Genomic DNA, 72089 nt, shown 5'->3' on the forward strand with positions numbered 1-72089 from the left:
AGCTATTGATAAGGATTACAGTATTATTGACACCAAGAAAAGTGATAAATCTTCGACTTCGGTGAAATCGGTACATAACAAAATTAATCGTGTTCTAAACCACCTGCTTCGTCTAGTGGCTAAAATTGCAGTATCAAGGCCTTATTTGGATTTAAAAACCTGGAACGTGAGTTTGACTGTGGTTTTAGTGGTCTTTGGAAGATTAAAAATCTACATTACAGTATACAGAGGGTTCAGTCCTGCTGAGAACTGTTGATACCATGGAACAGCACACAGTGGGTTCAGCCAAGCTGGGAACTGTTGTTGAGGGTAGTTGCACTTTGACTCATAGACCTCGCAGAGGAATTAACATTAATTTTATGATGATACGGTTGCAGAGGATACTTTGTCTTAACATCCTATAGATCAAGAAAGGCATGACAGTTTTTTTTTGTAATGGTGTTGCCCCAAATAATTTATCTTTTTTTTCAGCACCTCGAAATAATGCTTTTCATGGCTTTTTAAATCCAGAAACACTTATTATGTTAAAAGAAGTGTTTGGGTCTGATAGTTTACAAAATGGCAGTGTTTCTAATGGGTTAATTGTAGATGATGTACAGGTGTCTGGAGCATATATTTGGCTAATAAAGAAGAATTTGAATCTTGCTTTCCGGTTCATGAAACAGGTGTGGAATTTCTAGGGGTTCCTGGGTTGGATGAATAATTAGAACTTCTGCTACAAAACGACATTGGGCAAAAAAGACAAAGGCATGGGGTAAATGCAGACAATTGTGTACTCAGCCATTTAAGTTTATAGAAACATTCAATTACTAAAGATAATAGGCGTCTAGGTAGAACATTGCTGACATTACATGTTAACCAAACGAGTTAAGGTAGCTTATTGTCTGCCTTTAAAAACAAAGAACCAAATATGGACTAAGCATTACTAATGGTTAGAGATATTTTTGAACTGTCGTCAAAGGCCTTTAATAAGCAGGGAGATCGGGAGCGCTCAAACATTTCCTCGTAGGAAAGCAAAGTATCTGATTCTGGTTTATATACAATGAAAGGCATTGAGTCAAAAGTTATGTATTTTCCCCTTACAGCATATGTGCGTGTTGTTCTGGTCTGCTATCTAAATTAAAATGTAGGAAACATCAAAAAGACCAGTTAACGGATTTAATTCCAGATTTTTTTATAAAAGGCAGAAGAGGAACCCTGAGACCTCAAATGATAGATAATATTTTCAAACAATCTAGAGTACAGCAAAACACTGGAGGGCTTACGATTTGGTGCTTTTCGCACCTCACCTGTAGAAAGTCTATATGCGGAAGCTGGGGAACCATTGCTTGCTTCATCTTCGTCGAAAAAAGCTATCACGTCAATATGCATTATAATTTCATCTGATAGCAAAACTCCAGCTAAAAATATTATTTTCAAACCATGTTATACTGAAAAATTTGTTAACAGAGCAAAGGAAATTAAACCATTAGGTCTTCGTTTAAAAGATGATTTAGATAAACTTAAAACTAATCCAGACCGTATCCTTCAAAATGACGATGAGGATATTCCACCTTGGACTTATAATTCCCCGAAAATAAATATTAACCTTTCAAATATAAAAAAGTCACCTGAACATTTCAAAGACAAGTTTCTAGCAATTAAGGAAGAACATGAAGATTTTATACATATTTATACGGACGGTTCAATAGAAGGTTGCAAAGTAGGTGCGGCTGTGTTTGAAAATAATTTTACATCTAGTATGAGGTTACCAGATAATGCATCAATTTTTACTGCTGAAGCAAAAGCTATAGATTAAGCATTGTCATACATTGTACAGCATACCCATGATAAATTTGTGATATTTTCTGACTCGCTTTCTGTTTTAATAACCATTAAAAATAAAAAAATCTGACAATATCATGATAAAGAAACTTCTTTTACGATTTCATGATATACTTAAAACAAAATATGTTAAATTATATTGGATTCCAAGTCATGTAGGTATACGAGAAAATGAAAAGTAGATGCTTTAGCTAAACAAACATTAAAGTTTCAAAAAACTGACTTATTGTTACATGCTTGTGATTTTAGACCGGCTATAAATAAACTCGTATCATCTGAATTGAAAGCAATTTGGGACAATGCCGTTTTTAATAAACTTCACGATATAAACCCATCTCTTGATGTGTCACCATTTCTGCATTTCTGTGTAGCTTGTAATGAAATTTTTACTGTCAAGCATTTTCTTCTTGAATGTCATGATTTTTTTCAGGCCCGTTATAGATTTTATTGTGTAAATTCACTCAAAGAACTCTTTAATACAATTCCACCAAAAACCATCATTGATTATTTGAAAGAAATAAACTTGTATTCTAGGCTCACTTTAATTGTCATTTACAAAGTTTTTCCATTAATTTGAAACAAAGAAAACAGAGTGACAAAAAAAATTTCTTGCGTCAATGTTGAAAAACCAAGACCAGTAGGTAATTTCAGTAAACATAAAAGGTTATAAACTAGAATTCAAGAAAATTCCTGCATTTGTACAAGTTCAAACAGTATGGGCAAAGTGTTTGCTGTACATTTATACAAGTGTAAACATTACGACTTTACATAGTGAAGACTATAGAATGGACATTTTAATGTACATAATGGAAACGGATACATATTTTGCTGCATAAAGACTTTGGTCAGTAGATATTAACATTCACCACCATCAGAGGTGAGTATTGTTTTGACATCAATATATATTTATGACCGGTAAGTTTAACAAGTAAAATAAAAGTATCATTTGTAATCAAGTTTAATTTTATGATTACATGTATATCTATGACTTGTAAGTTTAACTTACTGATAAAATTTTAACTTGGTTACATTTCTTTTTAAATTTTTGGTGGGTGTCTTGTTACAGTTTCAATGAAGTACTCATTTGCTGAGGCAAAATGTGCCTTTAAATAGTTTTGCCAGATCAAAACAAAACGTCTGAACATTTTGCAATTGTCTTTTTTTCCTCTTTTTTTGTGTGTGACAAAACTTATGATTTTCCTTGCTTATACAACGTGTGTAGATACTGAAAATGACAAGTGCAAATGTTGCATGTTGCTGCAATGCAGCAATTGAAAAGCTTCGTGCAAAAATGCGCTTATTCCAGCTACCTTACTAAATTATTCCTACACACAGATCATGTTCTATTCAGATCAAGTACTATGGTACATAATTCCGAATGATTTGTAAATCATTTTTGCAACATTAGTATTATCTTATGCACTGTCTATAAGAGAAGCGCCTGATATTAAATTTAAAAAAATGCTTTCACTGATGGCTATCTGGTAGGGAAAGTAATGCCATTGAATACAAACAAGACTTAAAAGCCTTGTAAATGTAATGTGACATGACTGTAGGGCTGTTTGTGTCACTACTGTAGTCAGTTATATAAGATGATAAAAATATCAAACCTATAATCCTACTCATTTTCTACATTTATCAACAACTAATCATGGTAAGAAATATAAAAATCCATATGTAAATAAGCCAAAAAAAAACGTTTTCATGGACTTTACTTTTCAAAATGTCCTTAGCATGTTTCCCGGCAAATGGTGTATCATGATATAACATAAAAGCATTGATGCAAAGCATCAAAGGGCGTCCAAGCAAGAAATGCAGCAAATGACGATGAACTAGTAGACATATGATGGCTAGATATTCTTATAAAGTTTAAGCGGTAAATTGGATTTTACCAGAATTGTATGGCATAGATAAATGGTAGGACAAAAGACATTGCTCATCATCAACTTTGGTAGGTTTGCTAGAGATAAGAATAATAAATTATTTTCTTTGGAACATACAAAATAGTAGTCAAAATGAACAAAGTCTGTTTTTGTTATTATATTATTATAATTGTAACAAATATACCAATGGTAACAAAATGGACTAATATAATTATATAAAATGCCTCTTTTTCATGTCAAATTAAAAAAGAAATGGTTTCTTTTAATACCTGGGATCTGAGAAGTCCCAGATAAGTACTGAAAGTAGAACACACTGGAATGAAAAAAATGGGATGAATTTCAAAAAGACCAAATTCAGGAATTTTGTTTGTTATACACGTTATATGGTGATACATTATTTATTATTTTCAAACTGCAGACGAAAGTTTCTGTTGATAAAATGCCACAGTATTCTGCAAATCAACATTCCACTCAAACCACCAAAAAACCGGTTGCAAAATAGAATCAACTTCTTACACATTTTTTTTCGAGAAATCAGGGTCAATTCAAATATTCAAGGCAAAAAATCAGACGTAAAAAGAAAGGAGCTATATATCGGTGAGGACCAACGGAAAAGACAATTTCAAAACTGATAATACTATGATATAACAATTCGTTAAAAAGGCCTACTTATTTGTTTCCGATAAATTAACTAAGATTGCAAATTATAGTTGAATATGCTTGCATTTCATTTCCTGCAAAATTTTCCAGTTAGTTATTTATTACCATAGCGCGACACGAATGACCATTTCGTTTAGACTAAAATACTTATATAAATAGATTTTCGGACATTCATAATGTTATTATATAAGTTCATCTAGCTATTTATAGCTTTCGAATTCATGTAGCCGTTCTCATCCATTATAGATACTGTAACACAATTTTTTTGTGGTTTTAAATCATAAAAAAATGATGCTCAAATTAAGAGTTATCAATATTATAGGTTCTAAAAAGCATTATTAATAAAGAGATTACCGAATTTATCATTTCATGTAAATAAAGGGAGGTAATAAGAAATTGATTTTTTATAAAGTTTGAGTCAATTTTTCAAATAAGAAATAAACGCATACATTTTTATGATTACATATAATATGCACAAATATTAGCAGTACATATTTTACATATGTTTGAAAATTGTTTTATTAGCATAATTATATACATATATATAATTTCACTGAATGTGGTTAACCACATAACTGACAACATACAGATCCTTTAATATGATATGCTGCGAATCACCGAAGGGAAAGCCAACACAATAGAAATCGGAAGGTGTTATAGATTCCGAATTTATTTTTAAATCGAAGGAATTAATTGATAAAAATCGAGCCCATGGACAAAAAGAAAATAGTTAACACAAATAGCTCCGCGCCTGTGGGTGCGAAGCAGTGAACTGCTTTTACACTTTTGACCTATTACGCTTTTATTATTTTTCTTTTGAAGTAATGATATTTATCATACGGCCGTTCTCAGTTTGACTTTACACCCCAATCAAAATTTTAGGAAAATTTCAAATTAGAAAAAAATACAAAACTGTTAGTCTTTTTTTTTAGAAACATACAGCATCCGGCCCTTTATTTAAATATACCTATTTTAATTTTAGAAATGGTAGATATGTTCGTGACAACGTACCTGATGCTTTACAAATGGGCTGCTTATCTTTTTGGGGTCACTTATAACTGTAGCATGATATAAAGGATGTCACTTTTAAAATTCATATCATGGAACGCCATAGCTGCCTCAAGTAGTTACATTTTGTTTTATTTTTCCCTAAAAGCGTCTTATTATCTTATTATGCATAATAGTAGTGATGGCTTGCCAAGTTTTGACAAGATAGCATGAATATTTGTCGACTAGTATTTTGTCCACTTGTCTAAACATTGACTTTTTTTGCGTTACAGTAGTTTTATCTCTTCAAAATGTGATGTTGACTTGTCTCAACATTGTTTAATTATAACAGAAGAGTTATTACATCAAAATTTCGGTTTTGCTTGTCCGAGATGTGTTATATTATGTCAACTTGTTGCGCTATGATTGGCAAAATTGTGGAGATGTTTTGTCAAAAGTCTGTCTGATCATTTGAAGCAGTGGTGTTCGCTTCTCGAAATTTGGTGTTGAGTATTGACATATCTCAACACTGCCTTATGTTCTCAGATCGCCATGCTTTTTTGTCAAAACTTTATGTTAACTGTCTAAAAACCGTATTATTATGTGAAATAATGGTGGTATCTTTTTAAATTATGGTTATGAACTGTTTAAACGCTATGTTAGTAAGTCAAACAGTCACGCTATTATGTTCAAATGCAGATTTAACTTGTCTAGATTCGTCTCATTATGTCAATGGTAATATTATCTTGTCGAAACGTGGTGATGTCTAAAATTAATATCTTTTTTGTCAAAGGGTCATTTTATTTGCTCAATGTTTGGAGTTAGTTAGACCTAACATCGTCCTTTTATGGTGAAGTATCATTTTTCCTTTTCAAATGTGGTGTTTACTTGTTAAAACACAGCATCATTATGCAATACAGTGGCGTTGATTGCTAATTTATTATATTGTCCAATTTTGACAATATAGCACTTCTGCTTCACATAACAAGAAATAGTTTTGACAAGTCATTACATAATTTCGACAAATAACCGGAATGTCTTGACTTTATAAGACTGATTTTAAACAAGTCAAACCCCATTTTACAAAATAGCATACAGTTTATCATAAAAAGGCTTGATTTAGTCCAGTCAACAACCAATTTCGGCAAATCAATGCGAATATTTGATATGATAAACAGTTAGCTGATTAACACTTCTTTTTGACAAAAAAGATAATGCTTTGGCATTTAAAAACTGTATTATTTTGACAAAAAACATAGCAGTTTGATAAAATATAGCTGTGCTTTGACAAGTCAAAAATAAATTTCGAGAAGAGAACACTACTGTTTCAAATGATGACAAAACAGGTCCACAATTTGTCCAAGTTGCGCGACTAGTTGACATAATATAATACATTTCAGACAAGCTAAACAGACATTTTGATATAATAACTCTACTTTAGACAAATGTCAACACAACACTAATATTTGACATAATAAGACATTTTCCAGGCAAGATAAAACGAAATGTGACAAAGTAAGGCAGCTAGGGTGTTCCATATGATATCATGTATTACTTTCTTAATTAAACTTGGGTATTTCTAAAAGTAACAGTATATGCAAACCGTGCAAATCAAGATTTACAACTGAACCAAGTTTGACATTTTTTTCATGATAGCTAAAAGCCTTTGAATTAATATATTAATATTATTTTGTCATTCATATAAACCGTAGTTTGACTGTTTGAAGTCAAATGTCTTATTTTTGCAACAATATTACGTAAATGATCACTTTCTATAATATTTAAAATCTGTGTTATTACTAACCTTTCAAAGATAATTCCAAACCGGAAAAAATCGACTTATTACCCAAAACATAACTATAGCCACGCACATGATTATGGTATAACTAATCAAAACCAATTCCTTAATTGACTTGACAATAAGCCGGTGCTTGGGGCGTGAGGGATGTTGCACTTCTTCATGTGCTGTGTGGCAGCTGTATAAAGTTGCCCCGTAATTCAATTCAGTGTTGTTATATTTTTTTCGTCCTTCGGGATCATTGATGTCAACACTATTAAGTGTTGAGAATTGAGTATCGCTCGAGCCGGTGCTGTGGGGCGTATTCATTATCTTTCATGTACAGACTCATGCAGACCGAGTCGGAAATTTTCATGTAATTTTGTTGTTATTAATTTTTCCAAGGGATCACCTTGTTTCCAGATTTTGATATTAAATTGGATTAAAACATGGAGTTACGTAAGATACAACAATGCTTTTCTTGTCAGGGACATATCTCTGAAACAACAGGAGATACCAACATGATACCAACTTTGTTGGTAAATAGATGCTTAAAAGTGCAGTGCAAAAGAACCATAACTCGGCCTTCTATTGCCCTTTGTTACAATTTGAACTTTGTCCGGGATATAATTCTGAAACCATAAAAAGTACCAATCACATTAAATCAACGTGTAGTGCAGCAGAACCGTAACTCTGCATTGCCTTATTTTAGAGTAACTGCCCTTTGTTCATTTCTACACTTCGAGATTTGTCCGAGACATAACTTTGAAAAAATTAAAGATATCATCATAAAACTTTATAGGCAGATAGGTTTCATTCGGGAAAAGTGCAGTATATCACTGTTTTGCCTAATTTTGGAGTCATTGCCATTTGCTCATTTTTTAACTTTGAACTTTGTCCGGGACATAGCTCTAAAACCGTACGAGGTATCAACACGAAACTTTGTAGATAGACAGATCTCATAAAATAGCAGTGTTGTGCAAAAGAAACATAATTTTGAATTGCCTAATCTTTGAGTTCTTGCTCTTTGTTCATTTTTACACTTTAACTCTGAAAGTATAATAGATATGAACAAGACACTTTGAAGTTAGATAAATCTCATTTGGTAGATGTGCCGTGCAAAAGAACAATTACTTTGTCTTGCTTAATTTTGGAGTTATTGCCCTTCGTTCAATTTGATACTTTGAAATTTGTCCGTGGCATAACTTTGACATTATAAGGGATATGTGAGGAAGAAACTTGGTAGATAGCTAAGCTAAATGTCATTGAGTAGATGAACAGTGAAAAAAAACATGACTTTACTTCCCTCATTTTGGAGTTATTGCCCTTAGTTCATTTTTTTCTTTGAACATTGTCCGGGACATTACTTTGACACTACAAGAAGTATCAACAAGAAACAAAGTCGGTAGATAGATCTCTAGAAGTGCAGTGCAAAAATACCTCTGAAGCTAAACCACAAAAGGTATACTTTTCTGTGTCCAAAACCTATTCGGGAGCATCACACGGTTAATCAGGCTTTTGTTCTAGTAAGTGTCTAGCCTTTACTACAAAAGTACTTGAGTAAAAGACTTGTAAATTACTTGCTCCTTTGCGAAGACACATTTCTTACCAACTTTACGGAAATGTAGTTATTAAGGTATCGCACAAATTTTGAATTTCATCCGTTGCAGATTTTTCAAAAATGCGCTTCTCTTAATCTTTGTACGAACATTTTATTTTGTTCATAAGCGTTCATTGAATGCTGCCTGTTAATGTCGGTCTTTGTTTTCATTTCATTTTTGACTCAATCAAATCGATTCTGAAATTTTCATGTAATTTTGCTGTTGGTAATGCTTCCCGGGGATCACTGTATGTCCAGATATTCATTAACATTCCTTTAATAAGTATCTAGTATAAAGAAGCCCCGACCTTGATTCATAAAAAGCTCCATAAAAAACCGCCGTAGGAACATTTCTGCGAATGTTTCATAATTCAAAATTTCACAACTTTTATGTTTTTCAAGAAAAATTTTCAAAATTTAAGCATGCAATTTTAACAAAATTTACACGGACTACTCGAAATGATGGTTGCAAAGAAGATGCAGCAGTCTTAGAAAATCAGTTTAAATCTACCTGATAATCTTTTCTATATTTAACGCTTTAGCGAAAACTCTTGACTTTTAGCATTAAGATACATTTCAAAGCATAATGGCAATCTTTTTTTAGATTGACTCCCTGTGTTTTACCAAAACAAAATCAAAAGTCCGATAGTATAATGGTGTAGTAACTTATTTTGAGGTTTTATGATATTTTGGAAATATGAAAAACAAGATAAACAAGGAAAGACGGCAGTCATTAACCGCATTCCCCAAAACAAGACAAAGCCACCCAAGAATACGATGAAGTTAAGATTAAACGCTTTAACTTAATAATTATACTATTCTTTTTATCCTTGCGAGTGTTCGTTGCTTTTGACCAGTAATGAGGTATTTTCGCCGTTGAAGTCAAACAAACGAAAAAAATCCTTATCAAGGCGTGTACGTCTCGGAGAAAGTATATGCCAGGTCAGGTCAGGTTTAGCTAGGGGTAACTGGTTGTGACTAATTCGGGATGATAATAAATAAAGGCAAATTCCAACTTTATTTCATTCATAAACATATCATAATTGTCATATATTATTGTCATTACTAGATTCTTAAATATTTTTTAATTTCAAGTAAAATAAATACTTCCTGACGTATTGTCCTAAAATATGTTTGGTTCATTATGAAATATTTTATTTGTCATGATAGACTACGTCATAGATTGTCGAGGGCTGATAAGAGTTGTGGAAGGAAAGACGCATATACAGAATTGTAGTAAGCAAGTCTACAAGATATAATTAGCCACGCCTTTAATATCAAATATCGTTATTGTTACTGTGTGTATGTTTACTTGATGTTTGGGAGTTTATGAGTGTATACTTGGATGCAACACATATAATAAAATATATACCATTCTTCGGGTCTTGTTTAGTTTGTGTGCTAGTAAGCCATCCAAATAGAAAATATAAATGTTACATTGGCGACGAGGATGGGATATTAAAAAAAACTGTGAATTAATTTAAACTGACTCTGTGAAAAAAAAACAGATTTGAAAATGGATAATTTACCTGCTTTTCCGAAATTCGATGTTTTTGCAGATGAAAATTCTCTGGGAGTACGATGGGAAAAGTATTTGGATAAATTAGAAAACTTATTTGTTGGACTGGGTATAAACACTAGAAAACGAAAGAAAGCACTGTTACTTCATTATGCAGGAGATGATGTTTACGATATCTATGATACATTGAATTTAAGAGAAGACAATGAAAACTACGAAGAAACGAAAATTGGATTAACAGCATACTTTAAGCCAAGAAAAAACACACAATTCGAAATATTCGAATTTCGTAATATGAAGCAGTTGAATGGAGAATCTATCGACCAGTTTACAACAAGATTACGCCAGAAAGCTAAGAATTGTGAATTTTCGGACATTGACTCAGAAATTAAAAGCCAGATCATACAGGGTGTTGTTTCACAAAACATGAGAATGCAGTGTTTACAAGATCCGGATAAATCACTTAATGACTTACTTACAAAAATGAGAACCATGGAAATATCAAAAACTCAAGCAGCAAATATGTCAAAGGATACAAGTAGTCAGCAAGTAGTGCGGGTAAAAAGCAATCCTCGATTTAGCCGTCAATCAAAGGGATTCGCACCTAAACGTTATCAGCAACGTTCATATCAAACTATCCCAGAAGCAAGTTTGTCGTCGGGAAGGCGAAACCACCCTCCAGAACGAAATAAAAAATGCCGAAATTGTGGAGGAAAGTATCCCCATATGTCACGTTGTCCTGCTATCGGAGCGAATGTAATTACTGTCATAAGAAGAATCATTTTATATCGGTCTGCAGAAAACGTCAAAACAAGGTGAAATTAATCAATGATGAACAGTCGGATTCACAAGTTTTATCAAAAGCAAGCACACCGAGCGTCAGTTCAAATGAGTGCGATGTTTTATTTGGATTTAAAATGTCAGATGGGATAAAAGTGCCAAAGAAATGCATTAAATTAAATGGAGTAGATGTTAATGTGTTGATAGATAGCGGTTCATCGTTAAATATTATTAGCGAAATCGACCTCAAGAAAATGAAAATTCGTCCTGAAATCAAGAAAACGAAAACAAAAGCATTCGCATTTGGGCAGAAATCTCCACTTCCATTCATAGGCAAATGTTCCCTGCTTGTGGAGTCGGACTCAAAATTTATGACAAAAGATTTCCATATCGTTAAAGGCAACAAAGAATCATTGATCAGTTATGAATTATCGGTAGAGCTTGGGATTTTACCGCAAATACAATCAGTTCAAAAATCAGTTCAAAGCAAAGACGCATATTCAGGACTTATTGAAGCATATTCTCAAGTTTTCACAGGCTTAGGATGTCTGAAAGACAGAAAAGTTAAGTTTCATATTGATGAAGTGTTGTACCTGTAGCTCAACCGCCTAGGAGAGTTCCATTTCATGTACGTGCGCAAGTCGAAAAGGAACTGAAAAGTTTAGAGGAAATAGATGTCATTGAAAAAGTTATAGGTTTACCGACACCATGGGTTTCGAACTTAGTAGCGGCTCCGAAACCTAATGCTCCGCATGAAGTGAGAGTGTGCGTAGATATGAGGAAAGCTAACACCGCAATCAAAACAGAGAAAAATGTTTGCCCGACGGTGGATGATATCATCTTGACGTTTAACGGCGCAACGGTATTTTCACGTCTAGATCTGTACAAAGCTTTCCATCAAATTGAATTGGATGAAGCATCACGTGTAATGACAACGTTTCAGACACATATTGGACTATTCCGGTATAAACGTCTAAATTTCGGGGTATCCGCAGCACCGATAATTTTCCAAAACGAGCTTCGTCAAGCACTTCAAGGTCTTAAAGGCATATTGAATATTGCCGACGACATCGTATGTTTTGGTAAGACACATGAGGAACACGACGCAAATCTTCGCGCTTTACTGCAACGTCTTCAAGATAGAAACCTCACACTGAACAGCAAAAAATGTTCATTCGGACAATCTAAAATCAAGTTCTACGGATACGTATTTTCCGAATCCGGAATTTCACTCGATCCTGACAAAGTAAATGCAGTGAAAAATATGGACAGACCAAAATCAATATCCGAAATCCGTTCATTTCTGGATCTCACGAACTATTTGTCTAAGTTCATAGATGGCTATTCAAGCTTAACAGAACCATTAAGACGACTTACACATAAAGATGTAAAATTTGAATGGACTGCCGACCAAGAAAAATCGTTCACATCATTAAAAGATACCTTAATTAGTGATAAGGTCATGACATATTTCGATCCTAGAAAGGAAACTGAACTCTGGGTCGACGGAAGTCCAGTTGGATGCTCAGGAATACTTATTCAAAACGGCAAAATAGTATCATATGGAAGCAAAGCATACAATTCGGTTCAGACGCGATATTCTCAAACAGAAAGAGAAGCTTTGAGTGCTGTCATCATGATTCAGCATTTCCATTTGTATTTATCCGGCAAGAAATTTAAACTGATAACAGATCATGCTGCACTTCAATCAATCTTCAACAATATCAAGACAATACAGTCACCAAGATTAGAACGTTGGCGTTTGAAGTTGACAACGTATGATTTTCAGACAGTTTATAGACCAGGTAAAGTGATGATATCAGATTATCTTTCCAGGCATCCACATGCAAGACACGAAACAAATACAGTAGCCGAGCAGTATATCAGCTTTATTACTGATAACGCTTTGCCAGATGCATTGAAGCTGTCAGATGTAGCAAAAGCTACCGAAACGGACTGTACATTAAGCTGTGTAAGAAATGCGTTAGAACAAAATGACTGGAAAACTCAAAAATGCAAATTAGATGAAAGTTTTCGGTTATACGATAATTTGAATAAAAATCAAGAACTTGCAGTTGCATATACGGAAGATGGATTTGTGCTTTTACGAGGTACAAAATTTTGCATACCAGAAAGTCTGCAAAAACAAACTGTTATGCTTTCGCATGAAGGTCACCAAGGCCAATTAAAATGCAAAGGATTATTACGTGAATATTGCTGGTTTCCACATATGGATAGAATGGTGGACGAAATGTGTAGATCATGCATTGTATGCCAAGCTGCATCAACAAGAATTATTCCAGACCCGATCAAACCAACATCACTACCACGAGATGTGTTTTCTGAAGTCAGTTGTGACTTTTGTGGACCATTTCCAGACGGTTACATGTTACTAGTTGTTATATGTGACTACAGTAGATTTCCAGTAGTTGAAAGAATCAAATCGACAGCCGCAGATACAGTCATACCGCGATTAGAGGCGATATTTTCGATATTCGAATATCCAGAAATAGTGAAAACGGACAATGGACCTCCGTTTCAAAGTCGCGCATTCAGAGAATTTGCTGATAATTCGGGATTCAAACATAAACGAATCACTCCATTGCACCCACAGGCAAATGGAATAGTTGAGAGATTTATGGCACCACTGCAAAAAGCAATTAAAACAGCGATAGCGTCTAGACAAGATTATAAAAGAGTAAATATCTTATGAATTTTTGGAACACACCACAAACAACTACACAAACAGCTCCTAGTGAATTAATGTTCAATCGTAAATTAAAGACAAAATTACCAAAGATGACATTTGATAACAAAGATACAGATATTCGAGACAGGGACAGTCTATCAAAAGCGAAAAACAAAATATACGCTGATAAAAAAACGTAGAGCTCAGCCAAATAATTTGAAACTTGGAGATCGTGTGCTATTGAAACGGGAACAACGGAATAAGTTTGAAACAGCGTTTGATCCTACCCCCGGGATAATCATCGCTATGAAAGGATCTATGCTTGCAATCAAACATAAAGTAAAAGAAATCACACGGGACGTTTCCAAATTTAGATATGTTCATGGAGATCAAGAGCCGGTGCAGACGAAACCTGCAGATAATACATCTTTACCTAGAAATAGGCCGCAGAGGAAACGCCGACCGCCGAGACGTTATGAAGATTAAGAAGAAAAAAAATGGTTTAATCTATGATACCATTTCTCGTTACAGCTATAAGGGTTAATGACTCAAATGTGTGGGCCATAATAATGCCCTAATTATATTCGCTATCATATAGCAGTGTATCATTTATAACCGCTTGCTGGATTTATTAATCTAGGACAAATGATAGCGTATGTGAGAACATTCTGTTATTCGTGAAATTATTACTTTTGGTTTTTATTAAATTACCTTATAATTGGTTTTTGTGTGGTAGAACGGAAAAACAAATCATTCTTTTGATAACAATGCTAGTTGTTTGAACAAATGTTGTGATAATAATGTAATTTGCTTGATATTTTGTGACATTTCGAAAACTAGAAACAGATATGACAATTAACAATAGCATTATATTTATCATTACTTCGTTGAAACAGATGCCTAGTACACTGATTAGAGAAATCGCATTGGTTAATGAACTCTGCTGAAAAAGGAGAAGAGTTTATAACAATAGACTTGCTATATAGCTTATTTCATACGAAAAGAAAAATATTTCTTATTACAATATGTTTGCACATTTAAATTTAAAGTTTTGATAATTTAAGTTTATTGATTTTATTGATGAGTTCTAAACTAAAGATAGAGGAGGATGTAGTAAGCAAGTCTACAAGATATAATAAGCCACGCCTTTAATATCAAATATCGTTATTGTTACTGTGTGTATGTTTACTTGATGTTTGGGAGTTTATGAGTGTATACTTGGATGCAACACATATAATAAAATATATACCATCCTTCGGGTCTTGTTTAGTTTGTGTGCTAGTAAGCCATCCAAATAGAAAATATAAATGTTACAAGAATGAAAAGAATAATGGCAGGGAAGAACTATTTGTGCCTTACTATTGTATCGTTATCCCTTTGGCAAAACAGTATACTTTACAGAAAAATGACTAGCGAAGTACTGAACCTCACAGTACTAAACAGTACTCTGAACTGTTCATTATCGAACAACGTACTTAACCATACTGTTCCGAGTAGAAAGAGCAGTGAGAATATCTTATGGAGAAGATAAATAATACCTCAATTAGACACTGCCCTAGCAGTATGTACAATTAAATATAAACGCCCCTTGTGGATAAGAGATTGCCTTTAATGGTTGAGGCATAAGAATTGCAGACAATTACTTAAGTCTACAATTTAAAAGCAATTTTAATTGAAAAAGTAATAAACGTGTTGAAAACCTTTTCTGGCGTAAACTGTCTTTGTAAACACCGAATTATATGAATTATATAATTAAGTGTGAAGATTAATTTATTAGAATTATTTTATACATTAACGTGTTGAATTAAAGTAGAATTAGCCAATACCTAAATAAATGATGAAGGTTCATACAATTTGCATTTTACAAAATATTGTCACCGTATGAAGGTTTCAATCTGTTGTTTTCGTTCCAAAGAGCAATACCAGTTTAACATTTTAACAACCACAAGTAGTTTTCATTTACTATTTTTATCTAGACTGCACTTTCATATCTTTAGCATAGGTAAATATCTGGAAAAAAACTGATCCCTAAGAAGCATTGAAAACTGCAAAATTGCATGAAAATTGCAGACTCTGTTTGATTCAGTCTGTACATGTGGCATATTGAAAAGTGCAACATCCCTCACGCGATAATAGCACCGGCTTGAGTGGCATTCAATTTTATCACTTAAAATGCCTGAATCAATGATCCCGAAGCACCAGAAAAAATACAACAAAACTGAAATGAAGTACGTGGAAACTGTCTACGGCTGTCACACAGCACATGGCACCAGATGCCGGGCTGATGTTGTGATTTCTAAATATCTGGAAAAAAGTGATCACTCGGAAGCATTAAAGATCCTGCATGTTGTGATCAAAGTGGTTAACCACACTAAGTAAAATATATATATATATATATAATATAAAACAATTTTAAAACATCGAAGAATATGTAAAAATATGTACTGTAAATATTTGTGCACATTATATGTAATCATTAAAATACATGTATATGCATTCATTTCTTATTGAAATATTTGACTTGGACTTTATAGAAAATAAATTTGTAATTACCTCACTTTATTTGCATGAAATGTTAAATTCGGTAATATCTTTATCAATAATGCTTTTTGGAACTTACAATATTGATAAATCTTAATTTGAGCATCATACGATATAAAACCATAAAAATTGTGTTACATGATCTTAAAAAACAACTACGTGAAAAAAGGAAGATAACAGTGATAAAGTTTAAGTAAATGACCCCTTTTAAATAATTCTTAACTAGATATGACTTTTAAGTGTTGCAATCTTTTAATTTTGCACAATGAAAAGTGATTATTCTGGGAAAAACATATTTAGCGAATAAAATATTGTAGACATATTTTTATTTTTATTATCATTATGTTTTGATTTGAATAGACTTCATTGAATGGTACACAATTTCGAAATACGCGCTCGTATAGTCTGCTAAGATCAAGCGCGTTTTGTAAAGTCTTTATGGTGAAACAAGCGATTGATGATAGTACATGCCCATCACCCTATATATTTTATCATTTTAAGATCCGCTGGTAAACACAATTTTATGTTGCGCATGGTTAAATAGAATCATAATTGAAACAAATACAGTAAACTCTGCTCATAACGAACTCATTGGGACATTCAAAATCTGTTCCTTATATCCGGAGTTCCTTGTAAGCATATTGCGAATTAGTTCCTTGTTTCAGGAGTTTTTATAGCGAACAGATTTACAAAAATGAACTGATTGTTTAACATCGTCCGCCTTTTTTAAGAGCATTTGATTAAGAAAAATGTGTCATTTAATTCCTTTTTAGACACAATACCCGAAAGCGTTCTTTTTGGAATTTGAAAATCCTTTGCTATTTCAGTTTTAGTTTTAGTCCCTTTCTCAATGTCTCATAAAAAAATATTTTGTTTCTAAACTCAGTGCTTTCGTTTTCTTTCCAATATTAAGAATAAACAAGATTTTCGATTTGTTCTTCCTTTTTAAATTGAAAATTGAGTTTTAATCCATGCCAATGATCTATTTACGGATAACCGGTATTTTGGAGTTCGTTATAAAAGTGTAATTTTCTGTAGTTTTCACTAAATTGGGACTAAGAAATGAGTTCCTTATAAGCGGTATTTCCTTATAACAGTTTTTGCTTAAACCGTATATTTTTATGTTAGATAATGAAGGGCAAAATTCAGGCCAAATTAAATTGTTCCTTATCACCGGAAGTTCGCTTTAACCGTGTTCGCTATAAGTGAAGTTTACTGTATATTGTAAAAATATAATTTGGTCTTCCATTCCTACTCTTTTAGTTAGGTTAAATAAGTGTCTGTTTGTAATGAAACTGCCAGCAAACTGAATGATACTGAAGGTCGGATGTTGATAAACACTATTTTTGTTTTCCATTAATTTGCCCGATTAGCTACATATGGATAACGTCGGGTTAGAGATCATCGGGTAAGGCGTAATTTCCCGTGACATTGATCTCTGACATCAATTCAAATGGTCATTATCTCTCTACGCTGATAGGAAGTGATGTGGGATTAGTAGTCGATCAATCGCGGATCAACAGGTCACCAGGGAATCCGGTTAGTAATTTGACCAACGAGATATGACTGAGTCGACAAATTAGACGCACAAAGATAGACAAAGAAACAAACACTTCTAGAGAGGTGTATACAAATAATATTGAAGCAGATACAACTTGTTGAAAAAATTTATATGCCGACTTTTAAACATTATTTATGATTATGTACGCAAATGAATACTTACCAAAGCAGTAATGAGTACAGGGAGAGGTTGGAATCACAAAGTATACAATGAAATCAGTACAATTCTTTATCTTTAATCGGCTGTGTAAATTGCAACATGAGCCATCTTTACTAATGCAAACACGTGCCAGTGTTTCGCCATCATCCACACTTGGCACAGTGCCTAACATAGAGAATGAAATGATATGCGGTTAGAGTTTTAAATTGTTATACAATTTACATCATGGGGGAAAGGAACGAATAACATAAGTTAAGAATAAAAAAATCTTTGTTTTCGTATTTTAATTGTGTTGCATCTGCTATTAAAATATTTAAGTATTTGCTTAACCATAAAACTGTTAGGAAAGTATTTTGCAGCAATTGGTAGAGGTAATACTGTTCCGGGCACTTTTAACAATTGATGTTCTAGCAAAAACAAATTTAATCTACAGTTGATCTAGAACCCAGCAGGAGATCGTGTATTCAATAACAGTGTAAATATCTACCTTTGAACCAAATTTGTGACCGACTTCCACATTGTCCTTTATTTGGACAAACATTTGTCAAGTATCCCTTGTCTGATCCAATGTATCTGTACCATAAAAATGGCTTGAGTTTCTTACAGGATATCGGGTCATTGTCACTCACTGTATAAGCTACTGACATCGTGGTATCGTTTATTTCAAGAAAGCTATTGCAGGGATCATCTTTACTCAGAATGACGCTGATATCTAGTCAATAATGATAAAAAATGTTTACATAAATTGAGATTATATTTTACCAATATCATGTCAACGCTTTGTCTAGGTAATCGATTAGTACTATCGTTTAGAGATAAATTAATAATACCTGGAAAAAAGTTTAGCACACCCTGGAAATTTAAAATTGGTTGTGATTGAAAGCACTGTCATGAGATGACGACTTAATTGAGCTAAGAAAAAGAAATTTGATAAGTAGTGATACAAAGTTAGTAAACATAAACCAGTAAATTTATCAGTTTAATTTTTTGCTCAACAAAATCACTGGAGCATAAGCAAATGTGTTGTTTATCACCAAAAATGTGAGTATAAGTATGGTGTTGGAGCGTTTACAAAACATTTAATGGTGGATATTTTTAGTAACAGTAAGGTGTCGAATGCGATTTAGAGGTAAAATTTGCCATTTTTGGTGCAGAGCGTGTTCCAGTTTTTGCAGGTTGACTACAGGTGGTTCGTACCTTTGCCAAATAAAATTTAAAATTTCAGTTGTAGTCATGTCATAATTGAGGCTCATGCCGTGTGTGCTCAACTTATTTCCAGTTGTATATAGTTTAAAACGCACATCATATTCGAGGCTGTTAATGGCCCTACATTTTAATGCAACTTACTCACTATAAACGTTAATGACAAGATATAGTTTAGCGACAATTCTGTTATGTGAAAATACCATGGCCTGTGTCGACACTGAGTTTTTTTATCTCCAAAAAGAAAAGAAAAATGATCGAGGCGCAAACCGAGACCCAATCATGGACCATGATATTTCTCTATAACTGTCACGTTCGATATTGTATAATTGTTCTTCCTTATGTTAAACTGAAATATCAATTTTGAGTAGGCATTAAAATTTTAAAGTTTATTTCTTTTTTCTTATTGAATTATTTTTCCAACAATTTTTCACACAGACCAAATTTAGAAAAGAAAATTGTTAACACTCTAGAACTATGATTTTCAGCTCAAATATAATTTTAAAATTTTGACAAAAATGATTTAGCTAAGTTCAAATATTGGTCATCATAGGTATAAAAGCTAAGTCACAATTACATTGTCATCTCAAATAACCAGTAATCAAAAAAGGTGATTGCAATGATTTCTATCTCATGTTCAAATAGTTGTCATTTTGGATCAACTACTAGGTCACAAAGTTCAATTATGAAAACAACTTATAAGTACTCTAGATGTAACATTTTAAGATCAAATATCCGTGCTATTTGCAGAAATATTTTAGATAATTCCTAGCGTAAAATCTAGGCCACATAGTATGGGAAACCGTGTTTACATTTGCATATTTTCAGATGCAGACATGACCGTTGCGATGTCAGTTAAAGACAAGGTTTACGCACGCGTAAAATGGTTGCAAAGGAATGATCAGTTGTGCACTGCATACCTTTAGAAGAGCCGAATAAAATGATACATAGAGGAATGTTTGTTTAGATCTGCGTAGTTGTTGCAATTAAAGGGGGAAGCGTTACGACACGAAAATTCTATTAGGTAAGTACTAGTAGTATTCATTTTATACGGTGACATGACGGATACGCTTCGGTCGTAATGTGTCAGGAATTTCACACCGTGTGTCTTATTTATATATAGACAGTGTTGGTCGTAGTGGTTTATCTTTGTGCCTTAAACATTTATTAAATATATCCCGATAAAACTATATATAAACTCTTAATAAGCAAGTGACCAACGATAAAACATCAAATTTCAGCATTAACGCAGTATATTAGATGTTAAAGGCAATCCACCCTTTACCAAATATAACAAATAAAAATAAGCACATGTGTTACCCCCCTCTTCTATATAAAAGGCGGCTATTTCAGTTTTTGAAATGAAATTTATGTCCGGACATGACTATCCAAATCATTTCAAAAGAAAAATACAATACTTTAAAAGATTTTTTTTCAAAACTCGTTTCCTAGTTTCAAAAAGTCAACAAATGGATATATTGAAAAATTGATATGTTTTAGACAGTGCAATCCAACAGCTCTTACATTGATGCGTTTTTACCCAAATACAAAACAGTTCCCTTTGGGTGGAGACAACGTGTTTTAGCAGATTTCTTTTTAGCAGTTTTAACAGTTGCACAGTCCATTATTTGTTGCGGAGATAAGAAAACATTTTCTGTCCATTCGAAGAAAATGTAAATAAAAATGTTTTTCAACAATAGCCAAAAATTCAAAATTGGTCATAAAGTGTAAAGCTGGTGTATGTCAATGTTTTTATGTACTTGTGTTTTTATTTACGACTCGCAAAATAAATCGTGTCATTTCACGGTAAATCATGCGTCTTATTCAAAATCATATAAGACTCGGCTGCTTTGCAGCCAAATTATGACATCCTATATGATTTTCATTCATATTACTTACTCGATGTTAACTGTAAATTGTCATTTAGTAGAGGCTAGTGTTTTTTAGTTAGCACTTACAAAACTTAATTGGGTAAGAACGGCACAGTTAATGCTTACAAATAAACACTAACCAATTTAGTGTTTGAAAACTTTTTTTAAACAGTTGATTTATAAGGCTGATCGATAGTTTGCCGATTTACAAAAATACACGTGTTGCGATTCATTTTAAATAATACAATCATAAAAAGGTATTTGACAAAAATAATTTAAATTTAAAGATACAGAATTATTAAGCGATACTAACGATATAAATGTATTGCATTTCACTGCCTTCAATATAGTTTGCTCAATATAAATCAGATTGCCGAGTGTTTTGATGTTTTATGTAAACATGAAAGCACGTTCCCTTTTGTCACAATATGAAAGTCCTGAGAAAAGTAACCAATGAAAGAGCATCTGAATATGATGTTCTATCGCTTTCTCTTTCTCTGCCGTCACAATAAGTAAACCCCAGCAAAAATGACCAATCAATGGACATGCTCTGAAGTGCAGGTAACTAATACCTGCACGCCAGTTCACGCACTGTGCATGTAAATGTATACGATTTAACTCTAGACATATTTCCAACAGAAGGTCCCCAAACTATGATACAATAAACAGTTCGACCATATTTTATTGGAAAACAAATATATATTTGCACAAGCAATAAAATAGAAAAACTTAACAGTGTTTACATTTTAAGGATATAATGAACGATATAGTTTTGTCAAAATAATCGTATTACCATTTTTAGTCTTAGACTTAAATATTTTTACAAATATATTTTTAAAAAACATGTAATTAAAGCAATACTTACGACTATAAATCAAAACAAACAAAATGCCGCTTTGGAGCATTTTGAGAAATTACAGATTAACAAAAAAGAAAGATATCCGCACTGTAAAATTGAAAAAAATACATAAATAAATAATCAGCAAATTTACGCTGGAATATGTTCAAATGATATAAAGTGATTTGTTGGACCTTTTCTTTCTTTATTTGCTTCCTAACTGATAGCATTTATCCAATCAACGTTTTCCTTTTTTATCTTTCTTTGATAAGGAATGTTTTAAACATTTTGGCTTAATCATTCTGTGAAGATTGTGTAAATATTGAAATGCTTGTAAGGGTTTTTTGCTGACGTAAATCTATACCTATTCCTATTTTAACCCTTTTATTTTAATTGGCATTTTTTTTGTCACTGTCAAATTAATCTGAAGGAAGTATATAACTCATGTGATTGATATAATAGTGATTGACTAATTGCTGATATTAAAAAATAATAAAGATAAAATATAAATCTGCCTAAAATATGAAATAACTGCCACACTCTATTTCACATATATAACAATTTTGAACTTTCTGTGATTTTTGACTCGCTACGCTTCAGTACTTGCTGTGCTTCTTGACTCGCTACGCTCCAGTATTTGCTGTGCTTCTTGACTCGCTACGTTTCTGGACTTGCTGCGCTTCTTGACTCGCTACGCGCTTCTGGACTTTCTGCGCTTCTGGACTTGCTGCACTTCTTTACTCGCTACGCTTCAGGACTTGCTGTGCTTCTGGACTTGCTGTGGTCTGGACTTGCTGCGCTATGGACTTACTGCGCTTCTTCACTCGCTACGCTTTAGGACATGCTGCGCTCTGAACTTGCTGCGTTTTGGACTCGCTACGCTTCTGGACTTGCTGCGCTCTGGTCTGGGTACGCTTTCTTGCTGCGCTTCTTGACCTGCTGGGCGTCTGGACTCTCTGAGCTTTTGGACTTGCTTCAACTTCTCAGTGTTATTTCCTTAGAAAAAACTTACAAAGACAATAATAAAGGTCCTTTTCGGGAACATATTGTTTTGTTTGTCCCCAAAATACTTATGAATCTCAAGTTTCTTCACTTCTCTCAATATATATAGCAACGGCACGAACCAGATAGAAAGCAATTGACGTGACGTCACACTAAAATCAACGTGACAGTAAAATTTAACTAAAGTGTGTTTCCTTTGACGCACTTAAATACTTATGAATTGAGTTTGAATATACGTATCAACGTGAAATAAAGTGTAAATAAAAGTTAATCTAAATGTCTCAAAACTGATATTAAAATGAATTTAATCAGATTTGTGCTGCTAAAACAAACATAAAATAAAACGATAAAGATATTACAAAATCAATCTTGACAAATATATATCAAAAGCATTCTCGGGACTAATTGCAATGTAGATAGTTTTTATATCGTAACTATCAAAAACAGTTTTCTTTATCAATTATTGGTTGTCACCATTATAACAGCCACTTCTTTGAAATATTATATGTACTTATTTAACTGAACTTGACAGCAAAATATTAAGTATAATGTTACTCAAATGAATTATATATAATTCCTGTCTCAAAATATATTAGATATAATAAAAATAAAATGAATACTTTTACGTACCTGCTCAATTCTTTTTAATTAATAGCAAACACATTTTCAATAAGGATACATTAATGCGGTAATTGCATATTAAGCACATTAGATGGTTAAGTGGTGGCAGATGTGCGACACCATATATACCTTCAATTTAGTAATAATTGTAATTGATAATATTATTATAGATGAGTGATAACTGTTAAGGATAGTAAAGAATTTTTAAATTAAACGGTTTAAATTGTAGTGTTATATTATCTAAATATAGCTGCAATCTGATTAATCCAAACAGTAGTCAACATATCTATTTATGAAATCATAGTCACTGGTAAACTCCTCACATTGAATTGATTGGCTACTCTCAAATCACTGCCTTCACAAACTCCACGTCACCATAGAAAACGGCACATGAGTTCAAAATGAAGGCTCCGAACACAACGTCAAAGAAAACATTTCAATCGAATAAATGTCGATTTTGTGACAAATGCAAACGTTTTTTTCCTCTATTTTGGTAAGTAAACCAATAAAACCAAACTTATTCATAAAATGAGTGCAAATTCAGTCAAAATTGTTGATTTATATAGATTGCAAGCATCCTAGTTTTAATTTACTGATGTTACGTAAATTATCGAAAGTATCAAAAAGATAATATTGTTTTTGCTTTATTCAATTTAAGTAAATCTTGCCGAAAAGTTATCATTCAATTACATACACAAAGAAAAGTATCACAATCAAATCAAAATAATTTTTCTTAATTAAAATTTACAAAAGTTGTATAAGATTACAAACTTATTGTGATTAGAAAAAAATGCATTCTTAGCCTAATCATATTAAATAGCTCACTAGTTAATAATTGTATAATGTGAACCTTCCCACTTAAAAGAATAATGGAACTGTATGTGTTTTGTTACGCCGCATGCAATCTTCGACGAATAGAGCTCTCTATGGATTCCTTACAACAATATACCTCCCAATCAATGGACGTTGTTTATGTTATAATTTCCTTTGTGGACGGATATAGCTTCCATTATCATTATGAGTACATCAGCATATGACCATCATGGACATTATGATCATATTATCAGTACATCGTTATCATCACTATAAGAATCATCATCATACTCATCATCAGCAGCAGGTGTAGAATTAATACATTATCATCATCATACCATCAGTTAGTCATCATTTTCATCATCGACATAATCAACGCCATTTTAAAAAAACAGGAGAAACACATTTAAACATCACAAAATTCATTTTTAAACATCATATCCTTTTTCCTTTATATCAAACTCAAGAATAATCATAAGTCATATTTGGGAAAACATCATAAACTATAAATTTATTAAAAACAAAATTTTCAAAATTTAACAACTTATCAATCATTTTTGTCAAAAAAAGTCTAGATTAACCATGATGTCTGTTTTTTACACATCATCAATCTCCTTCTTTTCATATCATATCATCATCGGAACCATCACAATCATATAGTATCAACATAATTATAATCACCATCATTACATCATCATTAGTGCATAATCAGCATCATACGAAACATCTACAACTCAAAACATTGAAAAAAATCAATTTTATTAAAGGGGATCATATTTAAGCAAATCATGTTTAACGTACTTGTCTGATATTTTTCAATATTATTAATATTTGATATTGAGACCAACATCAATCCGTTTGAAACTGAATCAGATTAAGAATAACGGTTAAATAAAAACTAATACAACGGATATCGGATCAAACATATTTAGCGACGGTGACGATACTGGTGATTATAATGTTGATGCTGAATATAATGATGATGATGATGTAAGTGATAATTCTTTTAATGATTGCGATGTTAATAAAGGGTGTGATAATTAGATTTTGATAGCGATTATGACTGTAATGCTGTTTAAATGATGATGGACGTGATATAGATTTAAATGATGATGATGATGATCAAGGTGATGATGATTGCAATGACAATGAGGGTGATCATGGTTTTAATAATGACGCTACAGGTGTTGATGATTGTGATGGTGATGAACGTGATGACAGAGGTGATCAAAATTATAATTTTGATAGAGGTGGTGATGATGATATTTATACAGCTGATGACAATAATGATTATGAAGTTGATTATTGAAATGCCTATGATGAAGTTAAAGATGGTGATAATTACGGTGATCAAGATGACAAAAATGGTGAATGTGTTGATAATGTTGATGATAAAAGAATTGGTACCACTCACAACAAATAATGGTTCTTAGTCAACCTTTTCCTGAAGGCGACATTCTTTATTTTAATCCTATTGGCTGACGGGGAGCTTTATTCGTCGAAGCGAGGTATCACTTTTTAACCGATGGATGTTGATGACATAAAGCTTATTAGTTTGTCCTTATGACCTTGAAATTTAACTTATTTTTTTTCTAATTTGACGCATATCAATATCCGACTACTTTGATCTCGGTGTTTGGTGGCACGTGATTAGACAAGGGTTGGGGGATTTACTGACAAAATAAAACACCGAAGTAGTACTCACCGACGTGGAGTATTTCCTGAAAGGTAAAACGTGATAAGGTGATTTTGAATCATGCAAGCTATCGATCTCAACAATTCCGCTATTCAATCATATACAAAATGTATTTATATATTGCGTTATCGAATGTTGCTTTTAAATAAGGAAGTCATCTCTGTACAAAGAAAAAAAAAACAAATATGTTACTGATAATATCCATGGTAAATTTAAACGGCCATTCGTTTACGACAAATCGATATAAATATCTCGTGTGTCATACGTCGGTGTATGCATAGTTTGTTTAAACTTGATTGAAAATCTTAAACTTTTCCATATCAGTAGAATGTTATCAGTTTATACTTTAGTTTCAGCCAAGTGTTTCATTTTGAATTTTAAACATCATGATTAGTGTAAAAGAACTAAATATTTTTGCCTTTATTATTTCTCATCTGTTCCTTTGTTGCATATGTGATTTCAGTAATGAATGGTTAGTAGAAATCCACGCAAAAGATCGCTGGGTGAAAGATTTTGCGGACAGAAATGGATTTAGATACATAAACAAGGTAAGATTATCACATTTTTTGGTAATAACTAAATATATGTTTGATATGATCGATTATATCCTTTCTTAAAATGAACTAAAACGATGTGGTTAGTTGTTTTTTTATTAAATATTGGTATAAAAGGATAAGTGCAATTCTTTAAACCAGACTGTTCATTATATTAAACAAAAGCCATTTGTTTCAGGTTGCATTTACTTGCTTCAGGAACACGGATATTCACCTACAATCAACGTCAAACATGATTGTAGTCATTAAGCATAGAAAAATGCTGACGAATGTTTGTAATTGATCTGAAGCATATATTGGTTTTAGAATATAATACATCGACGCTTCACTCATACATTTACATGTCCTTAGATATTTTTGTTTTCATCACCAGTTTTTAACAAGAAGTAGTAAATGTGTATGAATTATGGGCGTCAATTTTTTTTTTTGATTAGTAGTTGGATCTTCGGAAATCTAAGAACTTCTTTTCTGATACAGATGTAGTTAATCGTTTCGTAATTTCCAACTATTTTAAAGGTGGTAGTTGGTAATTCAATTCACAATCACTAGCATTAAATAGCCGAACAAAACACACTTTTAAAAGAACATAGAATATGAGAGGGGTTCTTGTTGGTAGAAAATATGTTCTCCAACATGGAAACACCCTGTCTCCCTTCGTTCGCTAGATGACTCAGTGGGTTATTCGCGAAAATATAACTGATAAATAACAATAAAGTTTATTGTCCAACATGGTGATACCCCGTTCCCTATATCTACCGAGAAATCAGTTTGTTAATCGCGCGAAACCAAACTACCAAGCATAATTCGGATATTGAATTTATTCAGAACAACCTAAAATATATTTCTTGAATAAATTGTTCTATAATATGGTAACATCCCTTCCCCATACATCCACCAGAAAGCCAGAAAATACTTGGTAATTTGAATATTACTTGTATATGTAGAATTTTCCCTTTGAAATATTTTTTCATTCCGTTTATCATTATATAGTTGCACGCTGGTATTAAAGGCAATCATCATACAAAAAACACACTTTTTTCATTTCTATTATTTCGTGCATAAAATAATAAAATTGAAGTGCACTATTATGAATTTCGGATTTAAAGTGTGTTCCCTGAGTGAATATTCTTATAAAATAATTATTCTTCTTGCACATATTTTACGCATAATAAAATACAGATTGCAAAGTAGTGTGTAGTGGTAGAATACTCGCTTTGTGTGCAAGCTGTTCTGATTTCGACTCTTAGGCGGGGTATTTATTTTCATTTTTTAAAATATTTTTATGCAGCTCATAAACATTAGAGTAGATCATATGAAAATAGTATTTAAGTTATATATCGGCGAAAGTTAACCACAGTGTTTCTCAATTACCCTTTACTCCGCTTATATAACTGCCATATTCTTCATATGAATAAGACGTGCAAAACGAATGATTTTATACACAATGGACAAACGTTTAAAAGAAAAATGAACCTCGGTCAAGAAATAGTTTGCTAGACATACACTCTTAATTATCAAGCCATAGGGCTTTGGGGTGGGGGCTTAGCTTTATCAAATTATTAAATAAGCCGCGTCACGACAAAACCAACATAATGGGTTTGCGACCAGCATGGATCCAGACCAACCTGCGCATCCGCGCAGTCTGATCAGGATCCATGCTGTTCGTTATCAGTTTCTCTACTTGTAATAGGGTTGATAAGCGAACAGCATTAACCTGATCAGACTGCGCGGATGCACAGGCTGGTCTGGATCCATGCTGGTCGCAAACCCATTATGTTGGTTTTGTCATGACGCGACTCAAATGCTAAATACGTTAAGGGTAACACATTACCAAGAAATAATATCACCAACGAATATGTTATATACATAAAATCTTTCTTTTGAATAAAAGTTTAAACATTGAATCCGCCAACGTGTCTCGACTATTACCCAGCACCACTGTCTTTTTACTATAATAGGTTATAACACCAACAGAGCAAACACATCATCACTATCATATTCATCATAATATGTTCATTATCATCGTCATTAATGCATTTCATCATTATCATTGTCAATGCATCATCATCATAGCAGTAATAAGTGCATTGTCATCATCAACACCTGTACATCATTATTGTCATAAAGATTATCATCATCAAACTATCATAATTACAATCATCATTACCCGTTCAATCATCATCAGTACTATTATCATTATTATCACTATCAGTACGTCATAATCAATTAATTAACATCATTTTCATCATCAGTAGAGCATCATCGTCATTTGTTATATTACAAAACACTTCTTCGTAATGGAGGACTTATTTGAACAACTTGAAGGTTTTCTGTAAACAGCATTTTTAACTAATGTGTAGAAAGGCTTTTCCCTCCTTTGATGTCTGTGTACTGTTTTAAAATTGTTTAATAAGTTTTATTCCTATTTCATTGTTTAATAAATACGGTGCCCCTAAGGTGACATTTTCCACACTTTTTTCCCCGGAATTTAATTCGTTTTTACGAAAAAATAATTCGTAATTACGAAATAATAATTCGTTTTTACGAAATATTAATTCGTAAATACGAAATATTAATTCGTTTTAACGAAATATTAATTCGTTTTTACGAAATATTAATTCGTAATTACGAAATATTATTTCGTTTTTACGAAATATTAATTCGTTTTTACGAAATATTAATTCGTTTTTACGAAATATTAATTCGTAAATGCGAAATATTAATTCGTTATAACGAAATATTAATTCGTTTTTACGAAATATTAATTCGTAATTACGAAATATTATTTCGTTTTTACGAAATTTTATTTCGTTTTTACGAAATATTAATTCGTTTTTACGAAATATTAATTCGTAATTACGAAATATTATTTCGTAATTACGAAATATTAATTCGTAATTACGAAATATTATTTCGTAATAACGAAATATTAATTCGTTATTACGAAATATTAATTCGTTTTTACGAAATATTATTTCGTAATTACGAAATATTATTTCGTAATTACGAAATATTAATTCGTAAAAACGAAATGTTATTTCGTAATTACGAAATAATATTTCGTAAAAACGAATTAAATTATTTCTAGCGTTTCAAAGAGTTTTGGTAATATTTATAAATAAGGCCTCAAAACTAAGTTCCTGACTTAATATAAGGCATGTACATGCAATATAAATAGTGATTTTTGTTCTCCCCAAGTTTTTTAACTTTACACTATTGTACATAAATTAAAATATTCGCATGTCAATAGCGTTGAGCCACAGCCGTGATAGACACGCGCTAGGAAAATTTACTTAAAATGGGGGTCCTGTGCTTCAAATCCAAACACGGACATTTCTAATACTAAATTGTGAGGAAATATTCATTTTAAATTGATTAGATTAGTGAAATCTGGACAAACCCCCTCCTCGTCCCATTAGTTTTACTTATGTATATGATAAAAGAACGGAATAATATAGCATGTTTCTGTTTTAAAGATACATATCGTAAAAGATTGCCTCAAACATTAAAACATTGCTGATAGGAACATGTATTTGACAATGGGGAAAAAGACCATTTTGGATAGAGAATGACTTCTCACTTAAAAACCCTGTTCACTTAAATATAATAACTTGAGAACCATTCGGCTTATAATCGCAAAGTTGATCAAGGCATGTAAATGACCCATTTGTGAGATTAATAGGTTCATTATCAAGCTCAAAATGACCTTAAATAAGATTTCGTAAAAACGAATTAATATTTCGTAATTACGAAATAACATTTCGTTTTTACGGATTAATATTTCGTAATAACGAAATAATATTTCGTAATTACGAAATAACATTTCGTAAAAACGAATTAATATTTCGTAAATACGAATTAATATTTCGTAAAAACGAATTGATATTTCGTAATTACGAAATAACATTTCGTTTTTACGAATTAATATTTCGTAATTATGAAATAATATTTCGTAAAAACGAATTAATATTTCGTAAAAACGAATTGATATTTCGTAATAACGAATTAATATTTCGTAAAAACGAATTAAATGCCGGTGTAAAAGTGTCGAGAATGTCACCTTAGGGGCTCCGTAAATAAAAAACAATACAATGTGCCTTTTTCTTTTTTTCATTATACATCCAGGACCAAAACGGAATCAAGTAAATTCACACTCACGTTTTGTGTAAACCTTGGTAAATGAGTACATGCCCTGGTACATTTTCCATTTTATTAATCACTTGGAGGTACATATATTTGATATCTCTTATTTAATTTTTTTTTTCAAAATGAATCTTTTTACTGTGATTTAATTCGTCTTCATATCATTAGTCTTAGTCAAAAAAGACATAGTGCATATAGTCAGGATTTCATAGCAACAGAAATAAGTACACATTGGAGATGACCCAGTTTGACCCTAGGGCTAAATTTGATTGAAGTCAAATGGAAAATGTTTTATACCAATTTTTATATCTGGCTCCTGTAGATTTGCCTGAAACACACACAGGTGAATCACAATATGCCACCACATGACAGATGATGCGGTGGCATAAAAGCTCTAAAAAATAGTCCCATACCGATGTATGTCTGTTCCTCTGTTTGCCCGCACTCACAGGAGAGTAATTATGTGGCTAGAGGGACAATAGGTAACTGTTCTTTCTCTTTGATGTCATTCATTCCGTAATGCTTTTATGTGGCTATTTTCTTTTGTGTGGCTAAAAAGAACAATAGAGAGAACAATAGAGTAGCCACATAATTACTGTCCTGTGAGAACGTCCGTCCTTCCGTTTACAAAACTTGATCCCTGATAACGTTAACGTACTAAAACTCTATTTATAAATTTTGAAATATTGGTAGATGGCATTCTGGAGATTATGTACATCTCTTTATTTACCTACGTTGATAAATTCGGTTGCTGTGGCAATAGATAAAAAATAATATGGAGAATATAACAATATCTGTGATAACTCAAAACGTACTAAAATATTTTTATAAACCTTGAAGCTAGATAGATGACAGTATGGTATGGAGATTATGCACGTTAAGGTTCACAATTGTAGTTAAGTATCAATTTCAAACTTTAAATAAATGTTACTTATCATCACCCACATCCTATGTGACAATGTTTATAATTTTTTCATCTATATTATCAGAATAATTATCCTTGAACTTATTCTTAAATTATGTTTGAGAATTCAATACTCTAGCCTGGCTATTTCAAGGATTACGTTCATAGATTTTTTCTAGATTTGTTTTATTGTTTCCTCATTTCTTACAGGATTTACTACAAATTGCAAACCCCCACATCATAAATATATGTCAAAGTATTTGAATTCATCATCCATATCTTCATAATTATCTCCCCCGTAAACTTTGAATTTCCCTTTTTATTCTATTATCTTCATGGAATCACTTTAAATATTAAATACATGTTTATTATTTACACCTACATCATATTTGATTTTATTTATAAGTCTAACATCTGGGTTTAAATGATTATTTTCATTTTGAACTGAGTTTATATGCAAATTGTTATATATATATTTAAGCTCACCTGACCACAAAGTGGTCAAGGTGAGGTATAGTAATGGGGCTATGTCCGGCGTCCGGCGTCGTGCGTCGTCAACAATTGCACGGTGCATATCCATATCGGTACCCTCTTTGCGAAATCTGCTCAAACGCACATGCACAGGTCATTCTCTGCTCATGGATAACAATCCAGTAAATTTCATTTAAATAAGGAAAGGAGGTATGACACGTAGAAAAGATGTATACCACGGAACACTAGAATATTTTATTTATGTGCTGATTTTTCATGTGCCCGTTTTTCATGTACTGCAACTTCACAATAAGCTACAAAAAATCGACATGTCTTGCCTCGCCCATCACCACGACATACTTTTCGGGCTGCAATGAACCCGTGGCTTGATTATACATACATCAAACATATTTAATATGTTCATTTACATATCATCTTAGGACAAATGGCAGTATATTGTCAAAAATAAATGTAAAATTCATAAAAACACCCTACTTTCGGTTTTGCAGCGGCACGGGCTACCTCTCTTCATTTGAATTTTTATATCACAGGTACCCTCTCATTTTTTAGCACACACGTACCCTCAAGGCACGATATATGCTTTTATTTGCATTAATCGTTAAGTATGTAATATTTACATAAAAGTAACTTGTATACGTTGTCTCCGGTTAAAAAGTAGGTCACAGGGACTAAAAATAGAAAAATCTTGTTAACATTCTAGTGGGTGCAGTTTTGATCCAAGTATCCTGGAAATTGGTCAGACAATTGCAAGTTGTTTTGATGATTTCTAGGTCAGGTTTTAATATGGGTCATGTCTAGTCAAAAACAAGGTCACATGAGCTAAAAATAGATAAATCTTGTTAACACTCTTGTGGCTGCAGTTTTGATACAAATATTTTGTAAATTTGTCACGAAGGTTCTTTGGATGATATTTACGTCAAGTTGGAAGATGGGTTTTCTTTGGTCAAAAACTAGGTCGCAGGGGCTAAAAATAGAAAAATCTTGTTAACACTCTGGTGGATGCAGTTTTGATCCAAATATCCTGGGAAGTGATCAGGAAGACTCTTTTGCTGTTTTCTATGTCAAGTTTGATTATAGATCACCTGAGGTCAAAAATAAGGTCACACTGCCAAAATATTGAAAAACCTTGTTAAAACTCTAATGGTAACAGTTCGACTCGATTCTAATTAAACTTGGTCAGGTTGCTTGCCTGGTAATTGATTGGAGGAGTTTGAATATGGGTATCTCTGATGAAAACCTAGGTCATAGGAGCTAAAAATAGAAATTCTTGTGAACTCTCTTGTGGCTACTGATATTAACCAAATATCCTTGAAATTGGTCTGCAAGTTTGATTTGATGATTTCTTGGTCAAGCTTGAATATGGATCTCCTTGGGTAAAAAGCTAGATCACACTGCTCAAATATGGAAAAACCTTGTTAACACATTAGAGGTCAAATTTTTGACTCAATTGTCATCAAACTTGGTCAGGATGCTTGTCTAAGACATTTCTCGGATATGGTTGATGGGTCAGGGAAGCAGGGCCTCTTGTTTTTATTTTGTAATTGGTATATATTTCAACATGTTTTTTTCTCACTTTTCTTCTTTGCTACCATGAATGGTATCCTATCACGACTCACATGATTCATAACGATGCCTTTATTTCAAGAGCTATCTCCTCTTTAGTTCGAAAATTTAGCTGCTAAAAATGTTAATTTCTGGTCATAATCAGGGATGTTTAAAGATTTGCCCACTGTATGTCGGTCCGTCTGTCTGGCCGTCCCTATTTTTTCCTGTGATAACATTAAAAAAACAAAAACAAAAAAACACACATTTATTTAAAAGAGTAAAATGCTGAAATATTATTGATACATATTCATCCTGAGAAATTTGGATATGTTGATAATCTGTTGCATAAACATATTTCCTTATTAGGCATTGCAATTTAACACATTAAGTACTGTGATACAGATAAATTAAGAGCTCAAAATAAATTTAAGTTTATTCATGTCCTCCTCAATGGCATAATTGAATGGTCATGCTCCTTTAGAATGTTGCGGGCGGGGTGGGGTGGGGGGTGAAGGGGAGGGGGGTGTAAGATACTTTTATATTGGTTGCAATACTTTGAAAATTGTTTCTTATCTGATGTTTCTAATGTCATACTGAAATTATAAACATATAAGAAGTTGTAGTACAAAACCATTAAACTTAGGTAATGATGATCTACTGCTGCTTTTGTTACTGATGGTGCTTCTGCTGCTGCTGCTACTGATGATAGTGATTATTATGATGATTATGATGGTAAAGATAATGATGATGATGGTGGTGGTGATGATGATGATGATGGGAATTATTTCTTTGATGATGATGAGGGATGATCTGTGTGTAATAAATGCTTACACTGGAGATAGTGATGATGTTTATGATAATTGATTTAAATAGTTTTTATGATGAGGACCAGGGTTCTGGTGATGGTGGTTATCATGATATTAATAATGATGACGCTAGAGAAAGTGATGATTTTGACGATAATTATGATGATGATAATTATGATGATGATGATTATGAACGTTATGATGATATAAATTATGTTGTTGATGGACGTGAAGATTATTGTAATGGCATGAATTACTTTCTATCGAGCTAAGTTCAAGTAAAAAGGAAAAAAATGGTAGATCTAGTTTAAGATGTTCTGTAATCGTTTTCCTTATTTGTAGTCTTGTTTGTATGGGTTTTTCATCCTTTTTGATTTTTTCCAGTTCATCATGAATATCAGTATATTTTATTAAAAAGAAAAATAAATCTTAGTACTTTTATAACGATATTTGAAAGTTGCACAATTTAATATACAAGTATATCTAGTATACTGTAGGAAATTTAAGCTTTATTTTGGTTATGAAAGCTAACTTGATTCTGCTTCGTAAACATAGAAATTGTTTCTGTAGATTAAAATTATCTGTACATCCACTAAGAATACACACTGGCAGATATAATAGAAATTATACACCTCGTGATCAGCAATATTGTTTATACTCGTATTACAATACATTTGACATAGAAGATGAATATCACTTTATATGTGTATGCCCTTGTCTTCATAGTCTACGAATGCAATGCCTTTAAAATGTTGTTATGTTAGACCATCTTTGTTCACATAATAGATCTACTTTCAACACAAAATAATACTGTTTTAAATAAGTTATCAAAATATATCCAAGAATCTTTATCGTTGAGAAACAAAGTTATTAACTCTTAACATAATTAACATAACATAATTATCTTCTTACATAAAAGTCTTCGTCTTAAATCTTTGTTTATTTATTTAAAAATGTTGTTTATATTTTGTGTGATTTCACCTGCTGTATGACTCTGTTTAATGAAAGCTTTGTTAACAAGACGATGTACATACATTATGTATAAGTCTGTACATGTATATAAATTCTGTTTTATTTTGTTCTGTGCAGTATTATTTATTAATAAGCGCAATGTGATATTCAAGTAAAACATTTATTGTTACTTATTCTAACACTTTCGGGAATTTTTCTACATAATTAAAGAAGGCCGGAAGCATGCATTATTCTACAACAATGCACTCGCCGTTCTTATTACCTCACTGTGTATTTTTAAACCGACACATTGACGGCGCCATTTTGTTTGAAAAATCTGATAAATAAAAAAACATTTTTCGTCGAATTTTGTTGTGAAAATTATCCAAAATGAAAGAAAATGGTCTAACTAAGAAAATAAATCGAGCACCAACATCTTTAATTCAGCGGTTAACGCTGTACAGACGTTTAAAGTGTTGTTTACGTGACGTCACAATGTACAATGACAGCGTGTACAAAACAATCAAATCAAGAACGCTCTTTTAATGTCGCAAGGTAGTTAAATTTTACATTTATTTGACTATAAATACTTTAAATTACGCTTGAAAAATTATTGAGTGTTATAAAAAAGTTTATCAACGTTTTCAAAATTCGTTTTTCTCAAAATGTTTCTACACATGGTAGAGATTTAACGACAGTTTTTGTTAATCCCACCGGAACTGCCTAAATGATAATTATTATATTTTTTCTTGACGTGTTAGAATGGAAATAGATACTTATTCTTCGTGCATTATAGTATAATTATGCACGTTTTTGTCCGTTCAAAAGCTTTGTAATTAATCATTCAGGCCTATCGGCCTTCGTGATAAGGTTACTACGCATTTGAACTCTAAACGTGCATTATTCTACAACAATGCGCTCAGAATTTATCTATTTCCTAAACAAAATCAGAAATTAAGCACAATCATTATGGCCAAATACCTAATTAACTGTAAGCATATATTATCTATTTTAGATTGGTGACAATATGTTTGTACTCAGACATGAATACTCGCCAACTAGTTCCAAAGTACGAGCTCATGACATAAGCAAAACAATTCTGAAAGAGGAAAAGGTTACTTATAATTTTCTAAAGCTACTTGTTTGTTAGATCCACACGTGTCTAAAAATAAATTGGTACTCACATGCAACATTAATGATCATATTGTAACCTGTACTTCTAAAAGACAATACACTGCACATTTTAAAGCCTGCAAATATTCTTATTTAAAATCATTTTTCATGTTATCTACAAAGTGAGTTTAATAAGGTTTAAGTATGGAAACGTTAAATGGCCTTAAATAATGAGACGATAATGTGTAAGTCGACGGATTTTAATTCGATCTAAATCATCCATTTGATTTATTTAGACAAAACGATTATCTAGCCGAAGTTTTTCTCGATATGCTTAGTGTTTTTGTCTAGGCGAAAATGTCTCTTTTCGTCTTTTGTAAAACATTTGTCCTTTTGAAAAAAAAATCGTCTGGACAAAAACACTTTGAGAAAAGTGACTATAAATTGTCTTTCTGAATAAAATGAATTGATTAGTGTTAAAATATCTAATCAAATCAAACAAATATCAGTCGTTTTACACCTCATGATCGCCTTTAAATTTAAATTTTAGCCATTCGGTCTTTAATATATATTGCACGTAAATAAATATTTTCACGGCAGGGAATCACTTGACTTTTACGGTAGCGCGTACAAACAATACGGCGGCCTAAATATCTCGCTTCACATGTGCTTTTCAGGTAATTCTTTATATTATCCCTTATACTTACATACGAGACCTGTTGCAGCCTACGCGGAATAAAGAATTGTTGGCGCCTATACTTTATTTTCCAACCCTGTGCTTATAGGTTTTACAAACACTCAAAAAATTCAACCGGAATTTTCAATGTCGACAATTATTTTGCGGGTAACATTCACGCAAATTTTGTATTTTAAAAGAAATTGATGAAACCATGTCGAGGAAGCAAAGAGAAAAAAGGTCATAGAATTTCTTTATTTAAAGATGTGAATATTAGGCATGTTGAATTTTGACTGGTCATTTTCTTTCCAGTACATGAGAGAAAAACGATTTGGGTAACGGACATGTGTTCTTGTTTTGTTGATAACTCTCACGCAATATTTTATGTGCAGGCAATATCTTTACAAGTTATAGCCTAGATATTGCTTAAACAAAGTCATGATTGATGCATTTAGTTTTAAACGTTGACTTTATAGAATTTCGAGTAATTTTATAAATACCCCTTAAGAGTCTCGGATAGAATTAAACCCCTTTAGGTAGCTGAATATTTTTATTTACGTGAATCTTACATACACTGCCATTGTATTTTTAGTTTCATAATGTTTTAGAATTAATGTCAGCCATGGCAATATCTTGCCAAAATATCATTAAACATAAATAAGTTAAACATCTTTGTTTCTTTGAGATAATGAACGGAAACTGAACATTTTTTCAAGAGGCATTGTCTCTCTAAACACATTGTCCATGACCAAATTCGACTTTGACCTGCATATTTTATTTTATCCATATGTCAACTCTTAGTTGAATGTGAGCAACCGTTGCCAAGATAATGAACGGAAACTGATGATGACTGAATAAGGCAACACTATATGCCATGTCCATTTTACGGCGAGGGTATACAAACAACCTACAGAATATCAGAATCGGTCATTTACTTAAAAGCTAAGTGATTTAATCTAGAGAATATATATTTGAATGTCATTAAACCCTGAATTGTAAAACGCCATACCTATGACGTTGGCTGTAAAATGTTTTACAACAAGGTTTATAACGTCCTGTGCCGAGGTGCCTTTTATGTGGTCATTAAGACCTGTCCGTGAACGAAATGTTTTTCCACATTTGTCACAATTAATTTACGAGCTGGAATCTTCCATATCTGGAAAAACATGAAAAATGACTACTAAATTGTGCTTAAAATGAAATACAAGACTTCCTATTAATATGTTACACTTTTGTTTTAATTTCTGCGATTCATTCATCTATATCGATACGTCGTTTAATATATTCACGTGAGTTAAAATATTCAGCTACCTATAGGGGTTTAATTCTATCCGAGACTCTTAAGGGGTATTTATAAAATTACTCGAAATTCTATGAACGTTTAAAACTGAATGCATCAATCATGAATTTGTTTAATCAATATCTAGGCTATAACTTGTAAAGATATTGCCTGCATAAAAAATATTGCGTTGGAGTTATCAACAAAAGAATAACCCGTGTCTGTTACCCAAATCGTTTTTCTCTTATGTACTGGAAAAGAAAATGACCAGTCAACATACAACATGCCTAATAAACACATCTTTAAATAAAGAAATTATATGATTTTCTTCTCTTTGCTTACTCAATGTGGTTTTATCAATGTTTTAAAAAAATACAAATTTTGCGTGAATGTTACCCGCAAAATAATTGTCGACATTGAAAATTCCGGTTGAATGTTTGAGTGTTTGTAAAACCTATAAGCACAGGGTTGGTAAATAAGGTATAGACGCCAACAATTCTTTATTCCGCGTAGGCTGCAACAGGTCTCGAATGTAAGTATAAGGGCTATTATGAAGAAGTTTTACCTTAAAAACACATGTGAAGCGAGGTAATTAGGCCGCCATATTGTCTGTACGCGTTACCGTAAAAGTCACGTGTTTTCCCACCGTGATTTTGACATTCCATTATTACGTCAATAAAATATCATGTTAACGTGTAAAGAAAAAGTTTATCAATTACCAACACTTATCTTAAAGCAGACAAAAGTAGCACATAATGTCAGATGTTGTCTCTATCATGTCTCTTTTTCAGTCAAGATTTGTTTTATCTAAATACTTAAGGGTTACAAAGGCATAAACTACATAATACATGCGCAGATTAAATAAGCAATGAATTAATTAAGGCGATAATCACTTAATTGCCAAGAATATTTTACGGTTATCTGGTGACATACTTAAGTGATAAATGTTTTAAGTTGTCTGTGTATTCTGGTAGAAATCTTTGTGATTGTAGGTTGTATACGCCGAACAACAGAAGTGGAACAAACGTGTTAAGAGGTCGTATCTGGTCAATGACCCGTACTGGCGCAATATGTGGTACTTGGTAGATATCGCATGTTATAAATATTTTATATAGATTATTATGGTTATTAATCTATCCCAAATAATCATTGTAGATTTTTGGTGTTTTCATTTTCTATACTAATCATGAACATGTACAATTGATATTTAAGAAAATATATGTTAAAATAGTATGTGGCAGAGTCGTTAAGGTCGTTGACTTCAACACCTTGTCCCACTCCAGATATGTTAGATTCTTAAATGTGAAGAGGCTATCGAGTAAGCTGATCGACTTAAGTATCCGTTCGTGTCTGAAATATACAAAGAGCGGAAGCAGAGGTCCTATTTTACAAGTTAAGCTGGACAGTTGCAATGTGACCATTACAGTGCTAACGAAAAACAAATATTAACATAATTAACGACATTTATTTAATTTTACCTGTGTACTACTTGTGTATGTAAGTCGCATAAATTTCATATTTGAAACAAAAAGAAAAGAGAGACACACATATATAAAATACGAATATGAATGTATTTATTTTAATGAATTACTTTCTTATATCAATAGCTTCAATCGAGGATTTTATTATCACAAATTATTCTATTCATAAACTCCAAAACGTTAAGAATAGTTTTATTTATTTAAATGGTATTTTCACCGTGATATCCAGAATGGAAGACAATCTACAGACATGGGCGTGATGTCAGCATGGTCAAAGGGATACACAGGCAAGGGTGTCACAATTGGTATAGTTGACGACGGCGTGGATTTTAACCATCCGGATTTAAAGCCTAACTTTGTATGTATTATATAATGTTAAAAAATTAACATCTCTTTTAGAACAAACAGTAAAAAAGGCACTTTATAATTCATCATTTAAAACAAACTTGCTACAATACTGATGATTAGATCTATTTTATACGAGCCGTATATGATATCAAAAAGTTATTATACCACGAAGAAATAAAACATACCTGAAATGTTATAGAAAATAAATTTTCCTAAAATAAGCCAAAGCACATACAGTAAAAACTGTTTACAGTGACTTTCGATGTTTGTCATTATAGATAGGGTGTCACTACAGAATTTGGATATATGAACACATTTTGCCAATATTTTGGCAGGATAGTACCATACTTAGGGTTTAATTATATTTTATTCATATTGAACATACCACATTTCATTTATAAACAAGATAGTATTAAAATTGCATGTATAATTGGTTAAGATTATAAACTACACCATTACATTTAGTATTTAAATGTTACATATTGCTTAAAATGAAATTTATATTGATAAATCTGTTTGTAAAATAAACTTTGCTTGAATTCAATTTTACGAAGATTCACTATCTACAATAAAACACTTACAGAAGAATAAAAATGAATAAAGGTTTAGGATTCTGTATTGATGTGTATTTATTAAAATTGTTGGGAGAAAATGGTGATTAATTTGTTTGAAACCTTTTGTTAAACTTTTTATGTACACATTCTGGTTTCCTAAATCGTAATATTCACCTTCTTATGTCTTCAACTTTTATTTTTGCATTGCTTCCCTAATCTTTTGATTTCAATTTCTTTTAATTTTTGGTAACCCCATTCGAGTTACTCCCCTTGCAAAAGTCGCTTTGCACGGCTTATATAACGTTACAGAAAACGCTAAATCATGGTCGCTGTACGGACTAGACAAGGAGTCGCTACATACAGACCATTTATATAGTAAATACTGTTCGGTGCATCTAACTTTGGTCACAGAGACAGAACGTCGCTATATACAGGGGGTCACTAAGACAGTCTTATTTCAAAGTGTCAGCTAGTGTTTTACCACCTATACATATTTTATTTTTTTTGTCAAGCTGTAGATTATAAGAGAAGATTAAACTTCATTCTCGTTATATGTGACAATTAATTGATTATGTTTGTATTGTGATATATATTTAGTTTGTCTTGTCATCTTTATTTTCCAAAACTAATCATATGTTAACTCATTGTATGTTATATTATATATGCTGATAATAAATATGCTATTTTTCTCTAGAATGCAAAGTTGAGCATTGATTTATACGAGCGAGACAATGACCCATCTCCGAATCCCGGTGATTTGTAAGTATGAAAAATGATTTTTTTTTGTTTCAATTTAATGAATGTGTTTAAAAGCATTAGAAAGCTGTTATATTTGTTATATAATTAAATAAATCTTACACTGCTATTTCTTTCAGAATGATTTATATTTATTGAAATACTGCTTTTTTCTGGGTTTCTTTTCTGTTGATTGTTAACTGTTCTCAAACAGTATTACACAATTAAAGCCCTCAAATAAACATGTCCTCATTTTGTTTCGTAAACCAACCTAGCTATTGACAAGTTGTAAATGGACAGCCAATGAGTCGATTGGCATGTAACTAAAAGGTTTGTCCATAACATACCAATATCTTATATTTATAGTTATGCATAATATTTTATTAACAAAGCTTTTACTTGTTAAACATAGGCACGGGACCGAATGTGCGGGTATAACTGTTGCTGCTGCAAACAATACAAATTGTATCGTTGGAGTTGCCTTTAATGCACGCATTGCAGGTACGTTTTTTTCCTTGTCATTTTTTTTTTCAAATGATTCAATGTAAATGAGAGATTAAAACTTGTTTAATTGTGCAATATATAATTCATTTGACCATCAGCAATTAATTGTAAAAAGTGTACAATATTTCGAACGCTTTCTTTAAACGCGCTGATGCTCATCAACTAAACGAGGTGTGACTTTTTGTCAACTATAATATTATGTATTATGTAAGTTGGATTGTTATAATATTAGATTTTTCACTTTCAGGCCTCCGAATAGAAGGATCCTCTGGAACTACCAGCACAGGTGAACGAGATGCATTGCTAGCTCCAGGCATTGACATTTATTCTAATAGTTGGGGAGTTTTGGATAAAGTAACCTTCGAAGGTCCAAGCTCAATTGTAAAATCAGCACTTCTCCAAGGAACTCAAAAAGTATATACATCATTAAATAAACTCGGCAAATACTTGGTGTCATGGATTCACCGGTCGCTAGAGATTTTGCATGCCGAGGCTTAAAGGCTGGTCCCGTAAAAAATATTGATATTTGATGAACATTGGTGCTTTAGAAGGGATCGAAAAACTGTAAAACAAATATATCAAAGATATATCTATGCACATAATTATTTAATAAATCGCTTTCTTTCTAACCTTTGACCCGTTCATTTGAAAACGAATGCAATACTTCTGCAATGCTTCATTGCATTAGTCTTTTTCGTTAGCTGTGTATAGCTTAGAAACAATGTATAAATATGTTTATATATCTTTCACATTACTTTGATATCACAGGTAAATGATATCTATGTATATATATATATATATATATATATATATATATATATATATATATATATATATATATATATATATATATATATATTATGCATTTTACTCTAAAAATAATGATAAATAATTTGTACATAAATGAATTCAAAATAAGTATTTGTAAAGCTCAACTTTATAAAAGGACCCATTCATGTTATCACTTCATATTTTGTATACATGTTATATCTTGTTTATATTTTAATATCATAGTACAGAGATACATTTTGTAGAACAATGAATGTAATATAATACATGTACTAGTAGGTTATGAAGATTGAATAAGTATAGATAGGGAAGGATAATCTGGCACCTGTATAGGTTTCGGGTAAGGTTTGGATTGTTTTAGAGATTGTAATTTTTGAGAGTATTAAAATGAGTAAAAACAGCACGCCCGATGTATTGTGTCCCAACTTTAGGGGGGGGGGGCATTTAGATTTACTATTGTCCGTCCATCCGTCAGTGCGTTGATCAGCATGTGAAGCTATTCATCAAAGTATCTATGTTTAGATTTATCAAGTATTAGTAGTGTTATTGTCCTTGACTTAGTAAAAATTTGCAATTTTCAACTTGTGTCGCATGTAGCTCTAAAAGTATTCGACATAGGGTCATGAAACTTTACAGGATCTGCATGTGAAGTTTTGCATCTTGGGTTTCGCTTGTGAATTTATATGTTTTGTCAGGGTTATTTTCCTTGACTTAGTGAAGATTTCCAATTTTCAATTTGTGTCGTGCTTAGCTCAAAATGTATTTAACCTAGAGTCATGAAACTTAACAGGATTCTTGGTCAGCATATGTAGTTCTGCACCTTGGATTTTGCTTGTGGATGTATCCTGTATTTGTAGAGTTATTGCCCTTGACTTAGTAAAAACCGTTTCATTATGTTGTGTTATTTGTTCCTTGAGTGCTTGAGTTAGAATCAATCAACTTTGCAGGAATAATGATCAACATCACTGTGTACCTGGGATTTTGCACGTGTTTTTTCAGCTTTGTTAGAGTTATTGCCCTTGACTCAGTATAAATTTGCAATTTTCTACTTGTTCATGCATAGCTCAAAAAGTATTTGACCTGTAGGCCTGAAAGTGTACAAGAATGTTGGTCAGTATGTGTACTTATGCCCCTTGGGGTTCGCTTGTGGGTTTTTTTTTCAGCATCTGGAAAGTTCTTGCTCTTACTTAGTAAAAAGATTTTTAGTTTTCAACTTGTGCCACATGTGGCGTGTTGGGGCAACCGTGTCCCATGGACACATTCTAGTTCAATTATTTATCTATTAAAAATAATGATTACATAAAACATGTAATTTATTGCAATTTACAATTCACCTTACCACATTAGCAAGACTGTTTACTTCATTTATAATTGATATCCCTGTGAGTACCTTAAGCCAACGATTCGATATTTACAATACATATGTCGTCCACTAAGGTTTTTCATGCAAATAGATGTATTGTTAACATACAGTTAATACGTGGTACACAAATCAAATTATCTGCAATAATTGTAAATTGTTCGAAATGTCACATTTACTGTAACAATATAATATTTTCTTTACAAATGTGTTGTTTAATTCAAAACTGTTCATTTGTGATTTCATCTGAATATAAGTTAATTTACTAAATACTGTTAATTTTCTATGAGTAGGGGCGTAACGGATTAGGCGCAATATATGTATGGGCAGCTGGCAATGGTGGCACGGACGACAACTGTAACTGTGATGGATTTGTCAATAGTATTCATACAATAGCAATCAGTAGCGTTTCTTATAAATTTCAACCGCCTGGGTATGCCGAACCATGCGCTGCTATCATGGCCAGTACATTCAGTGGTGGAGGAGGATCAACAAATAACATTGTGAGACTTATTTATATTTTCTATTATTCTAAAAACACTACAGTTTGAATATAACACTATGCATGACAAAAGAAGCCCAAATCGGTCTTCATCGCTTGCTATGGTCCCACAAAAAACGATTTAAGATTCACTTTTCATTTTATTGAACATATAGTTGAGGCGCATTATGCTTGGCAACATAGCTTATTCTGTTTTGCAATTTAAGATATTTAATTATTCTATTTTGGAAATGGAAATCTTCACAATGGCGGGACACATTGTGCTACGATTGAATAAGATACATTCATCGAATGTTAATATACTCTGCAATCGAATGAATATATCACCTGAACCAAAAACTAAACATTGCATGATATTTGTATACAAACTCAAATCACCATTACCTTCATTATTACTTTGTTAAAATAACGAACGATATGTTGTTTTGTGTCCCAGAGTTTGGTCGCTTTAAACGGGATTTTCACTTTAGCGATATTGTTAATCTGTTTATAGACTTTAAGGTAACAGAGAATTACTGATACATCTATTACAAATGGTATGAGCGTGGGTAGGTGCTTGCTTTGTGAATTCCATTTGTCAACCTTCCCACGGAATCTGTCATACATGTTATTTCTATGAATACAGTATTTATTGACTTGTAGTTATTATAAACACATAAGTGTGGTTTTATTAATATATACTCCTATCCGAGTCTCTGAGAAAAAAATCCTATTTTAACTTCCTAGAAAAATTTTCTGGTGATATCGATCGGTGAAAATATTAGCATGCATCAGCATGCTATTCTTGTTTTTTTAAACATATTTAACTGAACAGAATCAAAGTAATATTTTCTCTTTATTGAACATTTACAAGCATCACTTCTCTTTATGGTTACACTTGTGTTCAATATATTTCAGTGTACAACTTCTCTAAACAGCACATGTGTCACGTCATTTTCTGGAACATCAGCTGCAGCACCAATGGCTGCAGGAATTTTTGCACTCGTTTTGCAAGCAAAGTATGTATAATAACTTCATACAATACTGATAAAATATATGCCATTTCTTTCATGACAAAATTTATTTGAACACTATTACTGTTATTATGCGTTTAACTCAAATAAAAATAAAAATAGGCCATGGACCATTTTGAAAAAGAAAACAATATTGTAAGACTTGGAAATAATAATGAAGACTTATCAAAGTTATTTGCAACGGATTTTCAAAGTTAACGTTTAGAAGTTCTTTATCTGTTTTTCACACCGATGTTAATACATTTTTTGTAATATATCGCCTTCGAGTCCACCTAACCGGCATTCATTAATACCTAGACATTTATTACAAATATTTCCGAAAGGGAACGAACAGAGATCATATAAACGTTTTCTTGAATATTTCAGCCCAAGTCTTACATGGCGAGACCTTCAACATTTGATAGTAAATACATCCAGTTTATCCAATCTGAAGTATGGTAGAGAACAAATAAACGGAGCTGGACATACAGGTTACCCATATAAACTTACATACTTTTGCCTGGTTAAGTATGGAACGCCATAACATCAGCACAACTTTCTTCTCATTAGAAATATCGTAAATGGATGAAAGCAATTTATGCTTTGCGCCATACGGTTACCTTTTTGCCATTTTACAATTATTTTGTTTCAAAATATTTTCTAAAGTTGTCTTAAAGAACTTTATTTCAGAATTCACAATGCTAAGAGATTGAGGTATTAGATATTTGGCATACAACATTATATTGTTATCTAATACAAAAGTTATACAAAAGAAAATTTGCACCGCCTGTGCTGTCACTTAGTTTGTATAGACTTAATGGCAAATCGCATTATGTTAACTTCGTTGCAAAGTAAAAACAGAGTTTTCCGCAGAACAAATTAACATTAAGATTAAAACTTTGTGTTCTACATTTGCTTAAACACTGGATATGTTAAATACACACAATTTTAAGGCTCGCCACAGAGGTTTTTATAATCCCGAAACGAAGTTTGGGGGGAGGGGGTTATATAGGAGTCAGCCGGGGGTCGGACTGTCCAGCGGTCCATTGCATTTTCCTTGTCCTTACTTTTCCTTGTCCGTAGCATAACTTGAAAACTACTTGTTGGAATTCAAAATAACTTCATACAATGGTCAAGCACAATAAGGGAAAGTGCAGTGCACAAGAAACCTAACTATATTTTAAGTAATTACAGATTTATTGCCCTTTGATACTTTTCCATTGCTTTATTTTATCCGGACTATAACCTGAAGACATAATTATGGTTGGAATTCAATATAACTTCATACAATGGTCAAGGACATTGAGAAAAAGTGCAGTGCACAAGAACTATAACTCCAACTTGACTAATTGCAGAGTTATTGCCCTTTGTTACTTTTCCTTGTCCGGAGCATAACTTAAAACTATTTTTTTAAATTCAAAACAACTTCATACAACGGTCAAGCACAATAAGGGGAAGTGCAGTGCACAAGAACCATTACCCTGTCCAGAGGAATTAAAGAGCTATTTCCCTTTGTTATTTTTCAATTGCTTTTTGCTTGTCCAGAGCATAACTTGAAAACTACTGGTTTGAATTCAATACAATTTCATACAATGGTCAAGTATATTGTGAGGAAACGCAGTGCACAGAAACCATAACTCTTTCTTGGTTCTTTTAAGAGTTTTTGCCCAGTGGTCGAGGGCAGTGAGATGAAATGCAGTGCACAAGAACCATAACTTTATTTGGACTAATTACAGTTATTGCCCTTTGTTACTTTTTTGTCCAGTGCGTAACTTGAAAACAAGTAGTTGGAATTCAATACAACTTCATACAATGGTCGAGGGCAATGAGAGGAGGTGCAGTGTACAATAGCCATAACGCCGTCTTCAGTATTTGTAAAGTTATTGCCCGTTTTTCCTTTTCTCTTGCCTGGTGCATAACTTAAAAAGTAATGTTTAGAATTCAATGCAACTTCATACAATGGTCAAGCGCAATGAGAGGAAGTGCAGTGCTTAGAAAGCGTAACTTTTTCTGGACTTATTACAAAGTAATTCAATAAAACTTCAATAATGGTCAACAACATTGAAAGGAAAAGCAACATACAAGAACCACAACTATCTTTAATTGCACACAACCATAACTCTTATTGCAATACTTTAACAAGGTATTCTGTTTCTTGTAACTTCCTCATTTCCGAAGCAGTCTTGCAGGGGTATTAATCACATTTAGAAATAGTTCTAGTTTTATATGACGTGATTGGAAATAAATTTTCAAGATAAATGGTTCATAAATGTCCATTTGATAAAGGGTAAAAACCAACATTTGTCTGTAAATTGTAAGATTATTTGCCATTTACGTAAATCAAGAACAATTATTTTTATCTTAAAAATTGACCCAAACTTGAAAAGTGTTACAAGCTTGTAACCCGAATTGCACAAAAATACTATCTTTATGGCCCGAGCATATAGTTATTGTATCGTCCGTCCGTACGAGGTTAACCTAAAGAGGCAAGTTGGATTTTTCTCAAGTTTTACCTATAACAATGGCTTCATACTTGACACACTTACTGATCAACACCAAGTACGTGATCTGGGCAAGTAACATAACTATAGCTTTTATTTTTACCAAGTAATTGCCCTTTTAAGCACTTAAAATGAATAATTGGTTAACCTTAAACGCAAAGTTGGATATATTTTAAGTTCTATCTATACTAATGACTTTATAATATAATAATCACACTTACTTATAGATACAAAGTACATGATAATTGCCAAGTTATATAAATGTATCATCAATTTTTCCTAGTTCTTTCTCTTTTTATCATTTTGAAAATAGGGCCTTGTATGGTTTACCTTTCCCGGCAAGTTCGATTTACCTTAAGTATCTCCTAATTACTTAATTTATTAAATGATATCTTTTGTATTTCGTAGGTGGATACTTTTAACGGTCCTCTAATTTTTCATGGAGTAAGGAGTCTCTAGGGTCTAGGTCACTGATGTGAAATACAAATTTAAACATTTTTGCTCACACAACCTTTATTTTTAGTTGATATCATTCATGTTTTATTCAACCTTATAAGGGAGGTCCACTTCCTTTTAGGGTAATTGGGTCAAGGTCAAGGTCACCAATGTTAGAAATAGAGTTTTGCTTTTTACAGGTGTATTAATCTTATACTATTGACAGATATCTTTTATATTTGGTAGGAACATTAAATTGGGGTCTTTTCTTTTGAAGGAGTTAGGGGTCAGTTAGGTCACGGTCACTTGCGCTAAATAGACTTTTACACTTTTGATTATACGACTTTTATTTATGATCAGATGTGTTTCATATTTGGTAGGAAAATAACTTGCATGATATTTTTCTTTCTGATCGAACAAGGGGACAATAGGTCAAGGTCAGCCACGCTAAAATATATTTTTTTACAATTTTGCCTTATAGACTATATTTATTAACAGATGTATTTCATATTTGGTAGGAAGATAATTTGCATGGTATTCTTCCTTTGGGTGGAGTAAGGGGTCAGTTGGGTTAAGGTCACCAGTGATAAAAATAGCTTTTTTTACGCTTTTGCCCATACAGCCTTTATTTATTGACAGTGGTATTTCATATTTGGTAGGAAGATAACTTACATGATATTGTTCCTATTGTTTAAGGTAGGGGTCAGGGTGTGAAGGTCAAGATTGCCAAAAAAAAATAGGTTTATACTTGTTGCCTTATACAACGTTTACTTTTTGACTGTTTTTTTTAATTGGTAGGAAGATACTTTGCATGGTCCTCTTCAACTGAATTGAGTTAAGGGTCAGTTAGGACAAGATCATCAGTGCTAAAAATATATTTTGTTTGTTTCTTGCCAATATAGCCTTTATTTATGGACATACGTCTTTCATATTTGGTTTGAAGAAAACCTGCATGTTATTCTTTCTTTTGATTGAGTAAGAGGTCAATGGGTCAAGATCAAGAACACCAATAAGAGATCTCTATACATCTGCTATTTTTTTTTATATTTGTAAAGATGATAACTTCTATCCTTGGATTGAGTTAGGGGGTCAGTTGGGTCAAGGTCACCAGCGCTAAAGATAGGTTTTAACATTTTTGCCCATATAGCCTTTATTAATTCCCTTATGTCTTTCATATTGGGTCGTAAGATATCTTGCATAGTTTTGGATTGAATGATGGGTCAGTGGGTCAAAATCAGGGGTGCTATAAATAGATTTTTTGTGCATTGGCTTACACAGCCTTTATTTATAGCCTGAACTTTTGAAAGGGACATACATTGGATAGTCCAGTGCTTGGAGTCACGAAGTCATTGTCACTTGTGATGACAATATATTTTTTTATACAGCTTTTGCATTTTTTATCAATGTCTCATATTTACAAGGAACATACCTAAGGTGGTCCTTTAAGTTGGGATAGAGTCTGGGGTTGCTGGGTTCAAGGCAAAGTCTTGGATTGACATGTAAAAGTACAATGTTTTGTTAAAATTGAATATTTTTCAACTTCGTCATAGGTCCATAGCAATGACTTATCAACTTATATATTTTCACAATACCAATACGCCATGACTCTTGTCATGTTTTCAGTGCCCTATCTCATCCATGTAAAAAAATTATATATTTAAAAAATTTTGGACCTTTTGTGGAATTCTTTAAACGAATTTTACAAGAAAAACTACATGACTTACCCGATAAAGCTTACAGTTAAATTATTCAATCGTACTAAAGGTTTTGTATCAGTAGGTATTGAATTGTGAAGATCTTATCCGTATTTACAGTGTCCGATTACTTTGGATTTGGATTGTTGAATTCCGAATTGCTTGTTGAGGCTGCCCAGCATTGGAAGTCTGTAAAAGAGCAGCATATTTGTTTAACAGCAAACAAAATACCATTTCCAAAGGCGTATGTATGCTTTTTTATATTTGCATATTGTGTTGTATCTTAAAATCATGAGTCAATTTCACTAGGGAATATTTCATTTTAATTTAAGTGGAAATATGTTCATAAAAGTTAGATATCCGGTATATTTAGGAAAATTATACTGTGCTGGAACGTATTTAAACATTTGATTAATCTGCAAGTGAAAAGTAACTTTGAAGAGGTATATAATCATTAATATTCAAAAATCAAAATTATATTTTGATAATATGTACATACTTTTTGAAGACAAATATTTCCAAAGGATCTCAACAGAAAAGCTGAAAGTACCATATTTACAAACGGATGCAACAGTACTGAAAACGAAATACAAAGAATTGAACACGTTGAAGTAGATGTAACATTTACATTTTCCTTGAGAGGTTCTATCCAGCTTTTTCTCATATCACCATCTGGTACAAAGTCCCAACTACTTACAAGACGAAATCATGATAATATGCAGAGCTCAAGTCTGGTTTGTTCCTGTATTTATAGACGTTTCTTGCTTTTTTCAGTGTTTAAATAAATACAGAATTAGTTATCAAATATAATTTATTATTACTACGAGGGCCGGTCAGAAAATATCAGGACTTTTCATGCTCCTCTCTTTCCACGTGCAGTTATATACGCACATTATATATAGGTGAAAACTACATTCATTCGCCAATAACGTGGTCAGTTTATTTTCAATGATAGTTGTGTATACACAGTATTTTGCCTTCTGATATATGATAGGTGTTTCGTCTATCATGGACTCTTTGTTAGAGGAACAACGCTCTGTAATAAAGTTTCTGGTTGCAGAAGGTAAAAAGCCCTGCCACATCTTTCAGAGGCTTGAAAAAAGATTTTCTGATAAATGTGTATCACGTTCAACCTTCTACAACTGGGTTTCTTAGTTTCGTGAAGGCAGAACATGTGTTCGTGACAGGCCTAGGACTAGGCGGCCAGCTGAGTCGGTGACCCCAACAATGGTAGCAAATGTTAAAGCTTTTGTCAACAAAAATCGTCGAGTATCTTTGGAGGAAGTAGCCAACAAGTTTAGCATCAGTAAGGCATCGGCACACAAGATTTTACACGAACACCTAGGCATGAGCAAGGTAAGTGCCAGGTGGGTGCCTAGACAGCTGTCCGCAGATCAAAAAGCAACCAGAGTAACCAATACAAAAGAACATTAAAGTCGTTTTAATTGTGAAGGAGACAAGTTTTTGAACCGCATTATCACTGGAGATGAGATGTGGGTTCATTATTCCGAACCTGAGATAAAAGCTCAGACAAAGCAGTGGAAACGAGCTGGTTCCCCACCTCCTCAAAAGTTTAAGCTGTCTCCTTCGGCTTGTTGCCTTTTAGGATTCACGAGGAATGATACTTACTCATTTCATTCCAAAAGGTCAAACTGTCACCGCCAAGTACTATTCTGAAGTAATTCTGAAAAACCTCAGAGAAAAGCTGAAGCAAATGCGTCCCAGGTTAGCACAGAAAAATGTCCTCCTTCTTCACGATAACGCCCCATCCCATACCGCCGCAGCTACAGTGGAGGTTATCAACTCTTACAAATGGCAATTGTTGTCTCACCCTCCTAATAGCCCAGACCTCGCCCCCTGTGACTTTTATTTGTTTCCTGAACTGAAAAAATTGCTTGCTGGAAAGAAATATAAGACCAGGGCGGCTTTGATATCTGCTGTTACACAGTACCTAAAACATAGGTCTACTTCATGGTTCACAGCGGGAATACAAAAGCTCCCACGAAGATGGCAAAAGTGCGTAGACGTAGGTGGAGAATATTTTGAAAAAGAGTAGAAAGATTTTTTTTAAAATGTTGAATGGTTTTCGAGAACGTCAAAGGTCCGGGTATTTTCTGACTTCCCCTCGTATTTTTATGCTCACAGTGATTCGAATCTTGTATAGACAAGTTTGTTTGACAATATTTGAAAATTGTTGTGCTGATTTTACCAATATTTTGTTCGCACTATTAATAAAACCTTAAAAATATATTATTTGTATTCTCAAAAAACTGACTTATATATACCTTTTGTGTGGATAAATACTTCAAATGAGTAGAACAAAACAAAAGATATATGTTTTCTTTCATAAAATTTAAGACAGTATCTCTATTTGAAGGCACAAAAGTCAGTGTCATTTGTATAGATAAAAATAATAATTTAAAAATACTTTCTAACAGCAATGGACATTCATGACATTACAATTTTGGGATGAAAAACCGTATGGTAACTGGATTCTCCAGATGTCTCTAGATATGGATTATAAAGAATTAGGTAAAAAATGTATTGACTCTTAAAAGTAACAAACGTCTCATATTATCGAATAAACATTCTGTATCACAAAATATATTAACAATATTTATAAAAAAAAGCACACACACACTAACGCTAGTTAGTTTAAATTGAAATATGTTATAAAGAGTATTGATTAGTAATGTCATGTAATGAAATATTAAAATATCGCATTATTACTATCCTAACTGTAACACTAGCTTAATACAACGGCTATACATGCTTGGAACTCATTTTTGTTCGAATGTAAACACAGAAATGAAACTGTACAGAGAAGTCATAATCATAGCCGGAACATATAAATTTCCAAAGCTGTGTTTTTTTTGTTAAGTTTCAATTACTATACGTACAATTTGTCAACTCATTTCCAACAAAGGTTTTCAGTTTTCACATATGTTTTTGTGCAATACTTCGTGTTTCTCAATATATTTTTAAGTTTACCGAACGTATTTATCAGTTCATTTTTATACTGACGTCATATATCAAGTGGAATAGCCTATTGAAAATGCAATTATATGCATGCATCTCTTTGCATTAAGAACACAACTTTTTATGAAATTAATGACTTTTTCAACAAATGTTGCACGAACCAATAAACGTGACAATATATAGTATAGCATAAAATCGGTTATTTCCCCCTCTTTTGCCCATGTTATAACGGGACCAAAATAATGTGTTTACATAGTCACGCGCTCTTGTTATAGCCGGGTTTTACCTATGCGCAATACTACTAGTACATACAGGGCCCAGTAAACAAACAAACAAAAATTGACGATTGGTCCGTTTGCCAAAGAGTCATGCACTCTTGTTATATTGAATTTTTTGATTAGAGGGCGTCAATCGCATAACGGTGAGCAGCATTCAAGTAACTTACTATGCCGCAAGTACGGCGTATAGACATCACCGCTGATCTTGGTAGTCGTCCTTTCTAAGGAACGGACAGTTGTCAATGTAAACAAATATCTGTCATTCAGTTTAACCCTCCGATTAACTTACAAAACAAGATAACACAAAATAAATATGAGAAATGTTGTTTTATTGATGTTTATATTGATAAATGCTCTTTATGTTTATTTTAGAGAATAACGTTTAGTTCCTGATATTTTAGCTCACCAGAGCCAAAGGCTCAGGGTGAGCTATTAGTATCAAAGGGGGATACTCCGGCGTCCGTCGTCCGTCGTCATGCGTCAACAATCGTCTTCTTCTCTGAAACCGCTTGGCAGATTTACTTCAAATTAGGTCTGTAGCATCCTTGTGACTGTCACACTTGAATTAGCTCATGTCATTACAATTGGCCCCTTTAAGGGGTCAACATAGCTAAAAATAGAAAAAACCTTTAAACATCTTCTACTACAGAACTAATTGATGGATAATCACCAAACTTTGTCTGTAGCATTCTTGGGTAGTCTTTTATCAAGTTTGCTTATATTAATTTGATTGGCCCTTTTAAGCGGCTGCTAAAACTAAAAATAGAAATACCTTGAAACATCTATATCTAGAGAACTTATTGATGGATGATCACCAAACTTTGTCTGTAGCATTCTTGGGTAGTCTTTATCAAATTTACTCATATTAATCTGATTGGCCCCTTTTAGGGGTCTCTAGGGCTAAAAATAGAAAAACCTTTAAATGCCTTCTTCTACAGAACTAATTGATGGATGATCACCAAACTTTGTCTGTAGCATTCTTGGGTAGTCTTTTATCAAATTTGCTCATATTAATTTGATTGGTCCCTTTTAGGGGTCTCTAGGGCTAAAAATAGAAAAAAACCTTTAGACATCTTCTTCTACATAACTAATGGATGGATGATCACCAAACATTGTAGCATTATTAGGTAGTCTTTTATCAAAATTGCTCATATTAATTTGATATGCGCCGTTTAAGCTAAAGCTTAAATGCCCCAGGTAAAGGCACTTCTTCAAATTATTGTTTAAACATATTCTATGCTCAAATTAAGCCAAAAATAGAAAAACCTTTGAACATTTCCTACTGAAATAATTGATAGATGATCACCAAACTTTGTAGCATTCTTGGGTAGTCTTTTATCAAGTTTGCTCATATTAATTTGATTGGTCCCTTTTAGGGGCCGCCAAAGCTAAGAAAAGAAATACCTTTAAACATCTATATCTAGAGCACTAATTGATGGATGATCATCAAACATTGTCTGTAGCATTCTTAGGTAGTCATTTATCAAATTGGCTCATATAAATTTCATTGGCCCCTTTTAGGGGTCTCTAGGGCTAAAAAAGAAAAACCTTTAAATGTCTTCTTCAACAGAACTAATTTATGGATAATCACCCAACTTTGTCTGTAGCATTCGTAGGTAGTCTGATATCATGTTTGCTCATATTAATGTGATTGGCCTTTTTTGGGGCAGCTAAAGCTAAAAATAGAAATACCTTTAAACGCTCATTTCTACAGAACTAATAGATGGATGATCACCAAACTTTGTCTGTAGCAATCTTGGGTAGTATGTTATCAAGATTGATCATATTAATTTGATTGGCTTCTTTTAAAGTGTCTCTAGAGCTAAAAATAGAAAAAACCTTTAAACATCTTCTATAGAACTAATTGAAGAATGATCACCAAATTTTGTTTGTAGCATGTTTGGGTAGTCTTCTATCAATTTTGATCATATTAATTTGATTTGCCCCTTTTAGGGGCCGCTTAAACTAAAAAAAGAAATACCTTTAAACGTCTATTTCTACAGAACTAATTGATGGATGATCACCAAACTTTGTCTGTAGCATTCTTAGGTACGCTTTTATCAAGTTCATAGTCATATTGATTTGATTGGTCCCTTTTAGGGGTCTCTAGGGCTAAAAATAGAAAAATCTTTGAACATTTCCTACTGAAATAATTGATTGATGATCACCAAACTTTGTAGCATTATTAGGTAGTCTTTTATCAAGTTTGCTCATATTAATTTGATTGGCGCCGTTTAAGCTAAAGCTTAAATGCCCCAGGTCATGGCATTTCTTCAAATTATTGTTTAAACATATTCTATGCTCAAATAAAATATTAGTAAATATTGACAATGGATAATTTCCAACTCTGAAAAGCAGTTGTTTCTGGTGAGGGACTCAGGGCCATCATCGCCCTCTTGTTTATAAATTGTGTGCTTGCAAAAAAGAACGATTCTGATGTCCACTTGTCTTTTTTTACTGTCAATCTGAAATCATTCTAGGAATTGCTGAGGGTCATGTTTTGTATTTGGTAGAGTAATTGAAAGTTTGCATTTGTATTTCCCAAGTTATTGGCCCCGGAAAAATAAAACGCTTACGTAAAACATGTAGAATTGGATGAATACCGTCTAAGCACAAGGATTTAATGTAACTATGTGTTTTGTTTTAAATATACATCATGAATCTGTTTTTAAAGTTTTATGCTATAATAGCGTCAACGCACGCTTATTTCATGTTATAAAGTCTGCAGAGTACCCGGAACAGTTGGAGCCCTCGCCCTACTAGACTCGGGCACCAACCGTTCCTCGGGACTCTGCAGATGTTATAACACGGAAAAACGTGCGTTAAACCTATTTTGAAGTGAGGCATGGCTATTGGTTTATACAAACTTTGATACCATTAAATATAGCACTTTTTCCACAAACATTTATTTGATTTAACATTCGTTTGCTTTAATCATAATTTTAAACGTTCAATCATTCCTGCAAAATGGTTAAATGAATCATACTTTACGCAACATATAACTAATAAAATTTGTTTATATTAGGTGAAGTTAACAATTGGTCATTGAGAATATATGGCACAACAACTACAAAGCTAGTCGATGAAGGTACGATTTGCTGGGTCATATATGTCACAGATCGAGTATAATGGTCGGGTAAAAGTAAAAATTAGTGAACGTACCTGATACGAAGTATGTGATTTCACGCTTATATTTATAAATAAATGAATAGTTTATCAAATGAATAAAAGACTGCAAAAGCAAACGTATTGCATATAATCTAGTTTGAAAAATACCCTTTGACAAAGTCAGTCATATGGGTGCATATATTATTTACAGATTCTGTCAATATTAGATTCAAACAAAGTCAAATCAATTACTGATTATAGGAAACAGATGGGTTTTGAATATCGACATAGTTTACTGTTGAACACTTCTGAGATACATCCTAATTTATATGAGTATTTTGCTTCACTAACGCCCCCGTATTTTTAAGCATTAACACTGATTTCCTCCTATATATCTAAAAGACACTAAGGGGACCTTACTGATGAAAAAAACCATCCTGCATTACGTACCTGTTAAAGACCATTGGTTCACCATGATTACACCACTCTTCACTCAAAAGTGGCACTTAATTTGCAGTTGAATTTATTTTTATCTACATTGTTTAACATCACAAGACCAATGTATCACATCAGAAAAATGTCGAAACTATATTATACGTCTTTCATGTACTTGTACGATATTTGACTCTACAGAAACATACTGATTTGGCATAGGCAAGTATTTTTGTTAAAGTAAACAAGAACGCTTACTTAGCTTTGATCCACTTACCACAAATTACATAATGTAGTAATTTTGATTAGGTATGCCAGTTTGTATTTCTTGTTGAATTGATCACAGCACAATAATTATATCATTACGTCCAATAGTTTTGTATGTTTGCTTATTGCCAACATGTTTTATGTTTTCAGGCGATGGATCATGTTTACTGTGGCTCTTATTTCTATTACTGTTACTGCCAATCGTCGGCGGCGGAGCATTTTCCTATAACAGATTGAAAGTAAAAAATAAGACAGATAACACTGTCGTTGTGTAAACGTAACACGTGATTGTGGACTATCAGAATGTGTCACCTCTTGGATGATCGTTTAAAATGTTCAATGACATATGTTGGATAAAATAATTTTGCTTTGCTAGCGGCAATAATTCAATTAAGTTGAAATCCTGTTTAAATTTATTACATATTAGTCATAACATTAATTAGGAAATAAGTCATATCAGTTAGTTTCGAAAGAATACATTTAAGAACGAGAGGTGGGCTAGCAATAATAAATAGTTGCATATATAGTTTAAGATTGTGTACAAACCTACTCGAACTGCGACCAAGTTTCGTCATTCCGAACCACTGATTAGATATATAAACAAAAAACAACTTGATGAATACTCGTATGAGTAACAAACATGGGTTTGAAGGACAAGTGTAATGAACCAGATATGTATTTACAAGTTTATGAGTTTATTGTAACGTTATTCTAAGCTATTGTCTCAAAGAATAAAATATCAAAAAGATGCGCAACTGGTTGCGTCACAAAGAATAATATATAATGCTATAGCAAAATAAGTGAACATTGTACAACACGATAGAGAATAATAAATAGTACATAAAAGCTCATTTTGCACAGCACAGTGTGTAGTGTTAAGAGAATGATACACTTTATAACTAAAATATTAATGCATTAAAATTAAGTTTATAATTGCTGTTTTTCTGAAACTAAAATCTTTTATAAACTTTTAACATTATTACTAGTAATCAAGTTTGGTTTCATACAAGGTTAACCTTTTATTATAAGATTATGCTCGGTTTTTATCAAATATGAGAAATTGACTGGTTCTTATCTGTACTTATACATGTACTTCATATCAAATTTAGGGCTAATAAATAGACATAACTATTAATTGAAAACGGTCACTATTAACAAATCAGTGAAGACAACATTTCTTATATGTTTTCTGAATACCGTAGTTATGCCTAATTCTATGTTTGACCTATGGTTTAAGCATCTGAAACGCTACAGTGATTTCCTTAACCTTTTACCTCATATAGACGTGTTTTTTGCGGCTTTTTGCCCCCCCCCCCCTCCTTTTAAGGCCTCAAACAGTGAAAAAATGCCCTATTCAGGTCCCAAACACTGTTTTTTGTTTGAGAAATGTTGTAAAAGTGAAAAGTGACCACTCCATCAAAATGGTACATCAGGGGGTTGCCAGAAAGGGGATGTGCCCTCTTCTGTTGGGGGGGGGGGGTGAAGGGGGCGGCAGCCCACCTCATCGCCAAGAAAATTTTGGACATGTGACAGGCTAAAAATGGCCTAAGGTCGATCTCAGGGTAACTAGTTACCGATGCTGAAAAGCCTTTTACTCTATCTCAATTCATTCAGAAGTTGCAGCAGCACTTTTGAATCAGTTTTGATGGGGAAAAAAGTGCAAAATAATGATTTTTCGCAATTTTGAGACGTCCCCGTTGCCGTGGTAACAGTAATATGCTCATTGGGTAATAGGCCACTAAAGTAATGAGCATATGTAGCTTGACATCAAACAAATTGCAACACAAGCTTTCTTTAGTATTTTGCAATCAATATATATGCATGGACCTTGTAGTAAAACCCTTAAAATATACCTTCGGAAATTTTACTTATGGCAGATATTTTACGAGTACCTGTCCAGGGATAAAAAACGTAATATAATACCCTTATATTTTTTTTAATATATGGCGATTGTCTTGTCTTTCTCTGTTATAAATTGGTAGTTTTTAGCCTTGTATTTGGTGTTCATAAAAAATAGAATTTGCAATGAACAATAACAGGTTTGGCCTTTTTTTTATTATTTATACACTTGTGACACACAAGATTATTACCCCACTCATTCATAATAATGTTTAAATTACATTATCTTAAAAATACATAATATTTACAATTGTAAAGAGTTCCAAGTAATATTTATATCACATAAGCTTATATAGATAAAGAAACTTAATAACTTAAGACATTTTAAAAGCAAAATGTAACATACCTTACATCAATTACAAGACATAAGCAATTTTGAACTATTTTTGAAAGATTTATGAAAATAAAGAGAACAAACTTAGTTATTTTTCTTAAAATCCGTAGGAAGAAACACTGCATCTGGTAATATAGTCAATTTCTGAAAGTAACTCGTTATAGAGACTTTTGCTGTGTCATTTAACATATTTGTACGTTACCAAAGTCTCATCCATCCAAAATTCACCCATTAATTTTATCTCTTTTAACATGATTTCGTAGAAAGAACTTTATTTATCATCGCCAGTTAATGTCCAATTATTTATATTGCAAAACACTTAAGTAAGTTAAGATTTAATCTTCATTTTAATGCTAAAAACGAGCTGTAGTAATATCTATAATAATGTTTAAAAATTTAGAATTTTATAAGTACAAAATGTCAATTTTAAATCATGTATCATTTAGGGTGGTTTTAGAAATATTTCACCTTTGAATGCCATCACATCTTATGTTTTCTTCCTTATTATATAAAGAGATATATAAGTCAGAGTGATCTTCACATCTCTCTATCTCTCACTATGCTCATTAGTTTACTAACCTACTCACTTTATAAAATATATATTGTCTTTTTAATAACTTTCAAAGTTTTGCATAGTGGTTAAATGGCCTTCTCCAAAACTGCTGTTTCCGATGGTCTTTTTCACTAGATTCGCAAGTTGTGCACTTTTCATGAAAAAAAACGTCTTGAGATGTTCAACTGTTACTGTTACAACAATGGTGGTAACGTATTTTAGTTGCCAGGAGGCCCTTTACGCCTTTGATTCTTCCGAGGACATCACTTCACACTGAAAGTGTCTTGGTTTACACAATGACTTGATTTAAACTTGAAAGTCGAAGGTTTCAACTTTACTGACAACATTGCCACGAAGTTTATGTTCTCTCTGCAACATACACATTTATTGTCTTAAATAAATATAGGTTCAAATCTTTTCTTTTTTCTGAACTTCTAATAATGTTATTGTCTCTTGCAGTTTTCTCTTCTTGTCGTAATCATAACAATACTCCTTTTCTAATATTTCGGCTTTACATCCAGTCACCTAAAATGGAATTAAAAAAAGAGATTACAAAAAGCATTGTCTGATCTTAAGTATAAAACTACTTATCATCATATGAAAAAAAAAAGAAATAAATTTTTACCCAAAAAGTGGAGTCCTCTTCAGAGAAATGCATACTTTAAATTTGGGTGCACTATAGTACGAAACATATATTCCACGTCAAATACAGCTTTCATGATCACAGACTCAATTATTTTAAGTCTGCAATTTTCAGTAAATTTGCTGTTTTTAATGCTTCCGAGGGATCACGTTTTACCAGATATTTATACATCACAACAGCAGGTGTGAAGTGCCATGTGGCAGCCGTAAAAAGTTGCCCCGTACTTCACTTCAGTGTTGTTATATTTTTCTGGCCCTTCAGGACCATTGAGTCTAGCACTTTAAGTGTTGAAAATTGAGTACCGCTCAATCCGGTGCTAGGGGGCGTGATGGATGTTGCACTTTTTCATTATCCCTCATGTACAGACTCAATCAAACCGACTCTGCTGTTTTTATGTAAATTTGCTCTTTAAATGCTTCTGAGGATCACTTTTTACCAGATATTTAAATAACATCTGTAACTGTTATTGACGAGAGAAACAGAATTAAATAAAAGGAGGTATTTCCCCTGTGGTCACATGGTTGTAGGTATGTCAAGGCTTTCCTTTTTGGCTTATAAAACAAAGAACCTGAACTATATATTAATCGCTCTTAATATCCATAATGAGTAATCTGCTCGTTCAGGCCCATACTTTTAATATGATTCACAGACCATATGTTATAGTTTTGATAAATTTAAGACGGACAACATAAGGAAAGGAAACAAACAGATAGACATACCCTATTAAAGATAGGCAGATGTTCTACACAGGTTAATAGTTTCTCAGAATCAAGTTTTACAACTATAAAATTTTATAATTTAGTAAAGACAAAACACAGAGAGCCAGACGGATAGGAAGGCAGATAGTCTTGTTGTTAAACAGAAAGACAGACGGTGAATATGGACATGCAGATATATCCATATTAGCAGAGACATCTCTGATTCATTACGTTTGTATCGGAACTATCTTATCGTCATGTGTTTGTAAAATTGCACAACAAATCTAACACTCAAAATGGGGATCTATAACCACCGGCAAAGCAACAATTAACTCCGAAAATAGCTCCTCATCAAGATTTTGAGCACAATTTAGTTAAACCATGGAGCTCAACAACAATTTGAACTGTGACTGTAACATAATTTTTTTCTCTGTTTTGGAATCACAATTTTAAAATTACATAATTATTGTACGTTCTGTAACTGTTTTTGACTCCCCTGACATCCCATATATCACTAGTATGTTTAAAAAAGATAATATATCACGCTCAGTATTACCTTTCAAGTCTTATCTTCCAAGGCTGGAAATCACATTGCATTATCCCGCCCAACTTAGTGTAACACAATTAATCTGAAATGAAAACTTAGTATGTATCATACACAATGACATTTTTATACTAAAAACTAATACTCTGTTAATAAATATCATGCATTTATGAGTCTAAAATACTAACAATTTAACAAATAACAATTTTCTTGATTTCGTGCATTGTTTTTGAGGCTACCAAGGAAAAACTAAAAAAATTGTTTATTTTTATTTTTCCTGCTTCATAAACATCTTATTACCAAAAGGAATGTTAATATTATAGGCTAATTATTATCTATATCTGATGAAAATTGAAAAAATCTTTACTGTTTTAAACGACAAACGCTGATTTATTTACACGCGAAAACCCATTACAATTCATGCATAGTATTAGATATTTGGGCATGTTCGAGGCTAAAAGTTGTAAAAAACATGTAAATATAATATGAAAATGAATGCATACTTCGCACAACAGCTTCTAAATCCAACTCCAGGTAGTAAATGTGTTTATTTTGATTTATTTAAATCGCGCGATCTCATAACTTTTGTTTACCTAGACACCGGTTACAATATTTATAAATCTCTGAATATGGTGTACATGCAGAGCCATATAAAAACTCGAAACAAATGCAAAATTTGATTTGTTTTTTTTTACTTGTTTGCCAAGGTTAGATGTTTTTAGGGTTTTAATCTGTTTTATATGATATGTATTACAGACCAAAAATGTAAAAAAAAAAGCTTGACGTGTTGCAATTTGTTTGACGTTAAAATTTACTTTAAATAATCGAAATATAAAAGGTTAAATGAAATGGCAAATCCATTGATACATATTGTTCAACGTTAAACAACACTTTAAATGTAGTATGTGTGCCATATCTCGTAGAGGTATGGTTGTCAAAAGACCATATTTGTATCAAACTGTCGGCAATACGTTGTTTAAAAGACCACATTCACATGCTTAAGGCTCCTGTATTTTGACTTATCCAAACATAACCATACATGTTTTTGCACAGACAGTTCCTGTACATGTAACCCAGTTTTTTCTGTGAAAAGTATCTTGCAACTTTAACATATATTGTAACAGCTTCTCAGACACCGCGTTGCCTGCATCTTTAACAGTTCTGATGCACTTAATATACAAATGTAGTAACTTTAGTATAAAGGAATACCACTTTAAACATAACGTGGTGTGATTATTGGCCAATACAAATATGTGTTTCTAGACCGTTAGCCTATTTTTTGCGGTAGTCCAAATTATTTATAGAATAATTTTGAAAGGCCCTCATATATCGAAGTTACGTTTACTTTAGTGCCTTTGTATCAACACTTTTAAGAATGCCGAAGAAGACCACCGTCGTTACGAAATTATCAAATTTACTATCATTCAAGAACGATTACGTACAAAGTTCGGAGTAACTACTGTGCGGAAACGGCGTTTAGCTGTAATTGAGGATTATGTGCGATATACGCCAAGTAAGCAACGTCGTCCGCAAAAAACCCAACATGACATATTTAATATATCTAGACAATTTGAGTGCTGCTCTTGACACCTGCTGTTGTGTAGTATAAAAAACATAAATTCATCAAGTATGTTCATATGCTATCAGCAGGTAGAATTACATATAAAAGAAATTAATTTAAAACAGATAATAAACTTGTATAAAAAGCAATAGAAACATATATCAAACAGAGTTATTACTTAATTTCAGCAATATAATTTAGTTATCCAATCAGTGGTTGACAGCCATGTAGGTTTTTTTCTTGGAACGGACAGGACGATTTGCATCAAAATAACAAGATAAATATTTTTACTTATCAGCAAGCTTAGTTTTGCCATTTTAGCCAACATTCCTTACAAGGAAAGGATCACCTGTCTTAAGTGTTGCTTCACGGACCTTTAGATCTTAACGCCTTTTATGACGACGGGCTTGTTTCTTTGATTCCCGAGAAGCGACCTTGTAGGCAAAGTCAAGGCTTTTTTGTAAATCTCATACTTGGAGTGGCTAAAAGATCTACCAATATAATCCGATTCAATCCTCAAAAAGGTATCAATAGCCAAACGAGGATAGCGATGTCGTCGAAACATAAGGTACCTGTACTCACGTGACGCATCGAATTGTACGCATAGACAAAGGCAGGTGCATGGGGCTTCCAGTTTACCTTTGGTCATCTTCCAAGGTGCCGAGCATATTAAAAAGCGTCTGGATAAAACGCTACGGCATTCCATATCCTTGCGGATGGTATTGCGTGTTTCTGTTGTCCTCCAAATTTTGCCACCTTGCACAGTTCCTGTATGATGGTACTTCTTTCAAAGTTACGGCCCTGATCGCTGTGCAAGCGGCTGGAAAAAACTGTAATGATAGACAAACTGCCCAAATAGGACTTAAGCAGTTGTATGTGTGGTCCGATTACGTGTGGGAATTGCCTGTGCAAACCTGGTGAAGTAATGATGACATTTCTAGAGAAAGATTATCCATACATACAAGGTCAAGGGGATATGTGGACTCTACAGACGCAAGAGGAGCAGAAAAACCTTGCGACGAATACACCTTGGATATCCACTCACACGCCTATGAACAAACTTATTCAAACCTGGCCAGAAGAACCTATATTTTGATTTTATCAAAGATGCGGTTCGATCCCGGCCCTGTTGGCCTGCTTCATTATGAAGTCAAGACAATATGATGACATGAAAAAAACACTTGGAAAACAAGCTGAAGAACAGAGTGCCCATAAATAAAACCATTTCTGTACAAAATGTCATCTTTGACAAACAAAGAAAGCCATTCCCGTAAGTACAGTCTCACAAGTTCAGGATCTAAGGCGACTTGTCAAATTATGACCGGCTATTACAATACCAATGTTTATAGAAAAAGAACTATTCTGTAACACCTGATAATCTGGACAAAATATCAACATCAATATTGTGTTAAACGATATTGAACGGTAAGGTGGTAAACAGAAAAAGCAGATTAGCAACGATGAGATTGAGCATCGAACTTAGCAGTTGTAAAATCGTATGTTAAAGGTTATTATCCGTACGTACCAAACATTGGTTACCATACAGATAATCGTGGAACTTATCTACCGCTGCCTATTACAAAGAAAGAAATTCGAGTTTGTGAGCTGGGTAGTTTCGTTCACTTGGACATAATGCTAGCATAGGCCACAACTCGTTCCATGCCATCTTTCTGGTATAAAATAGCTTCTAAGCCAAAACCACTGGCGTCTATATTGACAATGAATGGCTGGGAAAAATCAGCAAATGTAAGAACAGGTGCAGAGGCTAATTTTTCAATTATGGTCTTAAATGCCTGTTGCTGATCTTGACCCCAAGTCCAAGTTTTAAATGCATTTGCATTTCTTGTTTGTAGGGTGACCTACAAGAAAGTCACTCAATGGTTTGGCTAATTGAGAGAACCCAGGAACAAAGCGTCTGTAATAACCAGAGAAGCCGAGGAAAGAGCGAAGATCTTTCATAGACATAGGTACTTGACAGATATTTAGTGCTTAAATCTTATCTTGATCAGTCTTCACATTCTTATTTTCTCTATTTCACGCCATATGAACTGACAACATTCATCAAGCCTTTTGAAAACAGCTTCAAGTCTTTGAAAATGACTTTGAACAGTATCACTGAAAATAATGACGTAATTTAAATAGATGAGGTATTTTTGCAAGTGCAACTCACCCATGCAACATTCCATAAGGCATTGAACGTTGCGGGAGCATTTGTAAGTCCACAGGCCATTCGCTCACACTCGTAAAAACCAAGAGGCACTACTGTTAAGGCGGTCTTAGCTTTAACAGTTTCTCTTAAAGGACCTTGTTCATGAGCATAAACGTAGATCGAGCTTGGGGAAATGTTAAGAACCAGTAAGAGTGTCGATTGTCTCATCTATGCGCGGAAGTGCATAGGCATCTTTAACTGTACGATTGCTAGGACGACGGAAGTCGATGCCAAAACGGAGAGAAGCTTCTTTCTTCCTGACCTATACTACATTAGAGGAGAATGGACTATGTGATGGCCTAATCGCACCAGCTTTCAACATATCTTGAATATGTTCAGACACTTCTTCATACATCCCTGGTGTTATCCTTCGATATGGATCCTTGAATGAAGTAGGATCAGACAACTCGATCTTATGTTTAACACCCTAGATCTGTTAAACCAGATAAAAAGATATACTTCCACTGGTTCAGAAACTCGACTTGGGTCTGTTCTTCATGAGAAAGATTATCAGAAAGGATCTTCAAGAGATTTATCTTGATTTAGGTCTTTAAGAATAGATCCCTCTGATGGATTAATGTTACGCACAACTTCAATCGGCTTCAAGTTACATTAAACCGTCTTGGACCAGTCTATACAGAACTTGCTGAAAGATTACAAATTCTTAATGGAATCTTTAAAAATATTCCAGGTCTAACATTCACACTTGGACAAATACTCAGGTAATGAAAAGAGTCAAGACTTTCAGTTACACCTACAGTCATTCTTCCGGTATCACGAACCTTGCCAATCACTGTACTCGTCTGATATTGTGGAATACTCGCGGAATTGTGAAAGATCTACGATTTAGAAATTTTACATGTATTGACTGATAGAACAAACAGCAGAGAAAGCGTGTTGCCAATAATTATGGACATCCTTCTGACTACAAATGAGTAAAAATGTCGTATTACATTGGTACCATCATTAACAGGAAATAGTGGGGCGGGAAATTGAGAAAAATAGTGCAAATTGTGATACAAGCATGAAACATTCAGGAAATCATCTTTAGACCATGTAGATTTCAAAAGTGAAGTGGGCCCAAAAATATCTCTGCTCATTCAAGATGGCCGCCATTTTCAAAATGACCGCCATATAAATTTGACGTACATTCTAGCTCATTCATTCCAATTTTTTGTACAGACCTTTAACTAACACCAAAAGCATGCATATAGTTTCTCCTTTTCAAAAATTTAAATCTCACAAAATTTCTCTTTCATACTTCTTCCAAATCCAAGATGGCGTCCAATATGGCCGTCGATTTTGTGCAAAACTGTTATACCATTTTTATAGTATAATTTTGGTGCACAAATTATGTTTATTATGATAAAAAAGGTGTTTAAACATATCAGAGATAATCAAATTATATGTTAATCTCAATAAAAGTAAACATTTTAAAAGTTTTTGTCTAAAAATATCTTTAAAAAAGATCAAGAAAAAATTCCAATTTTTTCATATTTTTCAAATTTGAATTTCTAAAGTAATGTACAAAGTTAAAAAAGTTACTTTATATCTTAAACTGTATTTGACATTCCATTAATATCATGTGTTTATTGTAAAGAATTTAAGAAAAGCATTAAATCTGTAGGTTTTATATTTTGTGAAAGTGGGTGGGGTAATTTTATATGATAATTGTAAAAGAAAAAACAACAGAAAATCTACATAGCTAAGTTCATTCTATTTCTTTGCCTTTTTACTTTTCTATGAATTCTTATGCAAATGTTCCAACTTAAAAAGTACTTTTTTATTGGATGAAAGTATTTTTGTCTTCCTTCGGGCCATTTGGTGGGTGAGCAAGAAATGCACATTCAAACAAGTGTATACATTCAGTTATTAAATTTGGTTGCATGATAATTCTTGTTTCAATATATTTGATATCATATATTAATTTGTTATGTATGCAACATATTACATGTATATAATTTATATCTGACCAGTTGGTATTTCCAATATTATCATTGTTCTATTTTTAGAACATTAACTACATGTATGTACTAGAACTTTCTTAACTGTTGTAGAAAACTCATGCATTATATTTAGATAGAAATTTCCGGAATGATCTTTATTGTTGAAGTTGCTAGATTATGATAGAACATAATAGACTTTTCTGGAATGTTCCTAGTTTATATATATATTACGGGATATTTTTCATTTCTGAAGTCTTTTAAGTCATCAGTTACCTTTTAAGTCATCAGTATATTTGGAGTATTTTTCAACTTGGATATTAAGTGATTTATTGGAGCTTGGATTATTTTTAAAATAGTTTAAATTATTCTTGTGGATTTTATTGTGGGAATTTATTCTAAAGTATTCTTGGATTTTACTTTGATTTAAGTGTGATATTCAAAAAAGGATCATTCCAGGATCAGACTAGACATTTAAGATTTCATTTTTATTTGAAAACCACCAAACAAATTACATTAATGACGACAGTGGAAATCCAGTCTATGACCCTAAACAGACAGCAGAAATTTTTAATACATTTTTTTCAAATTTATTCAAAAACGCAGAAAATATTACAAAACTAACAAGTGCAAATGAATACATACTCAAAGAAATGTTAAACAGCAAAATTGACCAAAATACACCAAAATTTGATATTCCACCTATAGATCCAAGTCAAGTCAAACAAGCATTAGATTCTCTTGATGTTACAAAGGCTACTGGACTTGATGGCATTTAGTGCTAAATTTCTAAAAAACTGCATCCCCTGTTATATGTAGACCAATTTCTACTAGTTATTCAATTTGAGTATCACAACAGGTAAATTTCCTGAAAAATTAAAACAGTCTAAGGTCACACCATTCTTCAAAAAAGGACACAAATCAGATAAGAATAATTATAGACCTTTATCTGTTCTTCCAATACTTTCTAAAATATTTGAAAAACATGTGTCTGATCATTTTAAAAACAATTCCTAGAATTGTATAATTTCATTTTCAACACCCAATCAGGATTTAGAACAAAACATTCATGCAAACTGCATTGACAAATATTGTTGACAACTGGATTAAGGCAATAAATGATGGAAAGCTAATTGGCACAATCTTTCTTGACTTGTCAAAGGCATTTGACCTTGTAAATCATAAGTTACTCATCCAAAAACTTTATTACTATCATATTTCTTCTGGTGCAATTACCTGGTTTACATCATATCTTGAAATAGAACACAGAAGGTCACTGTATCTGGCAACCTATCAAAATCAGCAACAGTCATATCAGGTGTACCTCAAGGATCTGTCCTTGGACCTCTGCTTTTCATCATATACATAAATGATCTACCACTCCATTTGAAAACCTCAGAGGCAGATCTTTTTGCTGATGACACTACTCTCACAGCATCAGGTCTCTCTACACAAGATTTACATAATAAACTTCAAACTGACCTTGACAATATTAATCTATGGTGCAAACAAAATGCAATGATGCTAAATGCCCAGAAAACAAAAGCAATGAACCTGTCATCCAATAGAAATAAACAACAATTACAACCATTACATCTGCAAGAACATGAATTGAATTTTCTGAGACAGAAAAAGTTACTAGGTATTTCATGTTGACAATAATCTTAAGTGGAAAACCCAAGTAGACAAGACATTAAAGAAATGCAATACACAGTTGTACCTTCTTCTCCAAATTAAAACAATACCTTGATGTAAATGCAAGAAAACTGTTCTTTAATGCTTATATATCTTACCACATGTAGATTATTGTTGTACAGTCTGGGGGAATTGTAACAATGAACAGATTTTGGATATCATAAAATTTCAGAAAAGAGCTGCAAGAATCATTCTTGACAAAAGCTACAATGCTCCATCTGCTGAGTTATTTAATGAATTAAATTGGATAAAATTTGATGAAAGAATAAGATACAAAAAAGCTGTCATTATGTATAAATCTTTAAACAATGCCTCATTTCCACAGTACATGAAAAACAAATTTCAATTTAATTCATCAAAAGACATGAGCATAACCTGCTTAGGTCAGCAAAAAACTCAGATTTATTTGTGCCACAACCTAAAAAAGAAATTTTTTAGAAAATCTCTGACATATTCAGGCCCTAAACTATGGAACAATATCCCTCATTCTATTCGTAAATCTGAAACTATTAGAAAATTCCAAGCTTCCTATATCAGTTGGAATTTCACATAAGTACCTTGGTCTTGCATAGATTAAGTATTAAGTAATATATGTACATGCATTGTGTTTTGAATATGTATTTTGTTTGAATGTACATAGTTTTTGTTGTGTTTTCATGTATATATTTATGCATTTTGTGTCTTCATGTATGTTATTTGAAAAATTTTGCTGTATAACCATTATGTAAATTATGTATATTTTATGTATATTTATGTTTTGAGGCCCACATGGAAGATTGGGAAACCAAATGTGTAGCCTCAGTAAATAAAGACTTTACTTACTTACTTTTTATTTGGACTTCAGGTATTTGTAAACGTAATTTGTTATTTTATTTTTCTTTGATAATTTTTCTGTAATAAATTTGTTATTGTTACAAGTTTGTTACTGGCTTTTTCTTTCTCGTTACGCCTGGCTCGTAACAGAAATTGGGGGCTCGTCCGGGATTTGAATATTTCTTTTTGGCTACATTATTGGAAATTATTACCGTTTATTTTACATTTTATTATTACCATATTTACTCATCTGAGTTGATATCATAGTTGTTCTATTAAGTGTGCCTTTCAATTCTGAAATTTTTTTAAACACACCATATTTAAGTTTAAAACCAGCAGCAAGCAGTCATGTCTTTTGATTTAGAAAAGTTTGTAGCTGAACCTTCCCAGGAGGTATTAGATTTGGCTAAGAAAACTGATTTGCTCGATCTTGCAAAAAAGTATAATTTATCAGAAATTAAATCTTCAATGCGTAAACAAGAAATTAAAAATCTTCTGATTCATTATTTTGTGGATGAAGATATTTTTGGAGAAGATGCACTTTCTCACAGTGTTGAAAAACACTCTGCAATTTCTGAATTAAAGATAAGAGAGCTTGAACTTCAATTTAAATTTGAACTAGAGAAAATGCAGTTAGAAAAAGAAAAGGGAAGAAAGGCAGTTACTGTTAGAAAAAGAAAGGGAAGAAAAAGAAAGGGAAAGGCAGTTTGAAAAAGAAAGGGAAGAGAAAAAATTAGAAAAAGAAAGAGAAGAGAGAGAATTTCAGTTAAGAATGCAAAAATTCAGAAATTCTAAGAAAGAAATTGGTCAAACCCATGTCGAATTTGCAAGAGAAAAAGAACAACTTTTTGATCGGTGGTGTCTATCTAAGAAAATAAATAAAAATCATGAAAAGCTCAGACAGCTCATGTTAGTTGAAGAGTTTAAACGTTGTATTCACTCTGATGTTAAATCTTTCTTAGATGAAAAACAGGTAGAAACTTTAGAAGAAGCTGCCCGTCTAGCTGATGATTATTCTTTAACCCACAAAGACTGGGATGAAGGCATCCATTTATTGTTATTTGCTGTAAGAGAATCTGTTCAGGAAACTCTTGGCTTCAGCCCTTTTGAATTAGTATTTGGTCACACTGTCCGAGGACCCTTAAAACTTCTTAAAGAGAAATTTCTGTCTGAAGATGACATATCTTTAAATTTGCTTTAGTATGTATCAGATTTTCGAAATAGGTTGACTAATGCATGTGAGTTAGCTAGGCTCAATTTAAAATCAACACAAAGTAAAATGAAATCAAGGTATGATGAGAATGCTTAGGAAAGAAGTTTTAACCCTGGTGATAGAGTACTTGCTCTTTTACCTATACCTGGAAAACCATTACAGGCAAGATACTTTGGTCCTTATACTATTGAAGAGAAAGTCAGTGACCTTAATTACATTATTAATACTCCTGGGAGGCGAAAGCAAAAACAAATGTGTCACATAAATATGTTAAAAGAATATTTTGACAGAGATAGCAAAATTAGTAAACCTATATCTTTTGTAAACTCTGTTCCACAAAATCAATGTTCAGTTGAATCTAATAGTTATGAAAATTTTGAAAAATCTGATCCTGGTTCAGCAAAGCTTGAAAACTCTGATATTCTGAAAAATCTGGATGAAAAACTTGCTCACTTAGAACCGTCAAAACGAGATGAACTGAAACAGCTTATTTATGAATATGAACACTTATTTCCTGATATTCCCACACGAACTGATA

The 72089-nt window shown here is 32.7% G+C and overlaps 2 protein-coding genes across 2 annotated transcripts; one reads left to right on the plus strand and one right to left on the minus strand.

The window, feature by feature from the left end:
- Window positions 1–14555: 14555 nt before the first annotated feature.
- LOC132730813 (oncoprotein-induced transcript 3 protein-like) lies at window positions 14556–22053 on the minus strand. Its single transcript, XM_060716859.1, has 4 exons — window positions 21920–22053; window positions 18468–18692; window positions 17984–18145; window positions 14556–14662 (listed from the first exon to the last, which is right to left on the minus strand). Exons 1-4 carry the CDS (start codon window positions 21957–21959, stop codon window positions 14556–14558), a joined length of 534 nt encoding a protein of 177 aa, XP_060572842.1. The 5' UTR covers window positions 21960–22053.
- Window positions 22054–26368: 4315 nt separating this feature from the next.
- On the plus strand, window positions 26369–58260 carry LOC132730814 (proprotein convertase subtilisin/kexin type 6-like). The gene is made up of 15 exons (XM_060716860.1): window positions 26369–26572; window positions 36435–36533; window positions 39480–39569; window positions 40198–40326; window positions 41565–41629; window positions 42018–42106; window positions 42357–42523; window positions 44552–44761; window positions 45658–45758; window positions 46140–46243; window positions 50503–50626; window positions 50891–51116; window positions 52821–52914; window positions 56665–56727; window positions 57597–58260. The coding sequence occupies exons 1-15, from the start codon at window positions 26411–26413 to the stop codon at window positions 57719–57721; spliced, it is 1848 nt and encodes a 615-aa protein (XP_060572843.1). The 5' UTR covers window positions 26369–26410; the 3' UTR covers window positions 57722–58260.
- Window positions 58261–72089: the final 13829 nt, after the last annotated feature.

Source organism: Ruditapes philippinarum, unplaced genomic scaffold (assembly GCF_026571515.1).
Source record: "Ruditapes philippinarum isolate M1 unplaced genomic scaffold, ASM2657151v2 ctg3703_1_1_1_1, whole genome shotgun sequence".
Lineage (NCBI taxonomy): Eukaryota > Metazoa > Mollusca > Bivalvia > Venerida > Veneridae > Ruditapes > Ruditapes philippinarum.

Coding starts and splice junctions, on each gene's coding strand:
- LOC132730813 (XM_060716859.1), bottom strand. CDS start 21,959: ATGCTCCAAAGCGGCATTTTGTTTGTTTTGATTTATAGTC. Junction 18,146..18,467: donor GTCACAAATTTGGTTCAAAG/GTAGATATTTAC, acceptor TCTCTATGTTAG/GCACTGTGCCAAGTGTGGAT. Junction 14,663..17,983: donor CTGTACTCATTACTGCTTTG/GTAAGTATTCAT, acceptor CTCCTTTTTCAG/CAGAGTTCATTAACCAATGC.
- LOC132730814 (XM_060716860.1), top strand. CDS start 26,411: ATGATTAGTGTAAAAGAACTAAATATTTTTGCCTTTATTATTTCTCAT. Junction 40,327..41,564: donor CGGATTTAAAGCCTAACTTT/GTATGTATTATA, acceptor ATTTTTCTCTAG/AATGCAAAGTTGAGCATTGA. Junction 52,915..56,664: donor TATGGATTATAAAGAATTAG/GTAAAAAATGTA, acceptor TGTTTATATTAG/GTGAAGTTAACAATTGGTCA.